This window comes from Chrysochloris asiatica, unplaced genomic scaffold (assembly GCF_000296735.1).
Source record: "Chrysochloris asiatica unplaced genomic scaffold, ChrAsi1.0 scaffold00008, whole genome shotgun sequence".
Taxonomy (NCBI): Eukaryota; Metazoa; Chordata; class Mammalia; order Afrosoricida; family Chrysochloridae; genus Chrysochloris; species Chrysochloris asiatica.
In genome coordinates this window covers 2,815,653-2,887,741 of record NW_006408526.1, presented here as the reverse complement: position 1 = coordinate 2,887,741, position 72,089 = coordinate 2,815,653, and the positions used below count along the sequence as shown (strand labels likewise).

The window sequence follows — 72,089 nt, the reverse complement described above, 5'->3', positions numbered from 1 at the left end:
CAAGACCAGTAACTTATTCATTGCAAATATTTACTTAAAATAAAAGACAATTATACACATGGACTTTACCAAATGGAATACACAAAGTCAAACTGACTGTATCTATGGGAAGAGATGGTACAAAAGCTTCACATCATCAGCCAAAACAAGGCCTGGGGCAGACTCTGCAACAGACCATTAATTGCTCATAAGCAAGTTCAGGCTGAAGCTGAAAAAAATTAAAACAAGTTCATGAGAGCCAAAATATGACCTTGAACATATTCCACCAGAATTTAGAGATCATTTCAAGAACAGATTTGATGCATTAGATGCTAATGACCAAGACCAGAAGAGTTGTGGTATGATATCAAGAGTATCACACAGGTAGAAAGCAAAAGGTCATTGAGTAGACAAAAAGATGGAAATGACTAAAAAAAGGAAACTCTGAAACTTGCTCTCCAGTGTAGAGATGCTAAAGCAAATAAAAGAAATAAGGAAGTAAAAGAGCTGAACAGGAAATTTCAAAGGGCAGTTCAAGAAGACAAAGTCAAGTATTATAATGAAATGTGCAAAGATCTGGAATTATAAAACCAAAAATTAAGAACACAGCAGTTCTCAATCAGAAAGAACTGAAGAAAAAATTCAAGCCTAAACTTGCAATACTGAAGGATTCTATGCACAAAATATTGAATGACGCAAAAAAGCATTCAAAGAAGATGTTCAAGAAATTATGTGTTCAACCATTTAAAAAGACATCATATGATCAACAGTCAATGGTGCTGAAGGAAGAAGTCCAGCAAGCACTGAAGGCATTTGTAAAGAACAAATCTCCAAAAATTAATGGAACACAAATTGAAATCTTTCAACAAACTGATGCAGCACTGGAGGCACTCACTCATCTATACCAAGAAATTTGGAAGACAGTTATTTGGCCAACTGATGGGAAGAGATCCTTATCTGTGCCCATTACAAAGGGAGGTAACCCCACAGATTGAGGGAATCATGGACAATATCATTGCCAGTGTCAGATGGATCTTGGCTGAAAGCAGAGAATACAAGAAAGCTGCTTACATGTGCTTTTTTTTAACTATGGAAAGGCTTTTGACTGTGTGGATCATGTCAAGCTATGGACAACATCGCAACGAATGAGTATTTCAGATGACTTAATTGTGCTCATGAGGAACCTATACATAGACTAAGAGGTGGTTGTTCAAAAAGAACAAGGGGACACTGAATGGTTTAAAATCAGGAGCGGTGTGCGACTGGATTGTATTCTTTCTGTATGCTGAGCAAATAATCTGAGAATCTGGGTTATATGAAGAAGACAGAAGTTTCAAATTTGGAGGAAGACTCATTAACAACCCATGATATACAGATTATACAACTTTGCTAGCTGGAAGTGAAGAGGGCTTAAAATACGGATGAAAATCAAAGATCACAGCTTTCAGTATGGGTTGTATTTCAATTTACAGAAAACAAAAATCCTCACCATCATGATAAATGGAGAAAACATTAAAGCTGTTAATGATTTCATTTTGTGTGGATGCACTATCAACACTCATGGAAGCAGCAGTCAAGAACTCAAACGATGTATTGCATTAGGCAAATCTGCTGCACAAGACATTTTAAAAGTGCTCAAGAGTAAAGATGTCAATTTGAGGACTAAGGTGTGTCTGACCCAAGCCAGGGTATTTTTATTAACTTCATATGGATGAGAAAGGTGGACAAGGAATAAGAAAGACTGAAGAATTGATGCATTTGAGTTATAGTTTTGTAGAAGAAAATTAAAAGTATTATGGACTGTTGGAAGAACAAATCTTTGTTGGAAGAAGTACAGCCAGAGTGTTTCTTAGAAGCCAGGATGGCGAGACTTCATCTCTCATAATTCAGACATCTTATAAGGAAAGACCAGACCCTAGATAAGGACATCATGCTTAGTAAAATTGAGAGTCAGTGAAAAAGAGGAAGACTCCCAATAAAATGGACTGGCACAGTGGCAGCAGCAATGGACTCAAGCTTAACAATTATGATGATGATGATGGACTGGGCAGTGTTTCCTTCTGTTGTGCATAAGGTCGCTATGAGTCAGAACTGACTCAATGGCATCTAACAACAACAACAATAACAACCCAACAACAGCACAATATACATTCTTTTCCAGTACACCTGGAACAGTCTACAGAATCATAAATACACTATCAAGCATACCTGAAAACACAAACAGAAGACAAATAGATGGCTGGGAGCTCCTAAAAATTAGACACGTACGTGCTTCAACTTATTTCACCAAAAGAAGAAAAAATGAACCCGTAAACTGAGGGGGTGGGGGGGTGGAGAAGAGTGTTTGGCAATGACATATCAGACAAAGGACTATATTCTAAAATATATATACAGTTCAATACCTCAACAACAAGAAGACAAATAGTCCAACTAAAAAATTATCAGTGGACATGAACAGACACTTCTCCAAAGAAGACATGTGAAGAAATACTCATTAGCCATTGTTGTTGTTGTTCAGTGCCATCGAGTCGGTTCCTACCCATAGCGACCCTGTATAGGGTTTCCGAGGAGTGACTGGCAAGCTTGAACCACCGACCTTGTGGTTCAAACCGACCTTACAGTCCAGTGCATTAACCCGAAGCACCACACCAGGACTCCTATTAGCTATTAAAGAGATACAAATCAAAACAATGAGATGTCATCTTACTTCAAAAAAACAGAAAGCAACAAATGCTGGTCAAGATGTGGAGATACTGGGACCCTCCTACACTGCTGGTGGAACTGAAAAATGATGCAATCACTGTGGAAAATAATACAGTGCTTTCTCAAAAAGTTGGAAATAGAAATACAATATTACCAAGCAATAACAGCGTTTGGTATATATCCTCAAGAAATAAGAGTTGTGACATATATAAATATATGCACACCCGTGTTCATTGCAGCAATATACACAATAGCAAAAAGATGGAGAACAACCTAAATGCTCATCAACAAAAAAAAATGGCTTTTAGACAAACTTTGGCATATACACACAACAGAATAGTACACAACTGTGAAGAATGATGATGAATCTGCAAAACCCCTCACAACATAGATAATAAACCTGGAGGACGTTATGCTGAGCAAACTTACTCAATCAAAATGAAAAATATCATTTGAGATTACTGTTGCAAAAAGTTTTTTTTAGAAATTTCTTGATAAAAGCAAGATTTATCATGGATGTTACCAGGGACAGTGGAGGAAGTAGGAAGGAAAATTATTTACAGCTACAGGGTAGATACATTTAACATGGGTGACGGGGCAGGCAATAAACAAGCAAGTTGGCAGAAAAAAAGATGAAAGTAGCAGGAAACTCAGAGAGGAATGCAAGTATTAAAGTGAATAGAGATAAATACTACTAACTGATGGTACATGGAATGGATTGCAATTATAATAATGAAGCAAAACATGATTTGCTGAATATATAACTGATGAGCTGTTTTGTAAACCTTTACTCAATTCACAATAAAAATGAACCTCTATGCAATAACAACAACAACTAGGCAATAAACTTAAGAAAAGTTGGATGAAAATGAGAACTCACTTCTTGACACTTGTTCAGAGCATAATAAAGTAGCAGTGAACGCTAAACAGCTAGCTGATAATCAGGATTTGTTTCTTACTAACCTACTACTTGCCCTGAAGTGGCTTTAGCTTTCTTGAAGACTTTAATGGATTTTATTTTGTGTTACTACTCTCCCTGCACGCATGAATAACTGGGTTAGGTATCTTTTTAGTTACAAAGAAAGAAATTTAAAATGTTGGTTAAAAGCAGAGTCAATGTTCTGAGACACCACATGGTGGTGGTATTACTCCATTTAAAATGTCCTTTTGTTCTTAAAGAAGTTCAAAACTTGCATAACTTGGGATTTCCTGGTGAAAAATTAGTATTTCAAGATCATATTTGTATTCAAATCAAAACCATATACATATAACAAAATGATAACAGAAATTTCTATTTAAAAAGTTGTCAGTATGGGGGGGGGGTTCTTTTGTTAGTCTATATATAGTGCCTACCATGGTATTTTCAATAACCTCATATGCACACGAAAGCTGGACAGTGAATAGGGAAGACTATATAACAATTGATGCTTTTTAGTTATGATGTTGGAGGAGAATATTGAAAGTGCCATGGGCTGCCAAAAGAACCAATAGATCTGTTTTGGAACAAGTACAGCCAGATGGCCAAAGCTTGTCTCTCGTACTTCGGACATATTGTCCAGAGGAAACAGTCGCTGGATAAGGATATCATGTATGGTAAGGTGGAGGGTCAGAGAAAAAGAGGAAGACCCTCAACGAGATGGATTGGCCAAGTGGCAGCATTGATGGACTCAAGCGTTGCAACAGTAGTGAGGTTGGCCCAGGATCAGGCAGTGTTTCATTCTGCTGTGCATAAGGTCGCTATGAGTCGGTACCCACTCGATAGCACCTAGCAACAACAACAACCATGTGATATTACTGTAATTGTCTCTATTAAACTGTATCTAGTTCATGATTAAAAGAAATGCTGGGCGTGCAATGGTTAAAGCAACTTGGCTGCAAACTAACTGAAGAGTGGGTGGTTCAAACCCACCAACCTCTCTTGGCTCTCGAGAAGAAAAGGCTGGTGTCCTGCTCCCATAAAGATTTCAGCTTAGAAAAACCCTACAAGGCAGTTCTGTTCTATCTATAAGGTCATTATGAGCCAAAATCTACTTCATGGCATGCAACAACAGCAACAATCGTTCATGACTGCAAGCCCAGTATCTAACATAGTATATAACCCACGATAACTACATGATAAATGTTTACCTAATTAAGGTTACTGTGTAGTTCTGAATTTAGTTGTCCTATAAACATGTTTGAATATCATTCTTTTTGTTCCTATTCTTCCGTATCTCTTTTATTTTTCATTTTTTTAAAAAGTCTTGTAGTACATTATTGTTGTTAAGTGTCATCCAGTCAGTTCTGACTCACAGTGATCCTGTATGGGGTTTCCAAGGACCAGCTGGTGGATTTGAACTGCTGACCTGTGGTTCCCAGTCCAATGCTGATCCTATAGTGCCACACCAGTAGTCCTGTAGCATATTAGTTGTTGTTGTTAAGTGCCGTGGATTCGGTTCCAACTCATAAAGATCCTGTATAGGGCTTCTAAGAAGCGGCTGATGAGTTTGAACAGCCAATCTTGAAGTTCAAACCAACCTTTCGGTCCAGAGCATTATCCTTCAGTGGACTCCAAATTTGTCTTTTCCTTTCGTTTGACTCTTCTTTCTTCACTCTACTTCCCTCCCTGTTGTTGTTGTTAAGTGCCATCACAGCGACCCTGTATGGGGTTTCTTAGGAGCAGCTGGTGAATTTGAACCACTGACCTTGCGGTTTAAACAGACCCTGCAGTACAGTCTTATCCTACACCACACCATGACTCCACTTCTCCTCATAGTATTACCTAATGGCTTGATTTTTTAAATTTCTTATTATTGAATTGAATAAGGAAGTAGGAAAACATTCTAAATGTTTTATATGTTCCCTCCCAGCCACTCCTCAGAAACCCTATACAGAGTCACTATGAGTCAGAACAGACTCAACAGCACTTCACAACAACAATATAGACTGAGCGATAGATATAGAGATCTTGGCAGTCAGACAGATAAACTGAATGATTTGGATTTGTTTTCTCATTCCTCTGGATGCCTTGTACTAGATATAAGAGTAGTTCCCTATTCAATTGTTTTATGTGCTCCCTGCAAACTGAGTTAAGTAGAACAGGGAGTCAGAAATCACTGTTTGTAAGAAGGATTTTCAATTTATTTTCTTTGTGAAGATGTTGAACAAGAAGCTTGACTGCCTATTGATCAGATTTATAGATTCTGGATTTAAGTAGAATTAAATTGCCTAATTCCACTATCAAATACATGAAATGATGAAATGTTTCCTTTTTAAAATATAATCATGTCACAAGTTTCAAAAGTTAATACATTTAAATGTCTGCTATTCAGAGCAGCTTTGTGAAATTAGACCTCTATTATAATAACTCTTTTAGTTTCAAGGTAAAGTAACAGTACTCATTCGAGGTAATTTACTTAGTAAACTTTAAGAAACTTATCCTAAGACCTTTTCATTACTTACAGGACTCAAGATCCTACTGTTGGTTGTACAAAACTCAAGTAAACATGAAGATGCAGCTCAAACGAGACCAATTGCCGCGGAGTTGATTCTGACCGTTGTGTGTCTGAGTAGAACTGTGATCCATAGGGTGTGCAATGATAAAATAGATCTCCAGACTTTTCTTTTAAGATTCCCCTGGATGAATTTCAACCTTTTTTATTCACCCCCAGGATCTTTGAAGATGCAACTAGTGACCCTAAATTCTTTAAAATGGATTGTTATTGTTGTTAAGTGCTATAGAGTCACTTCCAACTCATAGTGACCCTGTGTAGGGTTTCGGAGGAGCAGCTGGTGGGTGTGAAATGCTAACTTTTTGGTTCACAGTCCAGTGTTATGAGACGGAATCAACTCGATTGCACTTAACAACAGCAAGAGCTAAATTTAGAAATTTTTATGAAACTTGTATAATTTCCTTTTGCACAATGGAGTCAATGAGGAAAAAATATAAATAATATTGTTGCCAAATGCCATTGAGTAGTTTCTAATTCATGTTATTGTTATGTGCCATCAGTTCAAACCCACCAGCTGTTCCTTAGAAACCAAGACACTTAAAAACAACATAACCACATCACTTTGTAAAGTCTCAGGATTGAAAGACTAAGAGCAAATGGGAATTAGTCACTAAGCACATAGTTTATCTTATCTTAAAAGGCTACATAACACATAGTTAACCAACGTGGTTACGAATCAGGCTGTGAACCGCAAGGTCAGCAGTTCGAAACTACCAGCTGTTCCGTGGGAGAAAGATGAGGCGCTCTGCTCCGGTAAAGATTTACTGCCTCGGAAACCCTGTACAGGGTCGCTATGAGTCGGAACCGACTCCACAGCACTTAACAACAACAACAAAGTTGAAAAATACACAATATATCCGTTTTTATAATAGCCTTTTTATATCACCTCTTATAGCTACTTACCCTTGAACAAGTACTTAGCTTGCCTGTGTCTCAGTTTTCTTATTCAGTAAAAAGAAATATTATTGTTCGTTACACTTCCTGAGTCCCTGGGTAGTACAGTTAATATGCTCAACTGCTAGTTTGAATCTGTTCAGAGGCAACTCAGAAAAGTAGTCTGGCAATCTATTGAAAAATCATCACTCAACAAAGACTAGATGACAGAATTTTTTGACATGCATGGGATCAGCATGAGTCAGGATTACCTTGACAGAAACTGGCACTGTGTGCTAATGCACTGGATTGCAAGGTCGGTTTGAACCTCAAGGTTGATGGTTCAGGCTTACCAGCCATACCTCAAAAACCCTGTACAGGGTCACTATGGATCAGAACTGACTCAACGGCACTTAACAACAAGCAGTCCTGGTGTGGCACTACTGGATAAGCACTGTACTAATAACCACAAGGTTGGCAGTACAGACCCATCAGCAGCTCTTTGGAAACCTTTTCTAGGTCTCTATGAGTTGGAATTGATTCGATGACACTTAACAACAATAATGTATATCACAGAGTGGTGGTGATGTTGGTGTGCCGTGGAGTCAGTTCCAACTCATAGCGACCCCGCATAGGGTTTCCAAGGCTGTAAACCTTTATGGGAGCAGAAAGCCTCATCTTTCTCTCACAGAACATATGGTAGTTTCAAACTGCTAACCTTGTGGCTAGCAGCCCGACTCATAACCACTATGCTATCACAGAGTAGTTATGAGCAATAAATGATCTACTACTTACATATCAGAGCAATGGCTTGCACATAGTAAATGCTCATTAAATAATATCTATTATTATGAGCATTGGTTGATTGGTTATTCCAACTCACAGGGACCCGATATAGGGTTTATAGGCTATAAATCTTTATGAGAGCAGAAAGTCTCATCTTCCTCTGGAGGAACTGCTGATGGTTTCCAACTATTGTCCTTGAGGTTAGCAGCCCAACTCCTAACCACTACGCTACCAGAGAGCTCCTTACAACATAGCTAATGGTGTTGACGGTAATTGACTGCCATGAAGTCAGTGCCAACCATTGTTGTGTTGTTACAGTCGGTTCCAACTCATAGAAACACTATACTATGAATGGAACAATGTCCGGCCCTAAGGCATCTTCATAATCATTTTTAAGCTTGAACATATTGCTGCTGCCATTGTGCCAATCCATCTCATTGGGGGTCTTCCTTTTATTCGCTATCCCTCCACTTTACCAAACATATTGGTCCTTCTCCAGGGACTGTTACCTTCTGATAATATGTCCCAAGTATGAGAGACAAAGCCCCACCATCCTGGCTTCTAAGGAGCATTCTGGCTGTACTTCCTCCAGCACAGATTTATTTATTCTTCTAGCAGTCCGTGCTAGAATTGATTCAAATGCATCAATTCTTCTATGGTCTTCCTTATTGATTGTTCAACTTTTACATGCATATGAAGTTATTGAAAATATCATGACTTGGGTCAGACTCACTTTTATCCTCAAATTAACATCTTCACTCTTGAACACTTTAAAGAGGCCTTGCTATTGTTGTTAGGTGCCATTGAGTCAGTACCGACCCATAGCGATCTTTTGCATAGCAGAATGAAACACTGCCTGATCCTGGGTCAACCTCACTACTGTTGTCACACTTGAGTCCATTGATGCTGCCACTTGGCCAATCCATCTTGTTGGGAGGTCTTTCTCTTTTTATATGACCCTCCATCTTTCCAAACATGATATCCTTCTCCAGCAACTGGTTCTTCCTGACAATATGTCCAAAGTATGAAAGACTTTGACCATCTTGGCCTCCAAAGAGCACTTTGGCTGCGCCTCTTCCAGAATGGATCTATTGGTTCTTTTGGCAGCCCATGGCACTATCATTATTCTCCTCCAACACCATAACTCAAAGGCATCAATTCTTCTACAGTCTTCCTTATTCACTGTCCAGCTTTCACATGCATATGAGGTTATTGAAAACCCCATGGCTTGGGTCAGGCCTAGTGCAGAAGATTTGCCTAATAGCAATAAATCATTTGATTTCTTTACTACTGATTCCATGAATATTGATAGTGGATCCAAGCAAAATGAAGCCTTTGACTACTTCAATCTTTTCTCCATTTATCATGAGGTTATTTATTGGTCCACTGGTGAGGATTTTTGCTTTCTTTTACATTGAGGGGCAACCCATGCTGAAGACTGGAAACAGGAAACACAACAAGGAAGTAGAATACATGATATTACAGTGTGGGGATTTCAGTGAGATGAAACAAAATGTATATAAATTTATCTTAGGCAGGATTCTCTAAAGAACCCAAATCAGTGAAGTTCTCTAGAGAAACAAAACATGCACCCACACATAGGTATATATCAAGGAAATGGCATACACAGTTATAGAGGTGGGCAAGTTCCAAGTCTACAGGTAAATTATCAGGCTTGAGGTTTCTTCTGAGTCTCAGAGCTACAGAGATTGAAGAACCCCCAAGTCATCAGAGTAGATGGCAGGCTTCTGGCTTCAGAGGTGAATGAATACTAGGTCAGCAGGCAAAGTGGCAGGCAATTGATGATCCCCAAGATAAGCAGACAATATGGCAGGCTAATGGCTCAAATCCAAAGTGGTCCAGATGTAGGATCCAGATCCAGCTAAAAGCAAACAAGCTTTGTCAGTGTCCAGTGTATTGGAAGTAGGCTACAACCCTGAAGAAACTTCTTTCCAATGATTGACAGCTCATAGCAGATCTCCTTATGGAAGCGATGACACTATATTCACTCTCAGCATGGGGGGATTACTATGTTTTAACTTGTAAGCCACTGAGAATCTTGGTCCCATCGAAATGACACAAATTATTTCAGAATTGTTGGATGTAAAACTGATGGTTAACTTGGTAAACCTAATCCAACTCATAATAAAAAGGGAGAAAAGAGCAGCATCTTGTTTTCAGTTGCCATGGAGCCCTCATACAAAATTTTAACAAGATTTCATCTAATATGCCTTATATAAGAAGAGTCTTGTCAAAAGGGATGGAATTCAGATTTTTTCTTTTTGTTTTGTCTCACACATATACTGACAATTCTGTGTTACTTGTGACAATTTATAACATGAAGAGGCTTCAAAAAGTTCATGGGAAAATGGAATTAAGATGATAGAATTTTTTCATGGAAGTTTTGAAGCCCCTCAGATAAAATCTCTATAGCTTTATATAATATAAATATTACATTTATATAATATATAATATAGTAGAGTTCAAATAGCAAGAGGTTGAGACCCAGTTGATAGACAATAATAAAGTTGCTATGAAGACATATACTCTGTTAGATTGAAAGAAACACACATTATTTGTGGAATGGTGGGGGATGGTGGAATTGGAGAATGACTTGACTGTTAAATATCATGTATTTTCTTAATCTCAGAATAGTAACAAATCTCAATCATCTTTTGTCATAACTTGGTTGTTATGAATATTTCAGGAATATGAAGACATTCAGAAGACCTCTACCCTTTTAAAATCCTTTCTTTCTCGCTTCTTAGTACATGCTCCAATTAATATATTTAACTTAGCATTTTACTGGACTTTGCAGATATTTCTTTTCTTTTTTCTCTCTCTCTCTCTCTCTCTCTCTTTTTTTTTAACATTATTGTAAGTCTGTGGCAAGTCTGCACTGAAGAAGTCTATCTGCACCATTTTTTCCAACAGCATGTTCACTTCAAGTCTCTGTGTTACATTTTAATAGTACCCAAAGCATTTCAAATTTTTCCATAATGCTATTGTACACTTAATAGGCTACAGGATGAGGATAAGTCAAGAAGTATTGCTACTATGGTTCCAGTTCATACATACACACAGGTTTATTCTAAACAAAACATATTTAACCAAGTCTCTGTGATCAGTGGATGGCTGCAGACATATTCTCTCAGTTAAAACACTTAGTCTTGTTACGTACCATCCAATTGGTTCTGACTCATAGTGACCTTGTATATGTTTTCTGAGGAGTTACTGATGGGTTTGAAGCACCAATCTTGCAGTTAGCAAACCAGAGTTTATCCTACAGGGCCACACCAGGGAACCCTAGTCTTGTTAGGGTGCCTTGAAAAAGAATGATACTTTTTGTGCCATGCAAAAAATAGTTTTGAGGTCAGGGCTAATATAAAAATTTTAACAAAACTCAAGTGGACATCTTTGCAAATCACTGAAGATATGCAACAAGTTTATGGGAATGCTGCCCCAATAAAACAACAGTTTTTAAATGGATCAAGCATTTAAGGAAGGTCAGGAAGACCTCAAAGCTGAGCCAAGAGACGAAAGATTGTCAGCCTCCACGAGCAAATAATCTGTGATTGAAGTTCAGAAACTGGTGGAAGAAGACCATCTAATTACCATTGATGCAATAGCTACTGAAGCTGGGATCTCACATGGTTTGACATTTCTTATTTTAAGCAAATATTTACTCAGTATGCCTTTGAATCAATGTGTACCAAAAGTATTGAGCAAAGATCATAGCTAATGAAGACAATTTTATGAAATGAACCATAACCAAGTCTTGGGATTTACTAACATGAATCGGAGCAAGCTCCAATCAAAATAGCAGCTTCCAAGAGGAACTGCTAGCTAGTGGTCAGCTCAGAAGATATGACAATTGCTTTTGAGATTCCAAGAGGGTAATCTTGATAGATTTTTTCGAAGGACACAGGATGATTATGAGGGGTTTTATGAAGAAGTTTTCAGAAAATTGAAAACTGCATTAGTGAGAAAAAGGGCAGGAAAATTATACCAAGGATTTTTTTTTGTTTCCTCCGTGATTATGCACCTTTTCATTCTTCAAAGGTAGCAAGTGCTATCCTATTGTCATAGCACGGGTGAATGAGATGACGTGTCCTGGTTCAATCCTATTTTCCCTTCAAATAATTGGAAGGGTATAGGCACAATACACACGACGAAAGGAGCCAGAGAGATGGAGGTTTACGCCAGCAATGAGATTAATTAAAGCATAGATGTTCTCGCAGCCAGGAGAACGGGATTCCATCTCGCGAGTGAGGCGAGCACTGAGTTCCTGGTTCACTTTTTATGCTGGTTTTTTTTTTTTCCCCCTTGGGCGGCCTCAGGTTCTGATAATTGTCTCCTATTTCCTACGTTTCCTATCATAATTTAGGGCCCATAATATGTCATTTCTTTCTAGGACATACTTCCTTCCCATTACATCAGTTTGCTATAATTGTATTCATGGGCTAACCATAATGCTGATCTATTTTCGTGGTATTGGGTCCTTGGTCACATCAAAGCAGTTCTATTCTTCTCTGTGCATACCTGATTTGGTGAAAATCTCCTGTTCTACCTTTCTTTTTACTAGATTCTCCAGACAGGTCAGTTCATTTCCTGCATTCTTTGTTGCTGAACTGCAAGGTTGGTGGTTCAAACTCACCAACTGCTCCTTGGAAACCCTATACAGGGTCTTATGAGTTGGAACCGACTGGAAACAACAACCTGTGGTTAGCCCCTATTCTGTGTTCTAACTGCCTAACACTGTGAGCATTTCATTGGTAAGCCCACTCATTGTACAGCCCTGATCTTGCACCTTCAGACTTTTTTTGTTCCTCAAACTCAAAGAACATTTCAAAGTAAAACAATTTGAGTTTCTAGAGAATGGCGAAATTGCTGTTTTGACCTGGTGTTTCTTAGGGGACCAAACTGGAGTGAACTGGCTGGAAGCCCTGTCTCATTCATTCTCACACATCTATGCTGGTATCATGGAGCCCCAGAACCATATTAATCTACATTGCTATTTATCACAAAGACTTTGCTGCCATTCCAAATTTGCTTTCACACGCCAGATTACCTTCTCACATCTTTTCCTCCAGATGTGTCACGGTTAGTAGATCATTCTTCAATCACATTCATTTTCCTTTTCCTTTATTCTCTAAAATCAAAAACCAAACCATACTACTGAAATAGATACTTTTCATAACCTTCTGCTCCTTTTCATTTATCTGTTGGTGGTGGTGGTGAAGTGCCATTGAGTCAGTTCCGACTCTTTTTGTTGTTATTGTTAAGTGCCAAAGAGTCGATTCCAACCCATAGCAACCCTGTATAGGGTTTCTAACGAGCAGCTGGTGAGCTTGACAATTTTGCAGTCTGACGCATTAGCCCACAGCACCACACCAGGACTCCAGTTCTGACTCTTATAGAGACCCTGAATAGCGTTTCCCAGGAGCAGCTGGTAGGCTTGAACCACAGACCTGTGGTTAGCAGTCCAGTGCTTACCTACAACACCATGCCAGGAATGCTTTCTCTATCACTATTTGATTTCAGATCTATTCATCTGTTTCTTGAAATATTAATGTCTTACTTGCTGTCTCCAGTCACATTCCTTTACTTATTTATATATTGCTTTCCAGAATCTGTCACTCTCCTCCTCAAAAGTGTTTCCACTATCTCAATACAAACTCATGAGCATGTCATAATAAACCTGTCTACCACCTTGCCTCAGTTTGCCTTCTAGTTTGATTTCTCATTACATACCTCTTTACTTGCTTTTCCTCAAACACCCCTTTGACCATATTGCCTTTTTTTTTAAAACCTGGAATGCATGTCTCCCTTTACATAATGAAATTCTACTCAAATATTGCTATACTATTTACCGTATTATATACTATGCAACTTTGCCAAGGTACTGGACTTCTCTGCATCTGTTTTCCTCATCAATAAAATGGAAATTAAATACTTAATCTTTTCTCCCCTTTTTATCTTTCTGGCTCCTGTACAATGCAAAGCTCTTGAATGCATACAATATTATTTGTGTAGCTCATATAAAGCCTAGGACATGTCTTACACAGAGAAAGTATACAATCTGGGTTTGTGGCATAGACATTTGTTGAATGAATATATACTAGCATGGATCCCAGTCCTTCATCTCTAGAAGTTCAGAGTCCAATAGTAAGAGAACATCAGAAACATCACTTCACAATACAACAAGTCTTGTAGATCCTGTGGCTCTACTGACACTAATTCTCATGTGATTAGGTGTCCTCAGATACTGCCATTATTCTCGGACATTCTTTTGACTCCCAATTACAGGATTGCAGGAGATTGTTGTTGTTATTGTTGTTAAGTGCCACTGAATCAGTTCCAACTCATAGCAACCCTGTATAGGATTTCCAAGGAGCAGCTGGTGGATTTGAACTGCCAACCTTGTAATTAGCAGTTAAAGTGTTTATTGTACAGCACCACACCAAGTTACATTAGATAGGAAAAACAAGTATAAGTACATTGCTTTGGAGGATGACTAGTCTTGAGGTAAAAGTTTGAGTCTTTTAAAAAGAGTTTACGGATTGGTACAAATCAATTAGTACAAGAGTAGTAAAAAACAAAACAAGAAAACCACTATGGCTGCCCATGGGAGGAAGTGATGAGAGGAAAGTTTCCTTGTATACCAGAAAAGGTCTAAATAAGGAACAGGAGCTACAGATAAGAAAATAAATAAGTATTGATTTTGCTACCTCAGACCAAAGTTGTTATTGCTGTAGTTGTGTGCCATGGAGTCGGTTCCGAATCACAGTGACCCTGCACAGGGTTTCCGAGGCTATTAATCTTTACGGGAGCAGAACGCCTCATCTTTCTCCTGCAGAGCAGCTGGTAGTTTTGAACTGCTGACCTTGCGGTTCGCAGCCCGATTTGTAACCACTACGCTACCAGAGCTCAGACCAAAATAGCTTCATTAAATTTGGCATTCAATTAAAAAACTTCTTGAACTTCTATTTCAGCTAGTTGGCTCTATTATTAGGAAGATGCCAATGGAAGGTTCAATATAAAATATGAAAACAAGAAGCAACTTAATTTCCTTTCCAAGCTCAAATTTGCTTCTCTACTGAAAATATAAATCTGGACTCCAGAGGACAGAAAGGTTGGTTATAGAGATTTGAGATCATAAACACGTGGGTAATAGAAATGGATAAAGTGCTTGGAGTAATAAGAAACAAGAACAAAGTGAAGTTTTAGAAGGTCCATATTCTGCAGGGTAGAAGCCAAGGAAGTAATAAAGTAAATCTTGATGGTTTACTTATTTAGTACATATACATTATGATGAACATGTTTATATAAACTCAGAGTTGAATAAGATAGGTTTTTCATTGGTTTTGAAATGTGTATGCAGTTTATCCATCTTGATTTCAAGATCCTCAAGGCCTGAATCTGCTTCCCCTTCTTTTATAGTTTTCTAAACTCATGATCACGATCACTAAGGAGCTCTGGTAGCGTAGTGGTTACGAATCGGGCTGTGAGCCACAAGGTCAGCAGTTCGAACCTACCAGCGGTTCCGCGGGAAAAAGATGAGGCAGTCTGCTCCTGTAAAGACTTACAGCCTCGGAAACCCTGTACAGGGTCGCTATGAGTCGGAACCGACTCCACGGCACACAACAACAACAACAACAAACTCACGATCACTAGCAACAATCTTAGACATATCATGAAACTTTATAACTCACTGAATTTGAACATGGCTAAGTCCCATTTTCTCCTTCTACCCCAAGTTTCTCTGAGATCAAGTTTCTAATTTCTTGCATAAACCCCTATAAATCCCTCCCAGAAGTCTTGGCTATTAAGGAATGTGGGTTTAAAGAAATGTTTGGGCTATAAAGTTGGTTTTCGAAGAGATGTGTCAGGGGTCATCAATGGGAAAACCTGCTAAGACTGATGAGAAAACATGAGTCTATAGTTAGTTTCTTAATGGGAAAAAGTATATTCCAGTCTCTGAGACATCATGGAAATTGGATTTGGAGACTAAGACCTATATATGGAGAGAGGGAAAGTTTGCAAGAAGCTTATAGCAATAATTGCTAAACTGTCCCAACTACTGATCAAGTACAATTAACCCAACTTCCTAACTTTCCACAGGGAAAAAAGTGGAAAAGCAGATTATAAGGCCTAAGACTGAGCAACCCAAACAACTAATTCCAAAACTAAGATACTAAAATGTACTCCATTACAAGATGTACCTCGTGGCAGATGGCATTTCCCCTTTATCTTCTTCTCTAACTAACCCCTTTTCTCCTCTTCGAACATACTCGTTATGCTCACGCGGACACTTGATTTTTCCCCACTATCTTTTATCTATATACGTATCTAAGTGTAAATATGTTTATGTGTTCTTTGGTAGGAGTGGTTTCCAATATCTTTGGTCTAGCAAGATTTCCATGTTAGTATTGTTTCACTACCTTTTAGTTGGTTCTAACTCATAGCAACTCTATATAGAACTACCCCATAGGTCATCAATCTTTTGGAAAGCAGACCATTGTATCTTTCTTCTGCAGACTAGCTGGTAGTTTCCACTGTCAACTTTACAGTAAATAGCAGAGCATTTAATCATTGTCCACCCAGGCTCTATAACGTGAGCTTTGGCTACCTAAAATCAGAAAACAGATGACCCAAGTTTCAAATGCTGCTATATTAGGTTCCAGTGAACAATAAAAGAGACACTATGAGGGCACTGGTGTTTCAGTTGTAGAATTCTCAGGCAGGAGACCCAGGTTCAATGCTGGCCAACATATCTCAGGTGCAGCCAGCACGCATCTGCCACATGTGCCTGTGTTGCTATATTGCTGAACAGGCTTCAGTGGAGCTTTAATCTAGAAAGGCATCCCAAGAAATCAGCCTATGAAAACCCTATGGCTCACTATGGTCTAAACCAAAGACTAGGCACCAACAAAACAAGAAAGACACTACAGCATAGTAAGGAGGAAGACTAACTGTAAGAGTGAAGGATAGGTGATTACTACAAGTCTATTGGGAGCTAGATAAATAAATCCAGACACCAATAACAGATAGGAGAGAGGGTGGCAAGGAACAAGTGTTGAAGACTGGAAAAGGTTAAGAAGTCAAGGTTAAGTAATAGTACAAGCTTTCGAGTCAAAACCTGGCTTTAAATCTTCACCTGTAGTCAAGAGATCAATAAGAAAGTTCTGAGCTGAGTCTCAATATTTTCACCTAATTCATAAGTCAGCTTTGAAGATTGTATGAGATAATATAGTAAGCATGATGCTTAGAAAATACACTGAATAATTGGAAGCTTTTGTAGTTATATTTAAGGATAAAGAGCCCCAAAGCAGAACTGCTAGCCTACCAGTCTTGGTAATTTCCAGAGAAGTACAAATAACTTAATCAGAGATAGAACAATCTCTCATAAAATCGAGAAAGATTTGAGACTCAAAGCCACAAAACAGTGAGCCTTTTTATTACATTGTTGTTAAGTGCTGTCAAGCCCACTCCGACTTATAGCGACCCTGCACAGGGTTTCCAAGTGAGCTTCAACCAACAACCTAATGGTTCAAACCGGCCTTGCAGCCCAGCGCATTAACCTGCAACGCCACACAAGGACATACTGTTATTATATATTGAAGCATAAATCTACATTTGTTGTTGTTGTGTGACGTTGAGTCAGTTCTGACATATAAAGTTTCCAAGAAGCAGGTGGTGGGTTTGTACCACCAACCTTGGCAGTCCAGTGCTGATCCTACAGCAGCATATAAGGAGCTCTGGTAACGTAGTGGTTATGAATCAGGCTGCAAACCGCAAGGTCAGCAGTTCGAAACTACCAGCTGTTCCGCGGGAGAAAGATGAGGCTTTCTGCTCCTGTGAAGATTTACAGCCTCAGAAACCCTGTACAGGGTCACTATGAGTCGGAACCGACTCCGCGGCACATGACTACCACCAAAATGACACAGCCTAACAGTAATGTTAAATTTACCACTAGGTGGCATTGATACAGACTGAATTTCACTGACAAAGTTAATTTTAAAAAGTGAGTAAATCAACAGAAATTTCAAGTTTTATAATACAAACTTTTTTCAAAAAGTAGAAATTTCCTTTATAGACAATTTAATTTATAGCAGCTTATGTAATGACCTGACTCAATATGCATGCTAACATCTGATACCTTTACCCTCTGTTCACTATAGCAATTCATGCAAAAAATACAATTTTTTGAAGTTCTCACTAGAGATTTCTTTTTTTTTTTTTTAAATCTAAACATATAACAAGACATTATCAACACCAAACCCACAGTCATCAAGTCGATTCTAATTGACAGCAGCCCTGCAGGTTCTCAAGAGTGTACAACTTCACAGAAGCAGAAAAGCCTCACTCTTTTCCCTTGGAGCAGCTAGTGGGTTTGAACTGCCGACCTTGCAGTTAGTAGTCTAGTGCTTATCCTACAGCAACAGCAGGGCTATCAGGAATTAGGGAAAGCTGGGTTTGAACCACAAGGTTGACAGTTCAAACTTACGAGATGCCCCTCAGAAACCCTATACAGGGTCACTATGGGTCGGAACTGACTCGACAGCACTTAACATCTTTCTAAAGTGCTAGAATTATAAGAAAGGTACTATGCAATGCAAAGTATTACAATGAAAATGTGAAGTCTTTAAAAATGACTAATAGAGACCAACCGTAAATTAACATTTTAACAATTTGGGATCAAAGTATGACATAATATTCAGAGAATTTGCTTTCAAACTACAAACACATTAAATTAATATTCACATCTGTTGTTGTTAAGTGGCATCGAACCAGTTTGAGTCCAAAGGGTTTCGAAGGAATGGCTAATGGATTAGAACCTCCAACCTTGTGGTTAGCAGTCAAGTGCTTATCTTACAGAGCCACACCAGGATTCCAAATATTCATATAGGTAGGCTTTTCATTGTCTTGAATAAACATTGAGTTTTCTAAGCATATTAATCTAAATTCTGACTTAAATCAATTAAATTTTAGAAAAAAAGTGTTTCTTTCCCAAGTGTCAAAATAATAAATGATAAAATTCCCTACAGTCTGGATTTTTCACAAGTATTTCTTTCTGTAGAAAACAAGTCACAAACATGGCTTACTTGAAATAATAAAAACTTTATTCCTGTCATTTCTTCTTTTCATATCAAATAGAACAGTCAGGTAAGACAAACTTTTCCAAATTATAACATTTTTGGGTAACATTTCCAAGTATTCGGAGAAAAATCAAAAACATAGTAACTTTAAAATGCCTGGGATGTTGTTTCACCAAATAAAAGGCAGGACCTTCTGCCATCACATGTAATGTTACAAAACCTGTACTATAATTAGATGAATAAATAAATCTAAACTTTTAGCCAATTCATAAAACAACAAGGCCCAATTAATATAAGCCTGTTATTTCCTTTATATAAATAACCTAAATTCTCAAAATTTTCAATTCTCAGTTACCTACAAATGATTGAAGTAACTCTTTTATATATCGAGTTTCTAAGTTTCACTAATTTAACAATCAAGTCCTAGATTTACTCCATTTCCAGAATAATCTCCCTCTCATCACCCACACAAATGAGAACAGAAATTTAATTTCAAAGTTATTTTTGTAATTCTTGCATCTGTTTCCGCTTATTACTGATCTTCATTTTGAATTATTACTACAGACACCCTCAAATCTAACAATATAGATCTTTCTCATCTTGTCAGCCTAATGAGACACATAAAAGAGACAATCATTTAAGATGGTTAGCACAAGAAAGGATTACTATGGCAGCCCTCATAAATCAAGCAAAAGACTCAGGGGAGTGTTCATTGTTATCTATTGCTAGAAATTTTAGGGAATACCACAATTCTGGAAAGGATAGTGATAGATCTACAGAAGTGAATACAGGTATACATTTCTTTTATACATTATCAGCTTGTGAGAGAAATGGAAGGACAAGAAACACAGATGATATAAAACAATCCTCAAACCCCTTAGATACTGTCTAGTACCTGTATTTCACAGGACTGTGTCTGAGAATTCAGAAGACAAATAAAATTAAACCATCTTGCAAAGAGGTGAAAGTCCTAACCACAATTACCAAAACAATGGTAAAACAAAAACATTATTGATTTGAGTTTGTCATCTTCTGTTTATTTCTGATGGTGGCTCGAAGTTTACGTATTACCAGTTTATCAGGCAGAATCATATCACCTTGTTGTTCTAGATAATCCAGTAAATTTTCAGTCCATTGGAGAGCAGCTGCATGATTAATATGTTTCTCTGGAATCAACTCTATCTCCTCCTCCTCATTTTCACTGGATTCATCCGTCTGGCCTTGTGCTCTTCTGATGATTTCGCTGTCAGTTAACACTTCATAGCCTGGTTCAGTACTGTCTACCTCAAGCCATTTTTCAATGTTCTCAGTAGTCACATTTTCCAATCCTTTGGTGTGCTGCAGAATGGTGGCCACAGTGGCTAGTGAAATATCTTCTTCGTCAAAGTCCAAGACTTCTTTTTCCTCTATGGTAGGAAGAATCTTCTTCCATGCTCTGCTAATAGTAACTGGTTTTACCAAGTTCCATGCCATTGCTACTTCATAAAGCGCATCTAGTAGAGTCAGCTTCTTCCAAAATGATTTCAGGTCATTACCTTCTTCCAAGTTGTTCTGGAGAAGGCCTGCACGATAGTTTCTCTTCATTGTCGCCATGACCCCCTGATCAGAGGGTTGAATCAATGAAGCTACGTTGGGTGGTAAGTATTTAGCAAATATTTGGCCATCATCTGACCTCAGGACATTTTCATTTGGATGCGTTGGTGAATTATCCAACAAGAGCACAGCCTTTTCCTGTAGGCCTTTAGACCTTAAGTACTCTCGAACTTGTGGCACAAAGATCTTATCAAACCACTGTCGGAAAATGGAAAGATTCATCCATGCACCCTTTTGGTTGAAATAAGAGACTGGCAAGTTTGTGGTGTCAGTTGACTTGAAAGAACGAGGCTTTTTTGCTTTTCCCACAACACAAAGCTTAAGTTTATGTAGGCCCGTTGCATTGGCACAGCACATGATAGTGACTCGTTCTTCAATTGATTTGTGCCCAGAAGCAGTGCATTTACCTTTGATTACTGAAGTTCTAGAAGGAAGACACTTCCAAAACAGTCCAGTTTCATCTGCATTGTAGATTTGTTCAGGCTGCAAATTTTCTTGTTCAATGAAGTCCCGAAAGTTGTTGCAAAACTCTTCCACAGCAGTCTCTTCTCCATCTAACCTTTCATTTCTAATGTTAATCTCTCTAATGCTGTGTCGCTGTTTAAAACGAGTTAACCAACCAGACGAGGGGTTAAAATCACCATCCATCCCCAAAGCATAAAAGAAAAACTCTGCTCTTTTTGCACAAATTGGTCCAGATATGGGATTCCCTTTTGCTCTTTGTTGGTTGAACCATTCCAACATTGCTCTGTCCAGTTCTTCATACATGGATGGCTTCATAGATTTTCTCTTGGCCAGAAGACTTGTAGAATCAGAACTGCTTGCGTATGTTATAATCTTTTCCTTATTTTTTCTTATATCTCGAACTGTTGTTTCACCAATCCCATAAATAACTGCCAACTGTTTGGAAGAACCTCCGTCTTCAAGTTTCTTTATGATATCGAGCTTATCTTTAATAGTCAGCACCACACGCTTCCGTTTCCCTGACATGGTGAGACTTTGGGAGTCAGCCCACACTCCACTGAAGCAATACACAAAATCTCTCCTTCCCTCACACTGATTCACTTTATCAATCTTAAGGATTTTCAACTTTATCAAGAACCTGGTGGCCCTGATCCCCTCCTAGGCTGGACGTGACTAGCAAGGGAAAGCAAAAGAAGGTGGGTGAGGGCAGGGAGGTTCTGGGAACAGGCCTTTAACTTAAATGGGCAGTAGAGAAGGCCCCAAGTCACCGCGGTTAATCCGGACTACCGACATTTGTTTTTTATTTCCCCAGTGGTTTTGAGAAAGGCTATAACCCCATGTTAACTACAAACCTCCTCCACACCCAGGTCACGATTAAGCGCCCGTCACTAACCCAGCTAAACCCCAAAGTTAAGGGAAAGAGAGGAAGAGCCACGGAGGAGAGGGCTGGCGCCCGCCCTGTCTCCCCTTTACGTTTGGTCCCTTCTCCAGTTACCGGCCCCTTCCGGCACACAGCCCCGCTTCCCTGAGCCAGTCCTAGTCCGGACAGTCCTCCCGGCCCTCTCCCCACCTCAGTTGGAACCAGGACCCCCGCACAGATCCCTGACTACCGCGCGGCAACAGCTCCTCCCCTAGTACACACTCCCGGAAGACGTCCCTCCCGCCTCTAGGACCCGCCCCTTTTCCCCCCTCCCAGAGGCGGGACTTCCCCTGGTCTCCGGAAGGAGGAGCGTCACTAATCAAGGAGTAGATGCTGGGGGCGGAGCCACTTTGAAAGGTGAGGGTGTGGGGTGGCGCAGAGCCAGATGGAGGGCGGGTACTCGCAAGCTTCAGCGGGGGCAGTCAGTTGTTTACCCACAGTCGTCTTGTAGATTCCAACACATTGCGACAGTGTATGGCAGCGTGGAACTGCCCCATAGGGTTCCCAAGGCTGTCGGAAGCCCAATGCCACATCCTCCCGCCAGCGGCTGGTTGAGTTGGAACCCCATTCGGTTAGTAGCGAAGCAGAAGAGGGACAGCTGCGTCTTTCTGCAGGTGAAAGAAAGTTCCCGCGGGCGCGTTGTCGAGATGGGCGGGCAGCTGCCTCAACCACTCACAGTCCAGTGTCCTGCGCTTAGGCTGTGCCTGTTTCCTTCCGCTGTGGGCAGGGCTGGGAAAGTGCGGGAAGCTCATGTGATTTCTTGGGTCACTAGCCTTTCCAGATCCTTGTTACTGGGTACGTACCCCTTTGGGGCTTGGAGATACTTACCCTACGGCGCTGTCATCCCGAAGCTGTTTGTGAGGGTCTCTTTGCCTAGGTACAGGCCCCTCCTTCCTGAGGGCTGAGTGGCCGACCGGCGGTCGTGCGTCGCTGGATGCAACCTAAAACCCGGTTGGTAATCCAGAAAAGAGCTGCGTTATTTCTTCCTGCCACTCTAAACTTCAGCGTTAGAAATTTTAATGAATGATATACTTGGCCCAGTGCCAACCTGGCAGAACCGGCTTTCAGAATCGTGCAGTGTGGGAATAATTTAAAATCTGGAGAAACTGACTCTACTCTATGTGTTTCATGTGTTCCTATTTATATCGTGTTCTGTGTCTTGTTTCCAGCCAGTAGAAGAACGATGGTACATTTATTCAAAGCAGTATGATAACATGATGAGAAGCAGCCTGTAGCGTTTTCTCACGTAGTTTGCTAGTTTGTTTTGATTTCCGTAGTAATTTCATCAAATAGATTGTGAGCTCCTTGGGAGCAGAGGCTGTAACTTTGATTTCTTCTAGTGAGGCCACAGCTCCTAGTATGTGCGGGTATACAGTAGGCGTTTAATTATTATTTCTTTGGTTTATTAATGTTTCTCTCCTACCTAGCTCCATTTGCCAGATAAAAGAAAGCATCGAGGGGGGTTAATGGTATACAAATCTGAATGCCCTAGTGATGGAGTTTCAACCAACTGTTGGCATTCCAGTTTTTGTGGCAAGGAGGTAACTCCTGTTGGTGCTGTAGGTTCCCACTCAGCCAAACTATGCAAAACCGAACAAAACACTGGTAGGTCCTGTGCCAACCTCAAAATCATTGTTATGCTTAAACCTATTGTTGCAGCCATCTCCTTGGGATTCTTCCTCTTTTTTGCTGACCCTCCACTTTACTAAGCCTGATGATGTCCTTCTCCAGGAACTGATCCTTCCTGACAATATGGCCAAAGTATGAGACAGAAGTCTGGCCATCCTGGTTTCTAAGGAGCATTCTGGTTGTACTTATTCCAACACAGATTTGTTTGTTCTTGGCAGTCCAAAGTACTTTTTTTTTTTAATTTAAGGTTTTTATTGTGGATTGAGTGAAAGTTTACAGAGCATATCATCAGTTTTACATTGAACAAATCATACACCTTGTTTCATTACAATGATTATAATCCCCTCCATGTACCATCAGTTAACAGTATTTCTCTCTATGCACCTTAGCTTTTTTTTTTTTTAAAGGTTTTTATTGTGGATTGAGTGAAGGTTTACAGGGCACATCATCAGTTTCACATTCAACAATTCTTATAACTTGTTTCATTACATTGATTATAATCCCCTCCATATACCATCAGTTAACAGTATTTCTCTCTATCCATGTTAGCTTTTTAAGAAAAACACAAACAAAAAGACCCCACTCAGGCATATATAATAATTTACATCTCTTAAGAGCACATTCTGCAAGTCTGCTCCTGGCCACCAGCTCTTAGTCCTTCTCTTCTAAGTCCATAAATCTAGAGTCCTCAGCCGCTCCTCCTCTCCATGCCCCCATCTCTGCCTCCATCTCTGGCACTGCTGCTTCTCTGGATAAGGTCCTGCATTCTGCTTGTGCATTCCTCTCTTGATGGTCCTAGGGTCCTCTGTTTCTGGACTGTAAGTTTAACCACTCCCCTTTTCTTGTTATAAAACTTCTACCTTTACAATTGTGACAGTCAAGATTAGTCATGATAACAGTTATTCACTATTGAATCTTACGAATCGTATCCCCATTTCCTTTCACCAGACCCATCTAAACAAGATGATAGCTATTCAGTGGGGACTCTTTCTTTCCCCTCACACTCTTAAACTAAGCTCCCTCTTGAAACCTTGTAAGCCAGTCACTTTGTGCCTTTATTGCCCCCTCATTTTAGATAGCCAATGTCTAAGTTGCCCATCCCTATCTACCCTGTGCACAGAGCGGATAGCATTGATACTTGATTTGAAGACTCTTTCCCTCTCTGTTGGTATTTAGAGTAACTACCGCTCTGAGTATAGGTCAGGTTCATCATGAAGATGTATCTTCTGTCACTGTAGCTGTTCTAGTCTGCTTGTCCTTTCTAGTGGGAATGTCTCACCTCATAAGGTTGTGTGTGGGACTCAGGATTCCACCTAAGGTCCTATACTCTGTAAAGGCTTTGCATGAGGCGTATTTCACTGGGCAAGTTGTAGAACCCCTTTTAGGTATTCCAATCAGTTATAGGCTGAATGCGGGATTATAGGTTTTCTCTGATCATGTTTCCCAACATTCCTTTCTATCCCACTCAAGTGTCTATTTTACAATAGTAGGCAAGGAAGGGTATTCTGTGTTGTTGGCGGAGCTCTTCACTACACTTCCACTCGATCCGCCATCTTGCTTGTTCTTTCCCAAAGTACTTTTAATATTCTCTTTCAACACTGTAACTTAAATCCTATAATGAATCTTTTCTTGAGCATGAATTAACCTCAGAGCTTAGGAAAAAAATATACCTGCTAATGTGAATTCAAGTGGTATCACCAAAATACCTTTTGGGGGGGGATGTAGAGTGGTGGAGTTATTGCCTTTAGCTTGCATTCTTTGACAAAAGACATAACTATGTATGTGTGTCTTATATGATATTAAACATGAAGTACACAGTTGTATTGATCTTTATTTACTAATTTAATGCTCTATAGTCTATTGTATTTTTCTTTGTCTTAAGGTATCATTAAAGAAGCTTGAAAGTTTTGTTTTGAGAAATTGAATGTTTATTCAGCATACACAGGAATTACATCCATTTACAGGGATTTTTTTTTTTTTTAAGTTTTTATTGGGAGTTGAGTGAAAGTTTACAGGGCAGATCATCATCAGTTTTGCATTCAACAATCAAAGACCTTGTTTCATTACAATGATTGTAATTCCCCCTTTCATGTAACAGTATTTCTCTCTTCATTTTAGCTCTCTTTTTTTTTTAAAACACTCACACATGTATAACAATTTACACCACCAAAGGCTACATTCTGCATGTCTGCTTCCTGGCCACCAGCTCTGAGTCCTCTCTTTCCATGAGCCTAGTCCTCAGCTGCTCCCTCTCTCCATGTCCCCATTTCTGCCCCCATCTCTGGTGCCGCTGCTTCTTTGGATAGGTCTCATTCTCATTCCACTTGTGCTCTTCTCCCTCGATGGTCCTAGGGTCCTCTGTTTCTGGACTGTAACATTAGCTATACTTCTGTTTTTGTTTTAAAATTTTTGCCTTTACAGTTGTGACAGCCATAATTAGTCATGATAACAGTTATTCAGTATTGAATCATAAGTATCATATCCCCATCTCTTTTTACCAGACCCATCTAGATAAGAAGAAAACTATTCAGTGAGGACTCTAATCTTCCCCCAAACACTCTTAAACTAAACTCTCTTGTGAAATTTTGTTAGCTCGTCACTTTGTGCCTTTATCACCCCCTCATTTTAGGTCACCAGTGTCTAAGTTGACCGTCCCTAATTGATACTTGCTGTGAAGACTCCTTCCCGCTCTGTTGGCATTTAGAGCTACTACCTCTGTAAGTATAGGTCAAATTCACCAAATTGTAGCAATTTACCCTCATTTCCTTTATCAAAAATTGTTTTTGTTTTTTGTTTTTATCTTCCTCTAGTCGAGTTCTGATTATCAAGCCATCAAGGCTAGGTCAAATGGGTACTATCTGCAAGTTTCAGCTGGATACATGGGTTCTTTATTGATCAAGTTCTGAAGACAAAGAGATGTACTTATCCTTGAATCGAGTTTACCTTCTCAATACTCTCCCCAGGTTCACTCATGTTTTCCCTCTCTTGTCATTCCAACTAATAGAGTAAAGTCATCCACAGTTTTTAAAAAGAGACATCCATATTCAAATATTTATTTTCTTTTGTAATAGCAGACTTTTATATATATATATATATATAAATTACAGTATAATGTTGTGTGGTATGCAGCCTTAGGTCATTCTCATGGGGTGACCTTAGTCTTTACTGTCTTTGGCATAGAAATCACTTATTGATAAGATAAATGGCTATCTTTCGAGCATGTTACACTTTTATAGATTGATCATCTATTATATATGAAACTGCTTTGGGTACTAATAAAGTCATTTTTCACTTTAATGTTACTTGCTATCTGTATTTGCTTTCATCTATCTATTAAAGCCATGTTTGTCATTTGTCTTCATACATTTTTTTCATTATTTCTGCCACTTCATACATCATCAAAAACTTTACTATCTTATGTAGTATAGTCCCATCATATGTACTGTTAGCTTATGTGAGTTCAATTCTAAGTGCTTGAAAAGATACTTGTGAAACTATATCACTTCAAAATATAAGCTGCCCAGTTTATCTGGGAAGGAGCCCTAGTGATGCAGTGATTAAGTACTTTATTCTTAACTGAGAAGTGTTTGGTTTGAACCTACCCGTGGTTCCGTGGTAGAAAGATGTGATAATCTACTTCTTTAAAGATTACAGCCTTAGAAACCCAAAGAGGCAGTTCTGATCCATGCTGTGTAGGGTCACTGAGTTGGAATTGGCTTGATGCAGTGGATTATTTAGTTTATATGATGATTAGCCAAAGAAATAGTAATCTGTTTAAAAGCTAATGGGAAAACAGGATATGCACACTGTAAAGTAGTATGGTGTATATAAAACCATACTTTTGAGGAGTAATACTAGGGATTTTTTAAAAGGATAATTTTTATCACATGTAGTTTTTATATTTGTAAATTTAATACAAAAATTCCTGTAAGATGCAACTCTAGTCCAGTAAGATAGTTTAATACTTTATTAACTAGAATTTGTTGTTGTTAAGAGCCATCGGGTTCCGACTCATAGCCTGTGTAGGGTTTCCAAGGAGCGGCGGGTGAGTTTGAACCTTCAACCTTGTGCTTTATCCCACAGCACCACACATATCTTAACAATAATTACTGTCATAGCTTATACTTCAACCTGTGCTGTAAATATAATATCTGATATATAAATAAGGAGTCCTGGTGTGGTGCTGTGGGTTAATGCACTGGACAGCAAAGTCAGTCTGAACTGTAAGGCTGATGGTTCACGCTCACCAGCTGCTCCTTGGAAACCCCATACAGGATCCCTGGGGGTCAGAACTGACTCAACGGCACTTAACAACAACAACAACAACAATCTTAGTAAGGGAGCATGGTGGCTCCATACGATAAGCACTGGGCTGTGAAGCACAAAGTCAACGGCTCCAATCTGCCAGCCACTCTGGGAGAAAGCTAAGGCTTTCTGCTCCTGTGAAGATTGAAGTTTAAAGCCTCAGAAATCCTATACAGGGTGGCTATGAGTCAGAACTGACTAGGTGGCACTTGATAACAGTAAGGAGTTCTGGTGTGATGCTCTAGGTTAAGCAGTGGATTGCTGACGTCAAGATCAGTAGTTCAAACCTACCAGATGCTCCTGTGAAACCTTATACAGGGTCACTATGAGTTAGAATAGACTCGACAGCACTTAACAACAACAATAATTTTAGTAATGTTTATACCACTGTAGAAGCAAATTGCTTTATGAACATATCAGAATTTGTACAGTGAAATTTGTGGCATCCCCCCATCACTACCCAACCTCCCCCCACCAAAAAAACTAGGAAACTTATAAACTTGATGTTGTTATTGCCCTCAAAATTTTTGCCATTCTATTTTTGGACTTAGTTTCAGTGTTTTTAATATATTTTAAAAATATTTTTAGTGGTAGTTGATATTCAAGTAAAGTGGGTATTGAAGTCTCTCTCTGAAATAAACAATGAAGTGTTGTTAATTTCGTACTTTGGGATTCTACACCTTTTTTTTTTTTTTTTTTTTTTTGAGACTATGGTTATTCAGAACATTTAGAAGCATGTTATGGGTCCTGATGGAAATACTGAAGTAATCAGCCTCATAAGATGACTTCTTTTTTGAAGATAGACCTCAATTGAACATGATGGTGGTGGTAGTGATTATGTGCCGTTGAGTCGATTCTGACTCATAGAGACCCTGAGTAGGGTTTCTGAGACTAAATCTGTCCAGGAGTAGAAAACCTCATTTTTCTCCTAAGGAGCTGCTGGTGGATTCAGACTGCTGACCTTGCATTTAGCAGCCCAACACTTAATCCGGTATGCTACCAGGGCGCCTTAATTGAGTATATAAACTCTTAGACATGAATTATGAGGTTATTCTCATTCCATTGTAGTCATATTGTCTATTTTCTTTAGCAGCCGTAAGAGTACATGTGTTGCTCTGGTTTGTCTAGTTTCCTTACAAGTCACTAAATGTTTCGCTAATACATCCTTGTGATAATTTTAAGTAAATTCATCCTTTAAATCAGAAATTTAACATCTTTTGTTTTCCTTCTCAATATAATACTCTGCTTTGGCCACAAATCTTTTTTTTTTTTTTTTCACCTGACTTCATTATTGGATTGTTAGTAAATTTTATATTGGATTATGTTGTACCTTTAATTTTGAGAAATTTAAGGCTGATGCCCTTTGGCAGTTCAAACTCACCAGGTGCTCCTCACAAACCCTATGCAAGGTAGCTAAGAGTTTGAACCAAGTCGACAGCGCTTAACAACAATATAGACATTGCAAACTTAGTGTATACACTCAGTTTTGTGCTAATTTTTATATCAATTACTACTTTGTAAGCTTCTTCATGTAAATTGATTGACTGTGTTTCTATTTGGAATCTTTCATGGCCTACAGAATAAATCATCCTGGTAATCCTACTGTGCTAACCACGTGGTCGGCAGTTCCAACCCACCAGGTATTCTATGGGAGAAAGCTGCAGCTTTTTTATGGCCTCAGAAACTCTATATAGGGTCGCTGTGAGTCGGAATTGACTCTATGGCCGTGAGTTTTGTGTTTGAAAGCCTTTTTTTCACACTTCTTTTTTTTTAAGCTTTGTGTGTGTGTGTGAATTGAGGTTTACAGACCAAATCAATTTTGCATTCAACAAATAATACACTTTGTTTCATCCCAATTACTATGAGATAAGCACTGGACCACAAGGTCAGCGGTTCAAACTCACCAGCTGCTCCTTGGAAACCCTGTGGTCGCTTTGAGTTGAAATTGACTCGACATCACTTAACTACTACAGCAATGTACCATCAGTTATCCCACTCCCTCCTTGTGTTCTTGTTTCTTCTTTTCCCTCCCTTCTGAATTGTGTCCTTAAGTAAATGCTGCCCTTAGGATCTCAAATTGTTGACCATTCTATGGTGCGCATATCTTACTAATGTTATTGTCCCCTTATATACTTATCTGTTGTTTGGCTGAAAATTGAGCCTTAGGAGTGAATTCAGTTCCAGACCTAAAGAGTGACCAAGGTCCATAGTTTGGAGATTCCATCAGTATCTCTCTGACAAGTGTGCCTTGTCTTTTTCATGACTTTGAGTTTTGTTCCACATTTTCTACCACTCTGTCCAGAACCTGCTAAAGTTTTTCACACTTCTTAATCCCAGCTATTATTACTACAATTACCATACTTGCCAAGGTTTTGTCCTTAACCTTTTTCTTTTATTCTTTCTGTTCAGATGGCCAGTTCACTAAATTACATCAGATCACATCTCGTCAATACAATCTCTAGTGAAATATTTACCATACTGATAATTCTGGCTCTTTACATTTTTATAGCACTTACTCTTACCACTCATTTAGTACTAAATGCGGACTATCTTTCATTATTCTGTATTATTATATATTTGTATGTTTCAGTTCTACATAGAATAGTCTTTGAAGGACAAGGCTCATGATTTTTCTATGTATCCCTTTCAGAACAACATAAAGCATGATTCAGAAGAATTAATAGATTACAGTAAGTTATTTGTTGAGTGATTGTTTTGCCACCTTCACTCAGATATTCAATGTGATTTTGTTTTTGTGTACCATTTTTAAAAGTCAAATATTGCAATATGTATATTAAGTAATTTCTGTAGTCTGGTTATTGTTATGTTACTAATAACTTTATTTTACAGAAGCTTAAATGAAAATGGCACATGTTCGAAGACACGAAACAAGAAGCAGTTCTAAAACTCAAGTTCCTGAACAGAAATCACGAGTTGATTGGCAGCGGACTAAAAGAAATAGTATCTTACAATTAAAGGATAGTGATGAAGAGCTTGATAGCGTTGAAGAGCTTGATAGCGATGAAGAGTTTGACAGTGATGAAGAGTCTGAACTTGATGAAAGTGTTGATAATGATGAAAGCATTAATAATAGTGAAGAAGTCGATACTAACAAAGGTCATGATAACAACAAAAAGCCAGAAAATGAGAGTGAGCTGAAATTAATTATTGTTGAAAATGAAGTAGATAGCAGTAAGCACCTCATTAACGCTGGCAGTTGTTCAACATCTGAAGAAGAGCAGAACAAAAGCAAACAGAATATTATTGACTTTCCAGAGCATGAAAGTCATCCGAATCAGAAGGATGATGATCTCAACAAACACTCTGAAAAAAAACTAGAAGAGGACTTGGATGAAGAATGCATCAAGAGAGGAAAGAGAAAAAGGGTCTCCTCCTCAGTGATGTATGACAGTGATGAGAGTGATGACAGCGATATTCTAGTTAGAAAAGCAGGAGCCAAGCATCCACGTAGAGTGATTGAAGATGAGTGTTCTTCAGCAGAGATGGAGCAAACCAACCCTGAACACTCTGTAGTTGCACGAAAGAGAGAACAACTTCAGAAGCTGAAAGAACTTTCAAAACAAAGATCTCGTCAGAGACACAGCAGTGGTAGTGATTTTGAGGTGTGTTTTATTTTGTTTTGTTTTACTGTTTTAAAATTTCTATTTCAAATATCTAAAGTTTATGAAAAGTGAAAACGTTAAGTCTGTTCTATTTCTCAATAATCCTGGAATTTATTTTTTAATCAAGTATCCTTTAACATGTTTGATTGTACTATTGTATCTATTATAGCTTGGTCATGAGTTTTCAGTCCATCACTTCTTTTTAGAAATTGAAAGACTGTTATTTTATTTGGTCTTTCCCATTTTTAACTTCTACTTATGACCTTATTGTTCATTTTAAGCATTTCACATCACTTAATTAAGGTAGGTGGTTGTTGTTAAGTGCAGTTGAGTCAATTCCAACTCATAGCAACCCTGTAGAGGGTTACTGAGGAGCAGCTAGTGGGTTTGAGCTGATCTTGTGGTTTGCAGTTCAGTGCTGATCCTATAGCGCCATACTAGGATATTCTAATTTCAAAAGTTGAATATTTAACATTACAAGATTTTTTATTAAATCGTAAAATATGAACTGTTTTATGGATCATCTTTGTTTTCAAGATTCAGTATTTTCACATCACATTCATACTGAAATTTTTAAATATGTTGAAATGTGTGTTTTGATTTAATTAGAACTCTGAAAAAGAATCCTGCCCAGGTAATGATGAGGAAGATGATGATGAGATCGAGGATTATGAGTCTGATGAAGATGGAGACGATTATGTTATTGATGACTTTATAGTACCTGATGAGGAAAGTCAGCAAGGAGAAAAACTGACTACTTCACAACTAAAATTAATAAAACAGAATTCTCTTTGTAAGTTAAATATTAAGAAAATAGTTTTTGCAAAATGTTATGGTATATCAGGTCTGCTTTTTAATATTGTATTTTAAATCATTGATTAGGAATTATGATTTCAGGATAGTTTATTCCACTGGGATCTTTTATAATCTTAAAAATTATTATGGACTCCGAAAACTTTTTTTTTATGGGTTATATCAATATAAGCATAAAATTTAAAAATATTTACTAATTTAAAACACCACTAATAAACTCATTATATGTTAACAGAGATAACTTAGTTTTATGCCAAATGACTTTTTTTACTCAGAAAAATGAGACGACTGACATTTTAAAAATTATCTTTAATATGTAACTTAGTCTCTGGTAGCATAGTGGTTATGAATCGGGCTGCGAACCTTAAGGTCAGCGGTTCAAAACTACCAGCCGCTCTGCGGGAAAAATATGAGGCTTTCTACTCCCGTAAAGATTTACACCCTCGGAAACCCTGTACAGGGTCGCTATGGGTCGGAACTGACTCAATGGCACTTAACAACAACAACAACAGCATGTAACTTAGTAGAAGGCAGCTGGACTTGAATTTAATCTGTTGTGATGATTTTATTTTGGTTGAAGTGGATGAAAATTTGGTCTCACACAGTTATATAGTTGGAAAAAGGAAGAATACTTTTAGTATTTTCAAAATAATTGTGGATATTCTTCTTTGATACTATACCAAAACTCAACAAATGATAATTTCTTAGACATTATTTGCAATATGGACTCTGAAATAATATAAACTAACTTTTAATACTCCCTTACACTACAGCTTATTGGTTTATTTTATAGTCTGAATGGATCTATGATTTTGTAATATCATGCATTGGTCATTTGGGAAATAGCAATTCACATAGTTATGCAGATCTTTCAAATGTTGATATATTTTATTGTAGGATAGAAAATAATTCAATTAGTACTCCTATCAGTCTCAGAAAATTGTTTCAGCATTGGGAAACTGTCAAGCTCACAGTAGCAGATAAAAGTTTTTTAAAATTCTGATCTCTACTTTAAAACTTGATTTTTATCATTGACAACAAATATTCTTAGTTCATGTTGAAATGACAGGTTCACTTCATTCTATTTTGAAAAACAGTCTGCCAGATACCCAAGCCTGAATAACCAGTTTGTCATTCTTTCAAGTAAAAATGGTATTTTGTGTAAAGTGAGGCCTTTTCAGCTGATTTTCCTTAAAACAAGCATCATACTGTGGAATGAAGCATGTTTTATCTTTGCATTTCATCCCATGGAGAGCTAAAAAGCTGTGTATTCAAGTTCAAGATTAATAAAATGAATAACTTTTACTATTTTATGGAGAACATCCTGAAGTAAAACTAGCTTTTTTTGTTTTGTTTTTTTAAATGAACTGTAAGTACAACGCAGTGATAACTGCAATGATTACTTATAGATAGGTGCTAATGCTATGGTTTATGCTAAGGGCTCACCTGTTTTACCCACCATTGCTTTTGTACCATGAGTACAAAATGTTTACAGAGTGGAAAAACAAATACATTATATCCTAAAGTTATTACTTGATTCTGCTGTCGATTCTGACTCATAAAGACCCCATGTGTGTCTAAGTAGAAATGAACTCCTTAAGATTTTTAATGGCTGATTTTTCTAAAGTAGATCACCAGACCTTTCTTCTGAGATACATGGGTTAGCAGCCAAGTACATAAACTCTATGCACCACTTTGGGTCTCCAAAGTAGCCCTGGTGACACAGTGGCTAAGTACTGCTAACCAAAATGTAAGTGGTTCAAACCCACCAGCAACTCTGAGGAAGACATGTGGCAGTCTGCTTCCATAAAGATTACAGCCTTGGAAATGCTATGGAGCCTTTTTATCTGGAGTTCTGGTAATGTAGTGGTTACAAGTCAGACTGCTAACTTCAAGGTCAGTAGTTCAAAACTACCATGGGAGAAAGAAGAGGATTTCTGCTCCCATAAAGATTTATAGCCTGGGAAACCCTCTACAGGGTCACTATGAGTCGGAAGCGACTCCATGGCACATAACCACCACCTCAGGATTATTATGAGTCACAATCGACTGAACGACTATGGGTTTAGTTTTGGGTTTGAGGACTCCATGGATCTGTAAATCACAGTTTGAGAACTAGCGATTTTTTTTCAAGACGTGTGAGGATTCATTCAAACAGAATTCTGAAAAAATATTGGGTATCTTTAAATGTTATTACTCTGATTCCTATGTTATTATTGTTAAGTACTGTCCAGTTGGTGCTGACTCATAGTGACCCTGTATAGGGTTTCCGAGGCTATAAATATTTGCGGGAACAGAAAGCCTCATCTTTTCCCATCAGATTCCTAGGTTGTTGTTGTTAGGTGCCATTGAGTCGGTACTGACTCATAGCGACCCATGTACAACAGAACGAAATACTGCCCAATCCTGGGCCAAGCTATAGCTGTACATAAATTTGAAGATTGTTTTTATTGTGGTTTACAACTCTGGTATTAACAGACTGTTAGACTGATATATTTTGTATTTTTTCCTTAGATAATGCATTCTTTGCAAATATTTTAGGAAAGGCAATATGTACTAAAACTGAATATATCATAGTTCAATTTATATCTCACAATTTATAATCAAATGGAAGTGTGTACCAAATTTCCAGAAAATTTGGCAGTTACAGAGATGCCACTGTGTTAGCTATGATAATGATTCTTTTCTTTCTATCGCTCAATTTGAAGGAGTTTTATTGTTCTGGATTATATAGCACATTTGCTAAGAGATCCGCTCATACTCAGTCCTGCTGATTAAGGAAAAATAGAAGTCCAACCTGTGAGAACCATTTCAACTTCCTTCTATACTCTATATACCCTTGCTTACTGTAAATACTGACTAGACCTAAGGGGATGACATATCTTATTTTTTCTGCCATACCTTTTATTTTGTGTGGTTCTGATTGCACCATCTCCTGGGACTCTATCTACTTTTTTTGTGTTGTGGTTGGTTTGTTTTTTTTTAATAACTATTTTTACAAATTCTCTTTCCTCAACTTGCCTTTCCTTCTGTAACTAGGCATGCTTTGTTAGGCTTCTGGTGTGGTGCTGTTGGATAAGCCCTGGACTGTGAACCACAGGGTCGGATGTTCAAATCCACCAGCTCCTTCTTGGAAACCCTGTACAGGGTCACTGAGTCAGAATGAACTCGATGACACTTAACTACAAGAGCATTCTAAATCTGATTGCCACATAAACATTGATGTTTTCAAGGATTCCATTCCCTAAACTACCTTTGTTTTGCTCGTGCTTTGAGCAGTCTCTTACTCATTAGTTCATCTCAATACACAAGCAGAAATACCTACGTTTTATCTCTAGCCCAGATTTCTTCTGAGCATAAGACCTAAATTTTCATCATTTTACTGAACAACTTTATTAGGGTGTCTTTCGGGTACTTCATATTCAGTATGTGCAAAACTGAATGATTAAGAGGTAGTTGTTGTTAAATGCTTTCAAATGGGTTCCAACTTATAGTGACTCCTGTATACGGTTTCCAAGGAGTGGCTGGTGGGTTTGAACTGCCAATCTGAGGTTAGCATTGCAAAGCTTATCCTACAGCATCACAGCAGGATTCCACATGAGACATAGCATGAAGGAATGTTTGACCGGTGATAGAACTGTTCTTTGTGGTGCTGGTTACATGACTTTATGTATTTGTCAAAATTCATTAAATTGTATACCAAAAAGTTAATTTTACTCTGTGAAGAAAAGTACAGCTTAATAATAATAATAAAAAAAAAAGTGGAATGGTTAATCAGCTTTCCTTGTCTATATGTTTTTAGGAACCATTAGAGCTTCTGACACATTATAGGAACATATTCTTAGTTGAATAGCTGGATAATGGATTGATGGGTGGAAGAATCAATTGAGTACCTTGACTGAAGTCTCCTGGCTTTAAAAGTCTTAGAAAAATGCTTCATGTGATCAGATTTTTTTAAACAGCAAGAGAAAAAACAATCACATATTCTAGATAATTGACAGCTTGGATAATGGTTTCAGTACTTACCAATATTTGTATCATATATAAATATGATAAATAAAATTTAATATGTTATTGTTATTAGGTGCCATGTAGTCAGTTCTGATTCATAGCAACCTTAGGAAAAAAACAAAACAAAACCAGAATGACAGAATGAATTGTTGCTACGCTTGAGCCCATTGCTGTTGCCACTGTGCCCGTTTATCTCTTTGGGAGTCAACCTCTTTTTTGTTGACATTCCACTTTACCAAGCATGATGCCCTTCTTCAGGGATGGGTTCCTCCTGAAAATGTGTCCAAAGTGTAAGAGACGAAGTCTTACCATTTTGGCTTCCAAGGAGCATTCCGGTTTTACTTCTTCCAACACAGATTTGTTTGTTCCTTTTGGCATTTTATGGTACCTTTAATGTTTTTCTCCAACATATTTCAAATTCATCAATTAGTCTCTGGTCTTCCTTATTCATAGTCCAACTTTCCCATGCATGTGAGGCTCTTAAAAATACCATCGCTTGCTTTAGGTGTACCGTAGTCCTCAAACTGACATCTTTACTCTTGAACACTTTAAAGAACTGTTGTGCTGCAGATTTGCCTAATACAGTACGTGTTTGATTTCTTGACCGCTGCTTCCATGAGTGTTGATGGTTGATCTGAACAAAATGAAGTCTTTGACAACTTCAATCTTTTCTCCATTTATCATGATGTTTATTTATTGGTCCGGTGGTGAAGATTTTTGTTTTCTTTACATTGAGGTGCAACCCATACCAAGGCTGTGGTCTTTGATCTTCATCAGTAAGTATTTTAAGTCCTCTTCACTTTCAGCAAGCAAGGTTGTATCATCTGCATATCTCAGGTTGTTAATGAGTCTTCCTCCAGTCCTGATGCCATGTTCTTCATATAATCCATCTTCTTGGATTATTTGCTCAGTATATAGAATGGAGTCCTGCTGTGGTGCTATGGGTTAATGTGCAATGTTGTCCATAGCTTGTCATGATCCACACAATCGAAAGCCTGTGCATAGTCAATAAAACACATGTAAACATCTTTCTGATATATTCTCTGCTTCAACCAAGATCCATCTGACTTCAGCAGTGATATCCCTCATTCCACTTCCTCTTCTGAATCTGGCTAGAACTTCTGACAGTTCCCTGTCAATGTACTGTTGCCACCGTTTTTCAGTTAATCTTTAGCATAATTTTATTTGCATTTGATGTTAATGATATTGTCTGATGATTTCCAAATTCCATTGGGTCACCTCTCTTTGGAATGGGCACAGATATGGATCTTTTGCAATCATTTAACCATGTAGCTGTCTTCCAAATTTCTTGACATAGATAAGCGAGTGCCTCCAGTGCTGCATCAGTTTGTTGAAAGATTTCGATTTGTATTCCATCATTTCCAAGAGCCTTGTTCTTTACCAATGCCCTCAGTGCACTTTGAACATCTTCCTTCAAAACCACTGGCTCTTGATCATATGTTACCTCTTGAAATAGTTGAACATCAACCATTTCTTTTTGGTACAGTGATTCTCTGTATTCCTTCCATCTTCTTTGGATGCTTTCTGCATCATTCAGTAATTTGCCCATGGAATCCTTCAGTCGAGGCTTGATTTTTCTTTTCAGGTCCCTCAGCTTGAGAAATGCTGAGTGTGTTCTTCTCTTTTGATTTTCTAACTCCAGATCCTTGCACATTTCAATGTTATAATAGTTGGCTGTATCTCCTTGAACTGCCCTTTGAAATTTTCTGTTGAACAGCTCTTTTATCTCCTCGTTTCTTCCATTTGCTTTAGCTTCTTTATGCTGGAGAACAAGTTTCAGAGTCTCTTCAGACATACATTTTGGTCTTTTCCTTCTTTCTTGTCTTCTTACTAAGCTTTTGCTTTCTTCCTCTATGATACTCTTGATGTTACCCCACAACTCTTCTGGTTTTGGGTCATTAGTATGTTCTCTAAATGCGGGTGGGATATGTTTAAAGTCATATTTTGGTTTTCATGGACTTGTTTTAATTTGCTTCAGCTTCAGCCTGAACTTGCAGATGAGCAGTTGGTTGTCTGTTTCACAATCTGCCCCTGGCCTTATTTTGGCTGAATATATGGAGCTTTTCCATTTTCTCTTTCCACAGATGTAGTCAGTTTGATTCCTGTGTATTCCATCTAGTGAGGTCCATAGGTATAGTTGTCTTTTATGTTGTTTAAAAAAAGTATTTGTAATGAAGAAGTCCTTGGTCTTGCAAAATTTTATCATGTAATCTCCAGCATCGTTTTTGTCGCCAAGGCCATATATTCCAATTACTCTTTCTTTCTCTTTGTTTCCAATCCTTGCATTCCAGTCATTAGTAACTATCAGTTATCAATACATATTGATCACATGTTTAATCAATTTCAGACTGATGATGAATTCTTTAGTGGTTGGTGGGTAAATTTGAATAATAGTGGTATTAGCTGTTCTTCCTTATAGGTGTATTGATATCCTGTTACAGACAGCATTAGACTTCAAGATAGATCTTGAAATGTTCTTTTTGATGATGAATGTGACATAATTCCACTTCAATTTGTTATTCCCAGAATAGTGAGCCATGGGAATGTCATGTTTTAAATGGACAAAACCAATCCATTTCAGCTCATTCATGCCTAGGATATTGATGTATATATATTTCATTTTTGACAACTTCTAATTTTTCTTGAATTCCTGGTGTGGCACTTAGGATAAGCACTGGACTGCAGACCACAATATCAGTAGCTCAAACCTACCAGCTGCTCCTCGGAATCCCTGTAGAGGGTTGCTATGAGTAAAAATCGACTCCTTGGTAGTTTAACAACAACAACAAATTTTCCTGGATCCATACTTCATTCAGTCTATGTTTTGATTATTAATGGATGTTTTCAGCCATTTCTCCTCATTCTGAGTTATGCCCCATCAGCAAATAAAGCTTCTGAAAGCTTTACTCCAGTCGTATCACCACGGCCAACTCGACTTTGTGGAGGCAGCCCTTCCACAGTTATATTTTGAGTGCCTTCTAACCTGAGGGGCACATCATCTGGCACTATATGTGACAATATTTTGTTGCTACTCATAATGTTTCAAGATGCAATGTTCAGATACTATTTGACAGTGTTCTATTACTATTCATTAGGTTTTCAGTGGCTAAACATTGGCAATAGTCTGATTCTCCTTCTTCGTACTCTGGCTTAGTCTAGAAGCTCAGCTAAAAGCTGTCCACCATGGGTAATCCTGCTGGCATTCAAAATACCGGTGGCATAGGTTCCAGCATCACAGCAACATGCAAACAGTATTCCTAAAATATTCCAAAGACTCATCCAATATAGAGGTTAAAGCTTAGAATAAAGTTCTAGAGGAGGTCTGGATTCTAATCCTGTTTCTGCCTCTATCTAGTTGCATGATTTTGAGTAAGTCCTTTTATCATAAGTCATTTTTCTGAATTGTAAGCAATATTTGAATTTAACGCTCTCTAAGACCCCATTCTTGTGTGGTACTGTAGGATAAGCACTGGACTGCTAACCAAAAGGTCAGTACAGATCCACCAGCCGCTCCTTGGAAACTTTATAAGATCATTGTGAGTTGGAACTGACTCAGTGGCTCTTAACAACAGCAAGAACATCTCGCTCAAGTATAAAAGTCCGTATTCTGAAGTATAATGTCAAATCTAAATACCTTTACGCCAGCATCCATTTAGAAGCTAGGACATCAGCTAATGGCTTCGGATTGCCTGAGTTCCAACATTTATTGTTGTTAAGTGCCGTTGAGTCCATTCTAACTGGACTTCTAACTGCAAGATCAGTGGTTCAAACCCACCGGCTGTTCCTCAGGAACCCTTGTACAAAATCTCCATGAGTTGGAACTGAGTTGACCACACTTAACAACAAAAGGATTTCCAAGGAGTGACTGGTGGATTTGAACTGCTGACTTTGCTGTTAGTAGTCCAGTGCTTATCCTAAAGCACCACACCAGAATGGGATCTTAGAGAAAATTAAATCCAAATCTTGCTTACAATTCAGAAAATGATTTACCATAAAAGGACTCATAGCAACAATGTAGAGGTTTTCCAAGGCTATAAATCTTTGCAGGAGGAGAAAGCTTTTTTTCTTAGCTTCCTCATATGAAAATAAATAGAGGATAATGATAGTACTTCGGTGGCTTGTGAGAAAAAAATCAATTAATGCAAATAATTTGAGTGATTCATAGCATATTCTTGCTCAATAAATTTAATTATTTTTATTTTGTATTCAATTTGAGATGTCAGGAGCAGAATCCCACAGAATCCCATCCACACAAACACAACAAAACAAGGGGCTTCTTCCTAACTCTAGGAGATTCTGATTGGTAGGTGAAGGATTTTATGGGTAGGAAAAACAAATCTCCAGGTGATTCTGATCTCTTTGCCCTTGCATTTTCCTCTCAGTCATAAAGAAACAAGATCAGGGTCTTTAAAATAGAGCCACAGTCCCCAAAACTCTTTAACAGTTGAGTCACACTGGGTACATTCAAGACAAATAAATACAATGGGATAAAAAGTTATACTTCAATTTGTTTGATAATTAAACTTAAGTACACAGGGGATAGTTTAGATTTTTATCTTAAATGTATCTATAAATATTTCTGAAATAGTTTTCCCTTATTACATCTTTGGGGAGCGCTAGAATAGAGATTAGATGTGTGTGGCACATTAGGAAAAGCACTGGACTGCTAACTGCAAGGTAAGAGGTTCAAACCCATCAGCTGCTCCTCAGAAACTCTATACAGGGTCTCAATGAGTTGGAACTTATTCAGCGGTACTTAACAACAAACAACACCGTAATATTACATTCAGGGTTTGATGAAAGTCTAGCTAACATTGACTTCTAAGTATTACTTCATTTTCCAGTTAGCTTTACTGATTAAAAATAAAATTATATAATAGAACCTCTAAAGTCTAAGGGCACAAGTGCAAATGATCTGCTTTGTCATTTAAATTTATTGCTACTTTATTATGATCACTTTAGTATTTCACATCCAGTGAAATCAGTAAGATTATCTCCTAGAAAAGAATGCATATTAAACAATTTGCTTTGTCTTAAAAGGAGTTACTTCCTTTCTAGGGAATCAAAACAGAAGTAAATAAGTTTCTCCATACTCATATCCCAGCTTTGTTTTCAATTAATTGAAAGAAAAGTCACAATCTACTCATGAATGTTAATGTGGTCTTATTTTGCCTTAATTCTTTGCCATACATTTTTCACATTACTCCAACTACTCAAGTTGTTCTTGATATATCTTCACAGAAACCCGGAACTAGACAAATGTGTTAGGTGACCATTGGATGTAGAAGTCATGTTTAGTAGAGAACTCTTCCATAATCATAGTATGCTTAGACCCAAAGAGAGTGGGGAATAGTAGGGACTGTCTCTCTTATCATTGACTGACTGCTCATAACAGATGATTCCAGGAACCAGATGGGTTTTTGGAAAATCAGACTTAAACTTGTATAGGTGGTATGGTAAGGAGAAGAAGTCACACTTTCTAAATTGATGTGGATTACTCTGGTAGCGTGTTTCTCAGCTATTCATAAGGTTTTCAGTGACTAAATATTCGGAAGTAGTGTGTCACTCCTTCCTAGTCTGTCTTCGTCTGGAAGCTCATCTGTAACCTGTCCATGCTGGCATTTAAAATTCCCGTGGCATAGTTTCCAGAATCACAGCAGCTCACAAATCACCACAGTATGACAAACTGACAGATCAGTATAGTGGTCTTATAGCCACTGATACTGAAGGAAGAAGTCCAAGGTGCATTGAAGGAATTGGCAAAGAACAAGGCACCAGGAATTGATGGAATACAAATGGAAATCTTTCAAGAAAATGAGGCGGCATTAGAGGCACTCACTCATCTATGCCAAGAAATTTGGAAGTCAACTATCTAGCCGACTGATTGAAAGAGATCCCTGTTTGGGCGCATTCCAAAGAGAGGTGACCCAACAGAATGCGGAAATCATCGGCCAATATCCCACGCAACTAAAGTTTTACTAAAGGTAATACAGAAATGGCTGCAAGCATACAGTGACAGAGAACTTCCAGTGGTTCGTGCCAGATTCAGAAGAGGCTGTGGAAAAAGGAATATCATTGCTGATGTCCAATAGATCTTGGGTGGAAGCAGAGAATACCAGAAAGATGTTTATCTGCTTTATTGACTACGCAAAGGCTTTCAATTGTGTGGATCATGACAAGCTATGGACAACATTGCAAAGTATGAGTATTCCAGAACACTTAATTGTACTTCTGAGAAATCAAACAGAACATGGGAACACTGAATGTTTTAAAATTAAGAAAGGTGTGCAACAAGGTTGTATTCTTTCACCATACTTATTCAACCTGTATGCTGAGCAAATAATCCAAGAAGCTGGGTTATATGAAGAAAAACGTGGCATCAGACATCATTAACAACCTGTAATATGCAGATGATACAACAGTGCTTGCTGAAAGTGAAGGGGACTTAAATATTAACTGATGAAGATCAAAGTTCAGTCTTTGGTATGGGTTGCATCTCAATGTAAAGAAAACAAAAATCCTCACCACTGGACCAATAAACAACATTCTTATCAATGGAGAAAAGATTGAATTTGTCAAGCACTTCATTCTTCTTGGATCAACTGTCAACACTCATGGAAGCAGCAGTCAAGAAATAAAATATATTGCATTAGGCAAATCTGCTTGCACAAGACCTTTTTAAAGTGTTGAAGAGCAAAGATGTCAGCTTGAGGACTAAGATGTGCCTGACCCAAGCCATGGTATTTTCAATAACCTCATATGTATGCGAAAGCTGGACAGTGAATAAGGAAGATTGTAGAAGAATTGATGCTTTTGAGTTGTGGTGTTGGAGGAGAATATTGAAAATCCCATCGGCTGCCAAAAGAACCAACAGATGTGTGTTGGAAGAACTGTATCCAGAGTGTTCCTTGGTGGTCAGGATGGCCAAACTTCATCTCTCATACTTTGGACATATTGTCAGGAGGGACCATTCACTGGAGAAGGATATCATGTTTGGTAAGGTGGAGGTCAGAGAAAAACAGGCAGACCTCCAGTGAGATGGACTGGCAAAATAGCATCAATGGACTCAAGCGTGGCAATAATTGTGATGTTGGACCAGGACCAGGCTGTGTTTTATTCTGTTGTGCGTAGGGTCGCTATGAGTCGGTACCTACTTGATGGCACCTAACAACAACTCTGGTAGAATAGCAGCTATGAGTCGGACTGCTAACTTCAAGGTCAACGGTTCAAAACTACCAGCTGTCCTGCAGGAGAAAGATGAGGCTTTCTGCTCCGGTAAAGATTTGCATCCTTGGAAAATGTATACAGGGTTGCTATGAGTTGGTCATGGCACATCACCACTACCACCACCACTAGTGTGGTGCTGTATGATAAGCACTGGTCTGCAATGTCAGCTGTCAAAACTTAACTGGATGCTTCTTGGAAACCCTATACGGACAGGGTCGCTATTAGTCAGAACCGACTTGACGGAACTTAACCACAACAGCAGAAAGTCCTGGAGTCCTGCTAAGGTGCTATAAGATAAGCACTTAACCGGTAATCGAAAGGTCAGTGGTTCAGAACCACCAGCTGCTCCTCAGAAACCCTATGAGTCAGAACTGACTTGACAGCACATAGCAACAGCAACATAGGAAGTCCTTAACCTGGCAGCAGAAAGGGAACTACAGTAGCTTTGGGAGTTCTGGCTAGGGTAGCAATTTACTCGGTAATTTCATTTGTAGGATCTTTTATAAATAGGGAAGAAGAGAAGAATTTCATGTACATATTAGTAATTTCTATTATTTTTTCTCTTGTACTCTTGATCTAGAACCGACTCGACAGCCCTTAACAACAATAACTCTTGTTCTAACTGTTAAACTTAGTGACTAGGGAGTACCTTCATTTTTTTCTCAGAATCTATTTCATAATATTTCCTAAGCAGTTTTCCCTTACTGAATTTAGAAACTGGAGATTATTTGAATAGCAACTAGAAACTTTAGATTAGAAGTCAGGAAACTTGGAATATGGAGATTTGCTTTGACTACATCAGTCCCAAAGTCTATTAAATCAGGAAATTAGCTATTTCTATTTGTTATATTGATTTCTTAGCTGTAGGGGAAATAACTTATTATATATGCATGGAATTATTTTGTCTGCTGGATTCTAATACTTATTCTAAATTAATTTCAGATTCTTTTAGTGACCACTGTACTCACTTTCAAAGAGTTGTGAAGGCTTTGCTGATCAATGCTTTAGATGAATCTTTTCTGAGCACACTGTATGGTAAGTTAATATGAATGCAACAGTCTCTTTTACCAATTTTTAAGCAATGCAGCTTTAAAAACTATATTAGGCAATCGCCAGTTATTAATGATGGTCAAGACTCTCTGATGTACCCTCTAGGATCAGTTACATCAAAATCTTTTGATATAAGGAGCTAATTAGTGGTAGGTACAAAGAGTACAAAAGTAAGTTACACATCCGTGCTCTTAGAGAGTTCACAGTGAATTTACAGATACCAGACACAGACTCACAAAACAGGGTGGCTTTACAACCAACCATGCTCCATCCTCCTTGAGTTTCAGCAAGACTTACGTGATATTGTATGCACTAGTACTTATACACATGCGTTTCGCTCTCAGAATATAATCCATTTGTACCCCAGATATTCCATGTGAGTATCAAAACATTTCCACTGTGAAAGCTGTGTACGACTCACTCACAAATATTTGTCTCCTTCATTAGTGCCACTGTCATTCTGAGTATGGTGGAATTCAGGTACTTGTACTTTTCCACTGTATTTAAAATATATTTTTGCCTGCCTCACTTACCAGAGTGTGGGAAGAACTATATCCTATGTACACACGTATTCCTTGCATCTAGCACTAAACCTGGCACTTAATGAAGACTATAAATATGTTGGCAGGAGAAAGAGGCTTTCTGTTCCCGTAAAGATTTACAACTTAGGAAGCCCTATACTCATAGTGTTGCTCTGAGTCAGAGCAGATTCAACAGCTTTCGACCACCACCACAAATGTTGTGTTGAGTACCTACCTAAAAGTTAAAATTAAATTTATCTTACCACTTATTTATTAAGTGCCTATGATAGGCTAGGCATTATTTGAGAGCAGGAGATACGGTAGAAACTGTCATGTGACTCATACTTTCATATTGCTTAAAGTCTAATGGGATACAGCCAATACGTATATAAACAAATACACAGCGTAATATGAATTCAACTGGTGATTAGTTCTTGAAAAAATAGTATAAGAAAATATAAGTGATAAAGGAGAAGAAAGCCAATTTTAGCTTTGTTAAAGAAGGTCTCTTGTGAACTCTTAAGGGAAACCAAGTGAGGGAGGGAGTAGCATATGGATCTTGTAGAGAGAAGAGTAAGTGGCAACAGCTTTAGGAAAGAGATAGTCTGGTGTGTTCAGAGAACAACTAGAAGGCCTCTGTGACTAAGGTAGAATGAGATGGGGACAGATGAAATAGATAAACTCAGAGGAGTAGTGCAGAGTTCTTGGATGGTACAAAATAGCTCTACTATTAGCTGAAAGGTCTATGATCAGAAGCCCTTCTGAAGACAGGGCAAGCCTGGCAGTTTGCTTTCAGAAGTTGGCTGTCTAGAAAACCCAATGCAGCAGCTTTACTCTTGACATGAGGGCTGCCAGGCGTCAGAGCTGACTTCATGGCAACCAACAACAACAGATTTATTAAGGAAACCTAAAGAAGGAAGGAAAACAAAGCTTAACTTCCCAAAATATGATAAATACATACAAATAGACAAGCATATAAAGGAGTCCTGGTGTGGTGCTGTAGGATGAGCACTAAACTACGGTTCAAACCCACCAGGTACTCTTCAAACACCCTATATAGGGTTGCTATGAATCGGCACTTAACAGCAACAGCAGGGCCTATAAAAAGCACTGGTGGCATGGTAAGTTAAGTGCTTGGATACTAAACTAAAGGTCAGCAATTCAAATCCACCAACTGCTCTACAGAAGATGTAGCTATCTGCTTCATAAACATTACATTCTTAGAAACCCTATGGAGCAGTTCTCTGTCCTATAGGGTCACTGTGAGTAGGAATCCACTTGATGGCAAAGGTTTTACAGTATAATAAGAGCCAAATCAAGAAGGCAGAAGTGAGTGTAGTGTGCTGAAAGGGAGTGAGGAGACATCTCTAGGGAGAAGAGAAGGCTCTGCTTTCTTGGCACTTGGGGTTACCACTGGATTGTGGTTGTTGGCAAATGCCATCAAATCAGAGTGAGTTTGAGAGGGTGGTGAGTATGAACTGCCAACCTTGCAGTCCAGTGCTTATCCTGCAGTGCCACACCAGGACCACTGGTTAGGTAGGATGAAGCCAGTTGCAGAGGGTGTGGAAAGTCATACTCAGAACTTTGAGCTTGATCTGGAATTTAATGGCTAATCCATGCCAGTTTTATATACGAAAATAAAAAACAGCATGAAAACCTTTTTCATCAGACTGTTTTGTCATCAGGAAATAATTGTTAAAGTTGAAGACTTATAAGGCAAACTATAGCTTTTTTTCTGTTTTTGTTCCTTATTAGCATGATTTTTCACTTCATTTTCTTTTATTTATTTAAAATATCTTCAACCACCAGTGGACTCCTGGTGTGGCACTGTAGGATCAGCACTAGACTGCAAGCCATGAAGTCAGCTGTTCAAAACCAGCTGCTCCTCAGAAACCCTATACTAGGTAGCTACGAGTCAGAACCAACTTGACATTACTTTAACAACAACAAAACCAACCAACCGTCTTCCTTAAAACTATGGGAAGAGATCATAAGTAAAAATTACATATTTTATATGAGAAGAGTGATTGTTTTTGTTGTTATTCCCCCAAACAGATGGCACCAGGCAAAAATCATATGCCAAAGATATGTTGACATCTCTTAATTTTTTTGATGATCGCTTTGTCCAGCCTCGTTTAGAGAATTTATTTTCTAGAAGTCATTGGAAAGAGCAGTATAAGGTATGCACTTTAGTTTCTTATCTCCAGGATAGGAGAAGGAATTGGGGGATGTCAGAGAGGGGGCCCTCTGAGTATTTCAGTACCCAGTGTGACTGAATCCTCTCCAAAGTGTTTGCATTAGTTCTTTGTTAAATAATCTGTTTGTAAAGGCTAGTGTTGTTTATACTCATTCTTACTAAATTATATTTATCCCAATAAATGATAAATAGCTTTAGAACTCTCTAGTACTCAGCCATCTATAAAATGAGTTTTGCTATGACTAGACAAGTCATCAAAGCAAGGATAATTTTTTTAAGTTATTTCTGCTTAATTCTATGCCACAAATGTTAATTGTTTCAAAAATGAGTTCTATATAGCAAAGAAGTTTGAGGGAACTGGGTTTAATTTAGACTGGTTTATTTATTAGAGGACTTTTCAGGAATATTAATATATAAATTTATGCTATAACTCTTTGAGAGAGATAGAATATAATACTTTATAGATGTGTCTTTTATCATTTGTTTCTTACAAATTTGTGAGACTTCTCGGGAAATATCTATTATTATCTCTGAGGATGCTTGATTTACATAGAACATAATCTAGCAAACACTTATCTAGATACATTTTGACAACTTGTTTGCTTCGTTGTTAAGTTCTAGTGAGTCGGTTCCAACTCATAGTGAGTCTATATAGGATTTCCAAAGCTGTAAATCTTTGCGAGAGCAGAAAACCCCATCTCTTTCTCACGGGGCAGCATATGGACTTGAACCACCAACCTGGTTATTAGCAGTTCAGTGCTTAACCTACAGAACCTCAGTATTCCCTTTTTTTTGTTGTTTCCAATGCGATTTGTTATTCTACTGTTTGGGGAAAATACCTCTTTGTTTCATAAAATCTACTAGATTCCATGTGATCTGGCTTTTATATTTTATGATCTCTTAATATTAAGGGCTCTACTATATTAATGTAGTGGTTATGATTCAGGCTGTTAATCTCAAGGTCAGGTGTTCAAAATTGCCAGCTTTTCTGTAGGAGAGAGATGAGGCTTTTTGCTCCCGTAAGATTTGCAGTCTCAAAACCCTATACAGGTCACCATGAGTGGGAACCAAGTCCACGGCACATCACCACCACCACCAGCACCAGTACCACTGTTGTGGCATTGTAGGATAGCCACTGGACCGACCACAAGTTTGGCTGCTGCTGCTTGGAAACCCTATACAGGGTCACTATGAGTCAGAACTGACTCCACGACACATACCAGCCAACTATATTATTTTATTCTTAAGGTCCCCACCCCAACACTTCTAATATTATGTATTCTAATGGTTGTTGATAATGTGCCGTCAAGTCAATTCTGACTTTTAGTGACCCTTTACAGGGTTTCCAAGGAGCAGCTGGTGAGCTTGAACTGCCAAATGTGTGGTTGGAAATCCAGTGCTTATCCTATAGTGCTACAGCAGGAGTCCATTGTCATTATTAGCAAGAAGAAAAATAACAAGATAATTGAGTACCTAAAGTTCCTTCAAGTCTTTCAAGCATTTAAACCACTAGCAACTGTAGTTCATTTATGGCATGTCAGAAGATTGGTTTTATGTAAGGTCTGGTTGACTTTGGATTGCCTGAGGATTTAGTTTTGAATAATTTAGGAGCAGATGATGAGGGTTAAAGGACAGTTACAGGATTACAGAAAAAGGTAGAAGGCCTTAAGTTAGAACTTGGCTTGAGTTTAGGGCTATTATATATATCTTTTTGACTTGGGGTAAGTTTTCAACCTCTCTGAACCCCAGTTTCTTCTTCAGATAAAAAACCTATTAACCTACTTCAAAATGAAATATTTACTTACTTTGAAGGTAAAGTGCATATATTCATTATTAAAATATAGCATATTGTTTTCTTTAATGGAAAAAAGTAGCATTTGTTTTATTATTGATCATCTAATTTTTGCCAAGTACTTTATATTCAAAGTAAAATATCTTATTTACTCTTAGAAGTAATCCCATGAATAAGGTGCTATAATTTCCTCCATTTAGAGATAAGAAAACTGTGTGACTCAGAAAAATCTATTAACCTTAGATTACGCAGCTATTAGTTAGCCAGACGAGTATTTAATCCAAGGTTCTTTCTACTCTCTGTGCTATAATATACAATGCCGTACTATAGTAGATTATACCTATTTCACTCTGAATTTTAGCCTGCAAATGCCATGACTCTTGTTGCTTCCTTTCACATTTTATTTGATTAAAGCAAGTCATGGTCATACCTAACTTCATAGGAGGCAGGGAATTGCACACTTACCATTGCCATGTAACTGGAAGGAGAAAAGCATTTGGTAAACACCAATAATTGTTACCAGAATCCACGTGGAAGAGTCAAAAAATATCCAGGACTTAAGTAAAATGTGTTGCATGATTCTTGGGCTTCATATTATCATTAGTACTGAGTATTCCATAATCTTAGAACTGAGTGGTTTTCCCGTAAATATTTTTACTCTTACTATAGACCAGACTTGGAGTCCTAGTGTGGCACTGTAGATGAATGTGCTGGACTGCAAGGTCAGTTTGAACTGCAAACTCGGCAGTTAAAGCTCACCAGCCGCTCCTTGGAAACCCTATACAGGGTCGCTATGAGTCAGGACCAGCTCAACAGCACTTAACAACAACAACAGTAGACCAGGCAGTGCTAGTCTTGGTGGGGTGCTGTGGGATAATGCACTGGGTTCAGTTTGAACTGCAAGGTCGACAGCCCAAATTCACCAGCTGCCCCTTGGAAACTCCATACAGGGTCACTGTGAGTCTGAACCGACTAGATGGTACTTAATAACAAACAACATAGACCAGACAAGGAACCCTCATGACATGGTGAGTTAGGCATTGGGCTGCTAATTGCAAGGTCAGCCACTTAAACACACCAGCCACTCAATGGGAGAGATGAGATTGCCTGCTCATGTAAAGATTTACAATCTTGGAAACCCTTTAGAGGATCACTGAAAGTCAGAATTGACTAGATGACATTGGGATTTGGGGGCTGTAGAGCAGTCTATAGGTCTTGACTATGAAATGTAGCTTAGAAATAGACTATCTACCAAAAGAAGGATGACAACTGATCACTAATATTGTTTCCCTACAGTTCTCCCCCTTTCTTTTCTAGGATCTTGGGGTTTTTAGAAGTTTTAGGGGTGACCATTTCAGTTAATATAGAAATTAATGTTGATTTATGACCCTTTGGAGAGATTTCTAGATGATATTAGTAACTCTTCTTATCTGATAAAATTATATGTAGACAAATATTAGTTAAAATTAAATACAATATCTTATATTTTGATTGCTTTTTATTTTTTTTCAAATATTCATTTTTGCTTCTCATCATGTTAACATAAACAGAGCTTATTTTTCATTAATTAAATATTTGTTAGTTTGCATTTATCAGTCTGTCGAATGTTCACAACATATTTCTTTCCTTAATGCCATTTAATACAAATACTAAAACAGAATATTGTACGAATTTTGATAAATTTGGAACAATTACTTCTTTGTACTTAAAAAAAAAAAGACCACCTTTCAAGAGTTGTGTTTTCCTCAGTGAGAATAAACATCATATCTAAAGTACAGCTTTCATAAAGAGAATTTAGATGGCATTTTTTAACCATCCTTCCATTCCCTCAGAACATTTACATTGGATTTGATCATCAAAAGATAACTCATAATTCAGTGTGCTCAGACTGTATACGCTAATATATTGAATTTCCCAAGGAAGCCACTTATACAAATATTGGAAAGCTCTTGGTTGCCTCTTAAAAGGAGTATGTATTGATTCCCCTTGTTAATAAATAGTACTGGGATGATGCCAATAAAAACCTAATCTTTTTATTCCTAGTAGAATTTTGGATCTAAATTAAAATGTTAAGTTCTTGAATGTGGCCAGTATTATTTAATAAAACTGCCAAATACGGTTTATTAAAAGAGTACCATGAACATGGAGAGAGAGCAGCTGATTCATGGGAAGAGAGGGACTGAGAGCTGGCGGCCAGGAGGCAGACTTGCAGAATGTGCCCTTTGGTGGTATAAATTATATATGTTAAAAAAAAAAAAAAAAAAAGCTAAAAATGATTAGAGAGAAATATTGTTAATGGATGGTACATGGAGGGGATTCTAATCATTATAATGAAACAAAGTATATGATTTGTTGAATGTAAAACTGAAGATCTGCTCTGTAAACAATAAACAATAAAAACTTAAAAAAAAAATACCATGAAGTATGGGAATTACGAAGTGTAGACAAAAGGCAAAATTGTTGTAAAATACACAATGTAAAAAGAAAATCAGTATATTAGATAATTGTTGTTGAGTGTCGTTGAGTCAGTTCCAACTCATAGTGACCCTATATAGGGTTTTCGAGGAGAGGCTAGTGAGTTTGAACCACCGAGCTTGCAGTTAAAACTGACTTTGCGGTCCAGCGCATTATCCTACAGTGCCACACCTGGACTCCTGCATCTCTCTCTCTGTTAGTAATTTCTCAGATACATTTTGATTTGGTTAGTAGGATTTTTTCCTAGTGGCTGTTAAAGCACTTAACTACTAACGGTTACCCCCATAGCATATTTTTTCATAACCAAATCAAAATGTATCTGAGAAATTACTAACAGAGAGAGATGTAGTATTTGTTGTTGTTGTTTGTTGTTGAGTCTGTTCTGACTCATAGCAACCCTATATGGGGCATTTGAGATGTTCTGTTGGAGAAGAATATTTAAGGTACCATAGACTGCCAGGAAAGTGAACAGGTCAGTATTAGAAGTATAGCGTGAGGGCTCTTTAAGAGTCAGGATAATGAGACATTGACTCTCAGATTTTGCACATGTGTTCAAGAAGAGCAAGTCCCTGGAGAAGGACATCATGCTTGGTAAAGTGGTGGGTATGCGAGAAAGAGGAAGAGCTCCAATGAGATTGATTGGCACAGTGACAGCAGGACTGGGCTCAAGCATTAGAGTTGTGAGAATGGCGCAGGACTGAGCAGTGTGCTGAGCAGCCGTGTTTCGCTCTATTGCGTATAGGGTCACTTTGAGTTGGAACCAACTCGACAGCAACATAGGGTTTCTAAAGGAACCCTCATAGCATAGTGTGTTAGGTATGGGGCTGCTAACCACAAGGTTAGCAGTTTGAATCCACCAGCCACTCCAAGGGAATAAGATAAAGCTTTCTGCTCTTGTGAAGATTTACAGTCTCTAAAACCCTGTAAAGGTTTGCTATGAGTTAGAGCTGACCCAGTGGCATGCAGCAGCCACATAGGGTTTCTGAGGAGCAGCTGGGGGCTTTGAATGGCCAACCTTATGGTTGTTGCTGTTAAGTGCTGTCAAGTCGGTTCCAACTCATAGTGACCCTGTATAGGAAGGGTTTCCAAGTAGAGGCTAGTGAGCTTGAACCGCTGACCTTGTGGTTCAAACTGACCTTGCAGTCCAGCACATTAACCCACAATGCCACACCAGGCTTCCTAGCAGTTAGCAGTGCAGTATTTATCCTGCAGCATCACGTGTAGTTTTTACTTTGTTATTAAGTGCTGTTCAGTCTATTTCTATTCATAGTGACCCTGTATAGGGTTTCCCAAGAGCTGCTGGTGGGTTTAAACTGTCGACATTGCGGTTAGCAGTCCAGTGCTTATCCTGCAGTGCCACACTTACTAATTCCTTAATCTGTAAATACTAACTAAATATCAAATATGTTGGTTAATTTACTTAGCATTGTATGAGTCACAATATTGTCATGTGTCCACCATTCATATTTCTTCTATGGGGCACACAAGTAACTACAGGAACCCTGATGACACATCTGTTAAAGTACTTAACTACTAACTGAAAGTTTTGAGGTTCCAATCTATGAACCTTGCTGCAGGACAAAGATGTAGTAATCTACGCCCATAAAGATTTATGGCCTTGAGAGCCATATAAGGACGTCCCATTCTGTCCTATAGGATTGCTGGGAGTAGGAAGCAACTCTACAGCAGTGGTTTTAGCTCCCATACTAAGGAACCCAGGTGGCGCAGTGGTTAAACACTCAACTGCTAAACAAAAAGTCTGTGACTCAACCCACCAGCCACTCTGGAGACAGGAGAAAGATGCAGCAGTTTGCTTCCATGAGGATTTACAGCCTTGGAAACCTTATAAAACAGAGTTCTCTAAAATCCTATAAAACAGTTCTATAAAACACTCTGTTCTACTCTGTTGCTATGAGTTGGAATCAACTCAGCAGCATTGGGTTTTTGATAGTAAGCATGCTCATGGTTTTATGCACAGTTTAAATACTATTCTAGTAAAAACTAATGTCCAGTTGGGTTAGCAATGTGTAGCATAAGCCTAGAATGTAAATAAAAATACTTAAACATCAATAATTTGTAGTATGTTAATGAAACTTATTTGTGCATGACATATTTTTCAGTTGGATAACTCAGCTACTAGACTGTCCATATCAATTTTGGACACCTGTCAATCCTAGTTCCATCTTACTTGTTTTCACAAGACTTTAGCAGGTAATCATAGGAAGATGAAATTAGTCCTGAAAAATTTTGTGGAAGCTATGATATAATCCATAAGGAGCGGTTCAAACTAGTTTATCCTAGTGGCACTGTAGGATAACCATTGAACTGCTACCCACAAAGTTGGCAGTTCAAGCCCACCAGCTGCTCCATGGTAGAAAGATGAGGTTGTTTGCAACCATAAAGATTTTACAGTCTTGGAACCCCTCTATATTGGGTCATGAGATTAGTCAGAATCAACTTGATGACAATGGGTTGGGTTGGGTTTGCTTATGATATAATCCATACAATTGAGACTGAATATGTTCCTTTTTAATTTTGAATTTGTGACTAAAATTTATTAATTTTTTTATTTTCCTGAATTTTTTTATGCTACCTCCCCCACCCCACCCACCAGTTTTAACTGATCTGTACCTCCATAGCACTAGCTAGAGAAGAGGGAAAAGAAGTAAATTGACTATCACTACTTAATAATAACTCGTGAGTATTAAAGAGATAAAAAACCTATTTTGCCTAGTCCAGTTTCTTCTCATTTAATAACCTAGAATACAAATTCATTTTTAATGTAAATTATTTTACAAGTACCTAATGAGTGCTTAGTATTAATGTAGGTAATGCAAGTGTGTTGTTTTTGTACCTCTCTTCCTATGAGTATAAATTCTTATGATAGTTTTAATTTGGTTAGTTTCTTTTTATTTTATATTTATTTTTATCTATTAAAGTTTCATTCCATTTCTTAACATTGTTTCAGGAACGGGTGGAAAATTACTCTAATGTTAGTATTCTAGAGACGAACACTAAGTTTGGTTACTGCCAGGCCTGTGGATTATATCGCTGCTGTAAATACTTGGTGCAGTTATCAGGGAAGATGTATAATATCCGAACTATGGAAGGAGATGATTTCATGTCACATGATAAGCAGGTATTATTTTCTTTTAGCTTTATTTTTCAGCATTTAAAAACATTACGTTATATAATCTTACACAAATAAGCCTAGATTATTTTCACAAGTGGAGAAATTAATATTAAGAGAAGGGAGAAATCATAAAAAGAAAGGTATAATTTTTTAATGTAAAAGCATGTCTTAGCACATTTGTTTCATAATTCAGTCATATAATAAAATGAGTAATATGAAGGCACTTCAAACTCTTCATGGGAAAATGGAAATAAAAGAACATTTTGAAGCCCCTTGTACAAAATTTTTCTGTTTTTTTGAGAAACGTAATAAATAAATAAAGCAGTACTGGTGGTGAAATGGTTAAGTGCTCAGCTGCTAGCCAAAAGGTCAACAGTTCAACCCCACCACCTGCTCCATGGAAGGAAGATGTGGCAGTATGCTTCCATAAAGATTGTTGTTGTTGTTGTTAAGTGCCGTTGAGGTAGTTCCGACTCTGTTGAGTCAGTTCTGACTCATACCGACCCTGTATAGGGTTTCCGAAGAGCAGCTGGTGAGCTTGAACCACCAACCTTGTGGTTCAAGCTGACTTTGTAGTTCAGCACATTAACCCACAGTGCAACAACCTAGGAAACCCTATGGGGAAGCTCTCCTTTATCCTATAGGGTTGCTATGAGTTGGCATGGCATTATAGTTTTGTTTGCATTGATAAGTGCCAGTGTATTAATATTGAGCTCTTTTCTAGTGAGTCTGTGTACCGCTTTTATGGGCAAGGGTAGATTAGAAGCCCCAAGTCATCTTTGAAGGCCTCAAGCCAGCTAGGAAAATGGGAATATCCTGTTTATCTCAATTATTTTACTAAAGTAGGTAGTGTGAGTCCTCAGGATTATTGGGTTATAATTAACCAGATTCCTCTAAGCGGTCTGGGGTTCAAAAATTCATTTAGAATGTTTGCATGGGGATAATGAATTCAGAATTTGTCTTTAGTACTTTGTCAAGTTGCCATAAAACACATTTATTTCTGAGTATAGTCATATGCATATTTCCTTGTGTTTCAAAAACTGATTTATGATGTTTTATGCGATGAGACACCTAGAGTCTTAATAAAAGTGATTTAAAACTTTGAAGAACATCTTCTGTTGTATAGATAAAAATATTGCTATACATTCACTATTCTTGCTGTCCACAACTAATCCTAGAGAGGGAAGAAGAATTAGATAATAATTTCTAGAGTCTAAAGCCCTGTGGAGGAACAAAATCTATAATTTAAAAAGTTAACTCAAATATCTAAAAACAAAAAAAAAGCCAAGGTTTCAAGAACTAAAAGCACAGAGCAGTAAAAAAAATTCATGCAATGAAAATCAAACCATTAAATTTAACAAATGGGAGAATATTTATTCTCTATATAGCTGCTTTCATGAATTTAATATTATAGTTTTAGGAATTGTAATTTTTTTGTGTGTGAAGCCACTCTGCAAGGGGAACATACAAGTGATATTGTTAAATAGATTATTAAGATTGTTGTTGTTAAGTGCCATCAAGTCGATTCCAACCCATAGCGACCCTGTATAAGGTTTCCAAGGAGTGGCTATTAGTTTTGTCAAAAATGAATGCAGAATGTATGTGGGTAATTGGCATATCAAGTCTGGTGTCCTTCCTTGTGAAAAATGGCACTGATGGTGGCATTCTGAACATAGTAGAACTGCCCCATGGATCGTCAACACTATAATCCTTGTGAAAGCAGACTGCCCCATCTTTTCCTGCAGAGCGGTTGTTGGGTTCGAACTGCCTGCTGAGGTTTCGGTTACCAGTTGAGCATTGTGCCACCCATGCTCTTAGTATACTGTTAGCAGTCCACTATACTTAATTACCATCTGAATATGAATTAAAGTATGCAGTACAACATAGCCTTTGCTATTTGATTTCATTAATGTAACAAACTAAAATAGGTAAAATAAATCTCTGCTATTTGAAGTCAGGAAGGATGGGAGGATTTCCTGGGTGTTGGTAAAATTCTGTTTCTTGATCTGGGTTCACATGAGTGAACATTCACTGAGCTGTACACTAAAATGTATGAGTGTTTTGTGTGGATATCATACATCAGTGATTGAAAACATAACATTTTTATGAAATGCAGTTACCCTTCCTGTTTTAGCTATACGTTTGTAAAACACAGAATCTAGAAGACTATATGTTGTTTTTGTTAAGTGCTTTCAGGTAAGTTCCGGCTTAGTGACCATGTAGAGTTTCCAAGGAGTGGATGGTGGCTTTGAACCACTGACATGGCAGTAGCAGTGCAGTGCTTATTCTACAAGGGCCACACCAGGACTCCAGAAGACCACTTAGGGATAGAAATTAAGTTCCTATAGCTGTCTGACAAGGAAATATATGTGTTTTATTCACACTGGACACATTGATTAAGGCAATAAAGATGCATAAACAGCATTTTTTTTTTTTTTTTTACTGTGTGACATTTTTTGAGGGGACAAAGATGCATAATAAGAGAAAACTGCCAATACTTAATATTAGCAAGCACAAGAATGTATTTCGGTTTTATATGTTGCTTATGTCTAGAAAGTTCATTCAGTAAATCTGTATTTCTGAAACCTCGCAGGCTCTTTCTTACTTGTGTATTGCCATTCCTCTGCTTTACAAACTGCGTTCACCTCGTTCCCACACTTGACTAACTTTTCTCAAGACCTAAAGCATTACCTACTTGAGGACACATCTTTCTAGATTGGATTAAGGACTCCTCCTCTGTGCCTTGACAGCATGTCATACATGGCATTTGTCATATCACTTCACACTCATTTGTCTTTCTTTCCACACAGTACACTCCCTAATACAAATGTTGTTGGTGCTTTCAAGTCTGTATAGGTTTTCTGAGGAGCGGCTTGTGGCTTCGAACCACTGACCTGTGGTTATAACAATCCTACAATGCCATACCATGAGTCCCCTGATACAGATAGGACAACTTTTATTTATATCTCATTGCCTAACCCAGTACTTGAAAAATGGATGCTCAGTTTTTTGTTCACATAGTTGAAGAAGAGAAGGTAAAAGAATCATTGTACAGTGAAACTTGTGAAAGCCAGAGCTCCAATGAGACTGCCTTATATTTCCTAGTCTCCAAATTTTTCTGCCTTTGGTGGTGTTACCACTTTTCCACTGCTCCTCTTTGTAGAAAGGATTTGAGTTTTCCTTCTCTGACCAGGTTTCTACCTTATACAGATTCTGGCTTCTACACAGTTTACTGAATAAACTAAAATCAAGAATACATGTACTAGATCTTACGACTAAAGAGAATCTGAAAACCAGAAAAACTGTGTATTTGCTACTCTGTTATTGGCGTGATGTGTCCGATCATAATGATTATTTCTTAATTTAGGTGTTTACTATTGGTAGAATTTGTGCTAATCGTACCCGGATTTATCATCAACTGAAACATTTTAAATTCAAGCTCTACCAGGAATGTTGCTCAATTGCAAAGACAGAAGTGGAAGACGAACAGGTTAAAGAAACAGTGGAAAGAATTTTCAGCCAGTTCAAAGAAAGTGGCTGGATTAAAAAGGTAAAAATAAATAGATAAGAAACATCCTGAACCTTCAATAGATTCTGGAACCTAATAATGATCAGTCAAGGAATACAGATGTTTAGAAGAAAGTGAAATTTAAAAGAGAATCTTTCCTCTCACTGTCGGTGTTCTCTTCTCTTAATCACCCATTCCTTCCGTGTTTATTACTGCCTTCCCTGAATGTGGCCACATGTTCTAAGCAAGCATTCACTCAGGTCATCAGATAAGTTTAATAAGCAGTAATACTGTCCTTTAATGAAAGTTTTTTGTCCTTTCCCTTGTGCGTATGTGGTATGTCTCACTAATATATTGTTGTTACTAGGCATCGTTCAGTCGGTACGACTCATGGTGATCCTATGCACAACATAGTGAAAGGCTGCCTAGTCCTGCACCGACCTCACAATTGTTGCTGCGCATGAGCCTATTGCTGCTACCACTGCACCAGTCCATCTCTGTGGGGGTCTTCCTCTTTTTCTCCAACTCTCCACTTTACCAAACATGATAATACCTCCCCAGGGACTAGTCCCTCCTGATAATAAGTCTGAAATATGAGCGATGAAGTCTGGCCATCCTGGCTTCCAACGAACGCTCTGCGTGCACGTCTTCCAACACAGATCTGTTCTTTTGGCAGTCCATGGTACTTGCAGTACTCTCCTCCAACACCATAAATGCATCAATTCTACGGTCTTCCTTATTCACTGTCCAGCTTTCACATGCATATGAGATGGTTAAAAATACCATGGCTTGGGTCAGGCACACCTTAGTCCTCAAACTCACATCTTTGCTCTTCAACACTTTAAAGAGGTCTTGTGCAGCAGATTTGCCTAATGCAATACATCATTTGATTTCTTGACTGCTGCTTGCATGAATATTGATGGCTGATCCTAGAAAAATGAAGTCTTTGACAACATCAATTTTTTTTTTTTTTTGTCATTTATATAGATGTTGTTTATTAGTCCATTGGTTAGGATTTTTGTTTTGTTTACATTGAGATGCAACCCATTCGGGAGACTGTGGTCTTTGATCTTAATCAGTATATTAAGTCCTCTTCACTTTCAGCAAGCAAGGTTGTATCATCTGTATATCTGAGGTTGTTAATGAGTCTTCCTCCGACGCTGATACCCCATTTTTCTTCATATAATCCAGCTTCTTGGAGGATTATTTGTTAAGCATACTGATTGAATAAGTATGGTGAGAGAATACACCCCTGGCACACACCTTTCCTTATTTTAAACCATTTGGAGTTCCGTTGTTGTGTTCAAACAACTGCCTCTTGGTCTATGTACATGTTACTCATGAGCACAGTTAAGTGTTCTGGAATACACATTCTTCACAGTGCTGTCCGTAGCTTATGATCCACAAAATCAAAAGCCTTTGCATAGTCCAAAAAACACAGGTAAAACATCTTTCTGGTGTTCTCTGCTTCCAGCCAAGATCCATCTAATGTCAACAATGATATCCCTTGTTCCACATCCTCTTCTGAATCCAGCTTGAAACTCTGGAGGTTCTCTGTCAATATATATTTGCAGCCATTACTGTATTATCTTTAGTAAAACTACTGGCAGGAGATCTTAATGATACTGTCATATGATTTCCACATTCCATTGAGTCACCTCTCTTTGGAATGGACACAAATACAGATCTCTTCCAGTCAATTGGCCAGGTAGTTGTCTTCCAAATTTCTTGGCATAGATAACTGCCTTCAGTGCCACATCAATTTATTAAAAGATTTCAGTTTTATTCTATCTATTCCCAGAGCCTTGTTCTTTTCCAGTGCCTTCAGTGCGCATTAGACTTCTTCCTTCGGGATCATTGGTTCTTGATCATATGCTACCTCTTGAAATGGTTGAATATCAGCCTTCTTATTTTGGGTAGTGATTCTATATATTCCTCCCATCTTTTGATGCATTCTGCATCATTCAATATTTTGCCCAAAGAATCCTTCAGTACCTTAATTTTTTGCTTCAATTCCTTCAGCTTGAGAAATGCTGAACATGTTCTTCTCTTTTGGTTTTCTAACTCCATATCTTTGCACAGTTTGTTATAAGGTTTGACTTTGTCTTCTAGAATTGACCTTTGAAATTTTCTGTTCAGCTCTTGTGCCTCCTCATTTCTTAAATTGGCTTTAGCATCATCTCTATGCTGGAGAGAAAGTTTCAGAGTCACTTTTGACATCCATTTTGGTCTTTCTCTTCTTTTCTTGTCTTCTTAATGACTTTTTTATTTTCTTCCTGTATGATGTTCTTGATGCCATCTCACAACTCTTCTGGTCTTAGGTCTTTAGGGTCTAATGCATCAAATCTTTTCCTGAGATGATCTTTAAATTCAGGTGGGATATGTTCAGGGTCATATTTTTGCTCTCATGGACTTGTTTTAATTTTCTTCCGCTTCAGACTAAATTTGCATATGAGCATCTGATGGTCTGTTCCACAGTGTGTGCCTGACATTGTTTTGGCTAATCATTACAGAGCTTTTCCACCGTCTCTTTCCACAGATGTAGTCAGTTTGATTTTTGTGTCTTCCATATGGTCAGGTCCATATGTATGTTGTTGTTGTGAAGTGCTGTCGAGTCGGTTCTGACCCATAGCGACCCTGTATAGGGTTTCTGAGGAACAGCTGGTGAGCTTGAACTGCCAACCTTGCAGTTCAAATGGCTTTGCAGTCTGGCATATTAACCCACAGTGCTATACCAGGACTCCACATATATAGTCGCCTTTTATGTTGTTTAAAAAAGATATTTGCAATGAAGAAGTTGTTGGTCTTACAAAATTCTATAATGCAGTCTCCAGCATCATTTCTATCTTCAAAGCCGATTTTCCAACTACTGATCCTTCCTTTGTTTCCAACCTTTGCAATCCAATCGCCAGTGGATTGAGTACATGTTTGATTGATTTCAGACTGAAGAAGTTGGTAGAATTCTTCAATTTCATCATCATTGGCTTTAGTGATTGGCATGTAAATTTGAATAATAGTGGTATCAACTGATCTTCCTTATGTTGTTGTTGTTAAGTGCTGTTGAGTCGGTTCCGACCCATAGTGACCCTGTACAGGGTTTCCAGGCTGTAAATCTTTACGGGAGCAGAAAGCCTCATCTATCTCCCATGGAGCAGCTGGTAGTTTCAAACTGCTGACCTTAAGGTTCGCAGCCCGATTCATAACCACTACGCTACCAGAGCTACCAGATCTTCCTTATAGACGCATGAATATTATCCTATCACAGACAGTGTTGTACTTCAAGACAGATGTTGATAAGTTCTTTTTGATGATGAATGAGAGAGTTGCCACACCTTTTCAATTTGTCATTACCAGCATAGTAAATCATGTGATTGTCAGATACAAAATGACTAATACCAGTTGATTGCAGCTCACTAATGCCTAGGATACCCATGTCTATGTGTTCCATTTCTATTTTTACAACTTCCAATTTTCCTAGATTCATACTTCATACATTCCATGTTCTGATTATTAATGTATGTTTATAGCTGTTTCTCCTCTTTTTGAGTTGTGCCCCATCAGTAAATGAAGGTCCAGAGGACTTTACTCTTTTCATATCATCATGATCACCTCTACTTTGAGGAGGCAGTTGTATTTTGAGTGCCTTCCAACCTCAGGGGTTCATCTTCCAGCAGTATATCTGACAATATTCTGGTGCTGTTCATCATGTTTTAGCATTTAATATTCTTGTGCTAATAGTCTTCCACTCTTAGTCATAAAGTTTTTGATTACTGAGTATTTGTAAGTAGTCTGCCTTTCCTTCACCCTAGTCTGTCTTCATACGGAAGCTCAGCTAAAACGTGTCTTCCATGAGTGACCCTGCTGGCATTTGTACAAGTATATTAAGTTCCTTTTCTTTGACAAAATATAGAACTCACCTCTGGTTGTCTGCTTCCTATTGTTTCTGGCAGTTCTTGTGGCCTTAGGGTGAAGAAGCACCTCGTGCCAATCTGAGGAAAGGATCCCAGCTGCCCATTCTAATACCATCTACATTTTCTTCTTGATGACTTGGGACTGAGCAATGAGCACCATTGCTGAAAAACAAGGGGAAAAGGCGGAGGTTTCTGGCCACAGCACTGATTTTAATTCTTTCCTATCTTGCTGATAACTAAATTTGATACCAGGGATAAAGTAGGGGTTTTGAAGAATGTCTGGGTTCCTGAAGATCTGCTGGAAGCTTATAAGCTCTCATTTGCTCATGGGCCTTTTTAGAATTGTTTATGGTACATGGATAGAATGCTAAGATGATTGCAGTCTTCTAAAACAAGTCTAGTTACATGAATGTGTGAGAACAAATAGTAGGTTTTCAGGCAACTGAGCTCAGCAGTATGTTTCATGTTTTAAAAAAGCAAAGCTTGACCTCAGATCCATTGCCTGGGTTGTGTCATAGGGACACTTCTAAAAGAGAAGCAAAAAACAAAGCAAGAGAACTTGGAGAAAAAATATTTGTGAACAAAAGGAAAGAAAAATGGAACAACATAAAAGGAACTTCTTAGAATTCAATGGGGGTCTTCCTTGTCTGGAGACTGACAAGATTTTTGGTTTTCCCTTTTGACAATTATCCTCCCACCACAGCTACCACCCAATGACACCCTGGTGTGCCACCCACATCCTGACCCTTAAGTTTTCTTTTTCTCAGTTTATCTTTTACTTTGTCCTGGTCTCTTCAGTTTGTCTTTTACTTTGCCTCTACTTCTCCCCTCTGCTGCCAATTAAGCCTAATTCGTTCTTCTCCTCCCACCTGGCTTTCTGTTTTCCATTCCCTTGGCGGAGAGCCATCACTTAGCCACCAACCACCCCGCTCTCATCTTCATTTTCCCAGGTAACATTAAATTCTTAAGCACTTTTATTGATGTATTAAGTGTTGCCAAACTTTAGGTGAAGTTGAAAGACTTATTTGGACTCCACATTTATAGAGAATTGTGTACCTAGGCATAGAAAAATCACTATGTATGTAAGTATAATATACACACATGAATTGTTAACATAGAACATTATAATGTAGAAAAAATAAAAAGCATCTTCAAATCATGTGCTCTAAAATATCTTAGTGAAGTTTACGACAACAAGAGGGACTAGAAATAAAGAAGAAGAAATTCTTAGGAAAAGAAAGTGTTATACTTAACCTTGGTGGTGGTGGTTATGTGCCTTGGAGTCGGTTCTGACTCATAGTGACCCTGCACAGGGTCTCCGAGGCTGTAAGTCTTTACAGGAGCAGAAAGCCTTATCTTTCTCCCGCAGAACAGTTGGTAGTTTCGAACTGCTGACCTTGTGGTTCGCAGCCCGATTCGTAACCACTACACTACCAGAGCTCCTTTACTTCACCTTCGTTGAAGTGCCGTTGAGTCAGTTCTGACCCATAGCGACCCTGTATAGGGTTTCCAAGGAGCAGCTGGTGAGCTTAAAACACCAACCTTGCAGTTCAAACAGCTTTGCAGTCTGGCGCATTAACCCACAGTGCCACACCAAGACTCCTTAATCTTAGACAGTGATAATATTTTAAGGTCATGTATGTTCTGCTCCCATAAAGATTTACAGCCTAGGAAACGCTGTGCAGGGTCACTATGAGTCAGAACCGACTCCACGGTACTTAACAACAACAACAACAACATGTTTGGGGCAGTATGTACATTTTTCACATAAAAATTCCAAAGTGCTTCCTTTTTTTTTTTCCTTGAGTTTCTCTTACTTAAATATTTTGTCCATAAACTTTCTCAAGACATTCTCTAGAAATCATAGAAGTTTATAGGCAATTTTTATAAAGTTTATATGCAACTTCTCATGCTGTGATTAAATTTCAGAATTTTACCAAGTGCTCTGACATTTCTTAGCTTGACTCTGTCCATCCCTCTTTGTGTGTTGCTGGGTGATGTGCTCTTATGATGGGTGTCTCCTTTGGCTGCAGTCTCATGACTCCCATTATTAAGACCCCGTAGGACTCAGTGATATTCAAATGCTCACATCCATGACTCTCTTTGCTCTTAACTCCTCAATAATATCAACCCCTTCTTTTGCTTTACACAGACCACGTGTTTTCCCTCTTCCAGCTTGTTATTTCACACTACTTTTTCCTTTACCTGTCCCTTCTTCTCTCAAACCTTTTTCACCATTATTTCAGGATATCTCAGCACTTCTTCCCAAAGACTTGCATGTTTCTGTTCTTTTGGTTCTTCTTCCTGACCTTTGAACCAGGATACTATCTGTTTAATGATACTAAAAGGGTAGGAACAACTCAAGTGTGAGAACAGAACAAGTGATTTAAAAGCTATAATGAAACAATATATAATAAATAATGACATATCTTATTCTAAAATAGAGCCAAAGAATTTGCTATAGAGTGCTGCAGACAAAATTCTAACTTTTTTTTTTTTTCACTAAGGCGATAGTGCATATATGAAAATGACGTTTCCATGGAAATGTATAAGATAGTGGGATAAGCGGGTGGTTACATGAGAACCAGGGAGTGAAGAAAGTATGTCAACAGAAGTGTTAAGTTTAAATTTTACAGGTAAATGTAAGGTCTACTGTAAACATATTGTATGAATAAACAGTATTATATAAGAAGTTTAAATGGTAATTGAATATCCATCCCCTTCCTAAAACTCTTCTCATTTGCTGACATCATTTTTCCTTTTAAACTTTGTTTTCTTTTTTCTTCCACTCTTAAACTAGTATTTCTCAAAACATAGCCCTTAAACTCCATATATTAGAATCACCTAGTAGTCAGTTAGAGTAGTGGTTACGAATCGGGCTGCGAACCTTAAGGTCAGCGGTTCGAAACTACCAGCTGCTCCGCGGGAGAAAGACGAGGCTTTCTACTCCCGTAAAGATTTACACCCTCGGAAACCCTGTACAGGGTCGCTATGGGTCGGAACCGACTCGACGGCACTTCACAACAACAACAGTAGTCAGCACAACTAGTTAAGCACTGGACTACTAACCAAAAAGTGTGGTTTGAATCAAACCAGAGGTATCACAGAAAATAAGATCTGGTAATAGCCATGAAAACCCTATGGAGCACACATTAGAATACAGAGCACATGAGTCCTCTGACATGGCCGTGGGTTTTTTTAGTTTATTTGTGTTTTGGTTAGGAGTTCATGAAAACTCCATAATCCTTGACCTTACTCCGGAACGACTGGCTGAGAATCCTTGAGGTTGGGAAGCATCTAATGTCTTAAGAAAGTAGGTGATTCTTAAGCAACTTAAAGATTGAGGAATATTTCTTAAAAGAACATGTTGCACCAGGTTCTGTCCTCTTGCCTAACCCCTCTCCCTTGGTAAAACCATCCCTTTTTGCAGGTCCAGCTAGTCTGCTTTGATTAGACTCCACATGCTTCCTTTTATGGTCAGACCTCTCTCCCATACTTCATTCCCCAAATTCACCTGATGCCACTGTCACTGATAGGTCACTCTGGCACTGTTAAGAGAGTAGTCTTCATTATTAAAGTATGACCTAAAACTCTCCAGAAAAACTACGGAAGGAAAATCTTTAGGGGGGAGGGGGCGGGGTAGGCAAGTAATGTAATTGCTTTCTCTCGGAGTGTAACTTTCCCTTTTTGAGATTTTTTTCACTGCAATGCTGTGCTCTGCATTTACCATTTAAATCTCAGAAGCAGTATACTATGATCATTGAAAGCATGGTTTTAAATATTTGCTCAGCCACTTACTCACTGTAGAATTTTAGGACAAATTATTTCCATAAGCTTGAGTTTTTAAATCTGTACAATAGAAACAAAACCAATAATGTGACACATTTGGTGCATTTAATGTAGAACCTAGCAAATAGTAAGTAAACAATTAATGTTACCTACTATCAACACTCGCGGAAGCAGCAGTCAAGAGATCAGACGACGTATTGCATTGGGCAAATCTGCTGCACAGGAACTTTTTAAAGTTTTGAAGAGCAGAGATGTCAGCTTGAGGACTAAGGTGCGCCTGACCCAAGCCATGGTATTTTCAGTAACCTCATATGGATATGAAAGCTGGACAGTGAATAAGGAAGATTGTAGAAGAATTGATGCCTTTGAGTTGTGGTGTTGGAGAAGAATACTGAAAGTGCCATGGACTGCCAAAAGAACCAGTAGATGTGTTTTGGAAGAAGTGCAACCAGAGTGCTCCTTGGAGGCCAGGATGGCTAAGCTTCATCTCTCATACTTTGGACATATTATCCGGAGGGAACAGTCGCTGGGGAAGGATGTCATGCTGGGTTAGATGGAGGGTCAGAGAAACAGAGGAAGACCCCTAACGAGATGGATTGGCCAGGTGTCATCATTGATGGACTCAAGTGTGGCAGCAGTAGTGAGGTTGGCCCAGGATCGGACATTGTTTCATTCTGCTGTGCATGGGGTCGCTATGAGTCGCTTCTGACTCGATGGCACCTGACAACAACAACAACATTTTCATTAAAAGCTTTTCCTCTCTTTTTGCTACTAGAGCTGAGATAGATTATAACTTTCCAAAAGAAGTGTACAAAATGGAATAAAGGGTATGAAGAAAGGTAATATAAAAGGCTGAAAAATAGCCAAGCTTGTATAATACAGGTTTTAAATCCTAGAATACTTATATCTAATGGAAGCTGTCTGAGGACTAGGCCAAAAGGGTACCTAAGTAGTCCATAGCCTCTTTCTCCTCAAGTGCTTTTCTTCATCGTTTCCAGAAGTGATCTAATTACAGCAATCTTAGTGTGAAGAGTTTTATAGCTTATATAAGTCTGGAAGGAAACCACACTGTTCACATACTCTTCTAAGGGTCCTTATCACCACAGAAATGTGGCTCAACAGAATCCTCTTTCAACTTCATGGGTTTAGAATAAAAGTTCATAAATGGAGTCAAGAAACCATTGAATCACTTAATCTCCTCAATTAAGTGACTTTCCTCATGAGTAGCTAGAATTCTTTATGCCACAAAGTGATCACACATGCATCTTTTTTCTTTCCCCAACCTGCCTCAGAAGTAACCCTGCCATTATTCTCCTATTCTCTCTACCTTAAAATCTCCAAATCACTTGAAACTTCTCTTAACTTTTTCTACTTTGCTGATTGCTTTCCAACTTCATTGCTATCATGCAAATCTGAGCCCTCATTACCTGACTCATAACCAGTTGCCAGACTATTCTAGACATGACTGTTTTACCAATTTTAAGTTCTCTGTTGAAAACCTTTAGCAGCTTTTCATTGCCTGTCAAGTTATCACTAAACTTCTTAATCTAACATTTCATAACTTTTTATTCTCTTGCATCAACCTTTTGGGTTCAGACTTCTCTTTTTTCTCTTTCTTTAAACAACCTCAGATTGTGTTCATATCTCACACTTTTTTTTGTCTTGTCACCATTAGATGGACTGTTGTTTCCTCCACAAAGAGATCCCCATCAAAGCTTTACATACTGATGATGTTCTGCTGATTTTTCATGACATCTTTCTTGACTACTTTAACTAACCATGACCTCCCGTCTGAATCCCCATAACACACTGTGTATACTTCTTTATGACACTTATTAGTGATTTTAGAGGTAGACCAAAACCCAAACCCACTGTCATCAAGTTGATTCCAGCTTATGGGGAGCCCCATAGAGGGTTTCTAAGACTTTAAATCTTTGCAGGGACAGACAGCTTCATCTTTCTCGTGTGGAGCCACTGGTGGGTTTGAACTTGTGACCTTGTGATTAGTAGTCCGGTACATAGCTTACAGCTAAACTCTGTTCTTCTTAGGAATAGGGAAAGTATCGTAATGTTTCTGGTGTCTAGACATTCACTAGTGAAATGTTTGGTATATATTATCCAGTCAACAAAACTTTGTCAAATAAATTATTGAAGTCATTTTATTTTGGTTATGATAGTAGAAAATTAGGCTTTGAAAATACAGTAGTAAGTGTATTTTCTAACTCAGTGTTTTCTGTGAGTTAGAAATGCGCATTCTAAAATGAATCCCTGTCCATAATAAAAGTGAATTTGTTCCTGCTTACCATGGAATGTACTTGTTCCTGTAGATTGAAAAGGCCTGTATATCTTTGTTTTCTTTGAGTAAAATAACTTTTTGTTTATTATATATGCAGAAATATGATCAGCTTGAAGAATATCTTGGTCTTGCGGATTACTTTCAAGATGAGAAGTTCGATTGAATTGCTGTACATTTTATAAGTTCCTGTCAGTGTGAAGATCATGACTCTTGTTTACCTGAATCATGTGACATGCATTTCTATCTTTATGGCAAAATATTTTGTTAAAAATTTATGTGCATCTTAAAAAAAATTTTATAGTCATCTTAATTCCCATGAAATGGGACTCTGCAGCTTAGTAAAACTTTTATCTGATAAGTCTAATTTTTAAGTCAGTAAATGTATTTTAAAATTATATAACAGTGACTTTTTAACAGGTAACTATCAAGTGAGTGAGCTTTCTCAGTCCTGTCAGTTTAGTAGAAATATAATGTATTATAAAATGTATGTAGTCTGGAGAAATATCTATATGCATTCATTGATTTTAACGTTTGCCTTCATCTATGTATTACCCATTTTCAGTATTAAATGATTTTCACTAGTACATTTTTTTTTACCACTATCAAGGAGCTCTGGTAGCATAGTGGTTACTAATCGGGCTGCGAACCTCAAGGTCAGCAGTTCGAAACTACCAGCTGTTCCGCAGAAGAAAGATGAGGGGTTCTGCTCTGGTAAAGATTTACAGCCTCGGAAACCCTGTACAGGGTCGCTATGAGTCGGAACCAACTCCACGGCACATAACAACAACAACAACAACATCATTATCTGAATCAGTGGACCATAGAAGAAACTTCAATATATTATTCAATTCAACCCCCTTTGCCTGAGAATCTGATTGAGTGTAACTTTTTCCAAATAAAGGAGTGATTTTTTTTCTTTCATGTTTTATAATGGTCTTTCTTTTATCAGTTTTCTGTAGATGCTAATGATGAAAATATATTTTATTTGTTTTTATCTACATCTTTTCCCATAAAAGTATGAGTATATAAGGATCCGAAGATCACCGAGACAAATTTAGTCAAAACTACTTTTAAGTGATATTTTTTAATCTGCCTGGTTTTGCACATCTAAGCTTCCGTTTAACAAAAAGTACAGTGAAGAGTTCCAGATTTAATTAATGGGCCCTATCTAGTCTCTCTCTCTTTAATTTTTAAAAGTATAGTTTTCTATTGAAATCTTTTGTGCTGTGGAATTGTAGATAATTTATGTCTTACTAGAAATGTTGTTGAACCTAACTTCATCTATTAAGTGGTCCCATGCACGGACCTCACTGTATGTACATCCTCAAAAAGCTACAGCTTATTAAATCCCTACATGGAGATGGCTTCATATTTTCTGCGACTCATTTCCTGAAATTATCCTTATTATTGTAAACAAACTGTGTTAAAAAAACAAACACACACCAAAAAAAACCTCAAAGTGGTAAGATGCTGAAGTTTAACATGTGGGGTGTATCAGAAGTGTGAAATAAAATTTTTAGTCATATATCTCTATCCTTACTCATATTTCTCAAACATATGGAAATAATCCTTAACTAAATTCCAGGGAATAAAATGAACCCAAAGTTGAAGGATGAAGATAAAGTGCATGTCCAGAAAGAAGCAAAGCATAGTTGGAGGAGAAATGATAGGCTGGAGGGTGAAGGGTCATGAAAAACTTAGAAAGACCAGAAAAAACAAAAGAGAATTAGCTCTAAGGTGGTATCCCTCATGACTCTCGTGTAGAATTAGCTCTAAGGTGGTATCCCTCATGACTCTGTGTAGCAGTTCTCATTGTGACACAAACAAGATTGAGACACCTCAAGAATGAAGGAGTTCCAACAAGAGTTTTTGGTGTGTTTTTTTTTTCAATTTGTCGTTTTTAATGCATTTCGTTTGTAATGTTGGCAGTTGACTCAGTTGCTATGTTAGGCATCGTTTTAGTTTTGGTATGTTTTCCCTATTCGAAGTGCATCTAACTGTTGATGAAAAAATACCAATAGGTATTGTTTGTTATATCTGAGGTCATTGCAGCTGAACAAGCTACTTCAGTGGCTGTTTGGAGAATATTAGAGGCTTTTTAAGGTACATGATAACACCAGAAGAATGGTAAAGAGGCAGACTATGTGTTGGACCCAACTCACTGGCAGTTAATAACAACAACAACATACAGAATTCTCAGAATTATGAGGCGTCCTGGTGTGGTGCTGTGAGATAAAGCACTGGACCACAAGGTCAGTTTGAACCAGAAGATCAGCAGTTTAAGTTCACCAGCCGCACCTTGGAAACCCTATGCACGGTTGCTATGAGTCAGAACTGACTCGATGGCATAAAACAACAACATACAGAAGTTTCAGGATTATGAGGGGACAATAGTATAAAAGGTCAATGGGATATAATTGGCCATATTTCCTACCTTGTTTGTTGTCAGCCTTAATCAAGTGAGTAGTTTTACCCATTTTTCATTCCTTGGAAGTATTATCAAACTTACTTCAACCCCAGAGTGATTTGTTAAGTGCCATCAAGTCAGTTCCGACTCAGTGACCCTGTATAGACTTTCCAAGGAACAGCTGGTTGGGTTGGAATGACCGACCTTGTGGTTCACAGTGGAGTGCTGATCCCAGCATCACACCAGGGGTCCAAATGCGTGAAGGGTATTAATTGAAACCCACAATACATGGGAATAGCCCGCCTTCCCTAGTAATTTCATGTTAGACACATTGAGACAGGAAGCCTAATAGTTAAGACAGTACAGGTTTGCAGTTCATTGTGACTCTTGGTTTGTTACTAGCTACATAACCGGGAACAAGTAACTTCTATGAGCCTCAGTTTTATTGTTTGTGAATAGGATTTAAAAATTCCTGTCTTAGAGAATTGTTTTTGAATTAAACCAGTTGGTTCCTACTTAACGGCAATTCCTTGTCTACCATTGCACAACTATGCTCCATAGAATTTTAATGACAGTTTTTTGGAAGTAGATCATCAAATTTTGTTCCAAGACTTCTGATGCACTTCCAACCTTTTGGTTAGCAGTGGAACACATTTGACCATTTACACCACTTAAGAACTCGGTTTGTGGGTTAAGGAAGATCATAAACTGTGCCTGAAACAGTAATTCTTTCATAAATAGTAACTGGTGTGACTGGAGAGGAGAGTATGGATAATGCTGTCAGTTTGAGATTAAATGGTTGTGTAAAGTCAAATGTGTTTAAAAACTAATCCAAAGAAGTGTCGTACACCACAGGAATATAGTATGAACATTGATTTAAACATCTGCTTTATAATGTCACGGTGCATACAAGTTTCATGTAGAAATGAACTTTATTTCATTTGTTGTTATTAAGTGTTGTCGGTTCTGACGCATAGCGACCCTGTATAGGGTGTCCAAGGAGCAGCTGGTGGGTTTGAACCTCTGACCTTGTGGTTAGCGGCACAGTGCTTATCCTACAATGCCACTTCATTTAGAAGTAGTTCATTTGTCCTGTTGTAGGACACGCACTGTACTGCTAATCACAAGGTTGTTGGTTCAAACCTACCAGCTGCTGCTTGGAAACCTTATACAGCTGGAGGTATTGTTAAGTGCCATCTAGTCAGTTTTGACTCATAGCGACCCTGTATAGGGTTTCCAAGAAGCAGCTGGTGAACTTGAACTGCTGACCTTGCAGTCCAGCGCATTGGGGAACCTAAAATTACAATGATCATTCATGGTCCATACAAAATTATCAACTTAAATATTGCTCTGCTATATTTGGTCAAACAATTAACTCACCAGAGCCTTGTATTGGAGACGTGCAGCCAGAGTGCTCCTTGGAGGCCAGGATGGCCAAACTTGGTCTCTCATACTTTGGACATATTGTCA

General features: G+C 38.2%; 2 protein-coding genes across 2 annotated transcripts; one reads left to right on the top strand and one right to left on the bottom strand.

Annotated features, from left to right (window-relative positions):
* Positions 1–19,895: 19,895 nt before the first annotated feature.
* Positions 19,896–21,846, bottom strand: JRKL (jerky homolog-like (mouse)). The gene has a single exon (XM_006833752.1). The coding sequence runs from the start codon at positions 21,515–21,517 to the stop codon at positions 19,943–19,945; it is 1,575 nt and encodes a 524-aa protein (XP_006833815.1). The 5' UTR covers positions 21,518–21,846; the 3' UTR covers positions 19,896–19,942.
* Positions 21,847–30,709: 8,863 nt separating this feature from the next.
* CCDC82 (coiled-coil domain containing 82) lies at positions 30,710–68,375 on the top strand. The gene is made up of 7 exons (XM_006833947.1): positions 30,710–31,468; positions 32,078–32,261; positions 44,483–44,575; positions 47,167–47,291; positions 54,544–54,714; positions 58,076–58,258; positions 68,310–68,375. Exons 1-7 carry the CDS (start codon positions 30,710–30,712, stop codon positions 68,373–68,375), a joined length of 1,581 nt encoding a protein of 526 aa, XP_006834010.1.
* Positions 68,376–72,089: the final 3,714 nt, after the last annotated feature.

What these genes read in the sequence shown, in the direction of transcription:
- JRKL (XM_006833752.1), bottom strand. Translation starts at nt 21,517, where the DNA reads ATGTCAGGGAAACGGAAGCGTGTGGTGCTGACTATTAAAGATAAGCTC.
- CCDC82 (XM_006833947.1), top strand. Translation starts at nt 30,710, where the DNA reads ATGGCACATGTTCGAAGACACGAAACAAGAAGCAGTTCTAAAACTCAA. An exon ending in ATTGGAAAGAGCAGTATAAG is followed by an intron (nt 47,292 to 54,543) that starts GTATGCACTTTA and finishes ACATTGTTTCAG; the next exon opens with GAACGGGTGGAAAATTACTC. An exon ending in TCATGTCACATGATAAGCAG is followed by an intron (nt 54,715 to 58,075) that starts GTATTATTTTCT and finishes TTCTTAATTTAG; the next exon opens with GTGTTTACTATTGGTAGAAT.